Consider the following 72,089-nt stretch of genomic DNA (forward strand, 5'->3'; position numbering starts at 1 on the left):
GCTGGAGGTAGAGTCTGGGCGGGGCTGGGCCGCATCAAGTATTAAAAAAAGTACAACTGATCCAATCTTCTCAATCTTTATTAATAACAGTTCAGAACATGAACGGTTCTTCAGAACATAGGCTTCTCTTACCTACTCCTTGCTGCCAGAGACCTGGCAGCGCTTCCTCTTCTTACACAGCTGAGCCACATTTGGCTTGAGGGAGGAAGCAATTGAGACCCTCAGTATTGCTTGAAGATGCTCATCAATAACTTTGGACCTGTACTTTGACTTATTAAAGTTCATGGTGAAGAAGAGCTTTTCACACAGATATGTGCTCCCAAAAAGGCACATGGTCCGCTTGAACATCCTGGAAAGCTCAGGGAAGGTGGGGGGCAATTCTCTCAAAAATTGTCCAAGCTTGTCTGCTTTTGCACTCACCTCCCTGAACTTGGCCTTGAGTTCAGAATTGCACTGCAGGTCAATTAACTCCATTTGAAGCACAGGAGGGGCATCTTGCACATCGAAGGAGAAGGGGTCAGCAAAAATTTGAAAAGTGGCTCTGTGTGTCTTGAAGTCTGCAAACCTGTGATCAAATTCCTCCTGTAGCTTTACAATGGCATCAGCATACTTCTCACCACTGAATGGTGTGCCCGCATCCATGAGTGCCTTGCCTGCTGGGAAATGGCAGAGGTTTGTCTGAGAGAGCTGGGCTTTCCATAACACAAGTTTTGTGGAGAATGCTCTGACTTTGTTGTCATAGGCAGCACTGACAAGCTGCCCCTGGCCTTGTAACTTCTTGTTCAGTACATTCAGCTCCTGTGTGATGTCAACAAGAAAAGCTAAGTCCATGAGCCATTTGGGATCACTTAGCACAGGAACAGCCATCCCATCCTTCTCCATGAAGGCTTTCACTTCTGCTCTCAACTCAAAAAACCTCTTCAAGACGTTTCCCCTGCTGAGCCAACGTACCTCGGTGAAGTAGAGCACATCCTCATATGCTGACTCTATTTCCTCTAAAAAGGCGCGAAACTGCTGATGCTTTAAGCCCCTGGATCTGATATGGTTGATGCATTTCACAACGACAGACATCACATTGTCAAACTTCATGCATTTGCTGCAAAGGGCCTGCTGATGGATAATGCAGTGCAGAGCAATGGCCTCCTCCACACCCTCCTCTTCCAGTTTTCTTTGAACAATTGCCACCAGTCCATTTCTCCTCCCTGTCATCGATGGTGCTCCGTCGGTTGTTATTCCAGGAGACCTCTTCCATGGTAAACCGGCATCCACAATGGCATCATACAGCTGGCGGAATATCACCTGAGCGGTGGTCTGGCCATGCATTGGATTCACTGTGAGCAACTCCTCTGTCACTTCAAAATTGTCGTCAACACCACGGACATACATTGCGAGCTGCGCAGTGTCAGTGATGTCTGTGCTCTCATCAAGAGCGACTGAGTATGCACGGAAATGTTTGGCTTTCTCACGCAGTTGATCGTATATGTTACCTGACAGGTCAGAAATGCGCTCTGCCACTGTGTTGGCTGAAAGGCTGATGTTGCTAAACTGACCCTTCTTTTCCGGACAGACTATACTTTCAGCCTATAACATGCACTTTTTGATGAACTCGCTGTCTTTGAATGGCTTTCCCGCCTTAGCAATCATCTCACTCACCACGTAGCTAGCTTCGACTGCTGCATCACTGTCTTTGCTTGCTTTCTTGAAAAAATCATGTTTCCTCAGTAGACATGTTTTAAGATTGGCGACCTGGTCCTCTCATCTCCCTGGTATTTTGCATACTCCTCAGTATGTCTAGTTAAGTAATGACATCTGATGTTGTATTCCTTGTGCACCACAACTTTCTCTGTGCATATAAGACACGTCGGGGTGCCCTTGTTCTCAACAAAAACATATTCCGTCTCCCACTTTTCCTGAAATTGTCTGTGCTCTTCGCCAACCTTTCTCTTCACGGCAGACTTTGAGAAAGACATGACTGGGGCTGGGTGACAAAAAAAACCCAAAACACATTTAATAATAATAGAAAAAAAGTTAATAAAAAACGACCATAATTTCCGGACTATAAGCCGCTACTTTTTTACACGCTTTGAACACTGCGGCTTAAACAATGATGCGGCTAATTTATGTTTTTTTTACACAAGCTTCATGCAGCCAAAACATTTACCGTCACTTCAGACCAATTAAATTACCGAACAGGCCACAGTGGACCAATCAAATGCACTCACACTAAATTCTTCAGATCAGTTCCTGGTTGGCTACTGTTCAGAAAAAAACATTTACAGTATGTATTTGTGTATGTTACCGGTACTATTTAATTAAAAGTAAAAAAAAAACATCTTTCTGTGTAAATATCCCATTTCCTAAGTCCTCTGTACCTTGCACTGGGTGACAGGATATATTTTCCTTCCACTTGGTGTCACTCCGGAATCACGTTTCAACCGAGTGACTAACGTTGCTAATTCGCGTTGGCTAACTTGTCAACAAACACCGGAAGCTGTCACGAGCCTGAACTATGGTAAAAATTAAAAATAAAATAAAAAAATTTATGTCAATTAGGGAGCCACAAAATATCGTTCTGCGGGCCGCAATTGACCTGTGGGCCGCGAGTTTGAGACCCCTGCTGTAGACAGAGTGGCTCATTGAACCATCAGGTCTCTTTTTTATTAGGACATCCAAAAAAGGTAGCTTGCCATCTTTTTCGACTTCCATGGTAAATCTGATGGCTGGGTGTATGGAATTGATGTGGTCGAAGAATTGGTCTAGAGCAGGCCGGCCAAGTGTCATCCACGTACCTCTTCCATAAGGTTGGGCGCAGAGTGGCAGTCTGGATGGCGTCAGTCTCAAATTTCTCCGAAAGAACCAAGAATATGAATCCCTGCAGTCACGAAAGCTTTAAATCCATTCTCACTGTAGAACAACAGAAAATTATACAAACTGCACTCACTCTAATTCTTTATAACACGGTTAGAACATACAAACTCTGCAGGGATCCATACTCTTTGGTTCTTTCGGTAAAGTCACGTAGGTATAAAACAACAATGTTTTATACCTACGTGCAGTACCGAAAGAACCAAAGAGTCTGCTCATTCACTCTCACTACAGAACAACGGGAGATCATACAAACTTCACTCACTAACTCTTTATACCAGAGGGAGAACGTACAAACTTAACTCACACACTCTTACTACAGAACAGGGGGAAATCATACAAACTCCACTCAGTCATATTCTGCAGAATGGGGAGAGAACATGTAAATCCACGAACTCACACTACAGAAAAGGGAGGCATCATACAAACTCCACTCACGCTATTCGGAATGGGGGGGGGGGGATGTACAAAATCCACTCACTCACACTTTGCAGAACAGGGGGAGAACATATAAACGCCACTCACTCACACTACGTAACAAGGGGAGAGCATAAAAACTCCACTTATTCACTGACACTGGAGAACAGGCTAAGAACATACAAACTGAACTCACTCACTGTAGAACAAGGGGTGATCATGCAAACGCCACTCACTATAACACTTTATAACGGGGGGAGATCATACAAACCCCGCTCACTCACTGTAGAACAACGGAAAATTATACAAACTGCACTCACTCGAAGTCTTTATAACACGATTAGAACATACAAACTCCGCTCATTCACTCTCACTACAGAACAAGGGGAGATCATACAAACTTCACTTACTAACTCTTTATACCAATGGGAGAACATACAAACTCCACTAACTCACACTGCAGAACAGGCGTAGAACATGCATACTCCACTCACTCTTACTCTTAAGAACAGGGAGAGATCATGTAAACTCCACTCACTCGCTCACTCACACTACAAGCAAGGGGAGATCATACAAATTCCACTCACTCTTATCATATGCTGCAGAAGGGGAGAGAACATGCAAGCTCCAATCACTCACACGACAGAACAAGGAGACATCATAGAAACTCCACTCACTCACGCTACATAACAGGGGAGAACATACACACTCCACTCACAGAACATGGGGAGATCATGCAAACTCCACTCACTATAAAACTTAATAACAGGGGGAGATCATACAAACTCCACTCATTTTCACTGTAGAACAAGGGAAAATCATACAAACTACACTCACTCTAACTCTTTATAACATGGAGAGAACATGCAAACTCTGCTCATTCACTCTCACTACAGAACAGGGGGAAATAATTCAAACTCCACTCAATCTCACTGGAGAACAAGGGAAGAACATACGAACTACACTCACTAAGTTGAACAAGTGGAGATCATGCAAACTCCACTTACTCTTTATAACAGGGGGAGAACATACATACATACTCCACTCACTATAACACTTTATAACGGGGGGAGATCATACAAACTCCACTCACTTTCACTGTGGAACAACCGAAAATCATACAAACTACACTCACTCTAACTCTTAAAAACATGGAGAGAACATACAAACTCTCACTACGGAACAAGGGGAGAACATGCAAACTCCACTCACTCACACTACGTAACAGGGGGAAATAATACAAACTCCACTCACTCACTCTGTAGAACAAGGGGAGATCATGCAAACTCCACTCACTCAATCATATTCTGCAGAATGGGGAGAGAACATGTAAATCTACGAACTCACACTACAGAACAGGGAGGCATCATACAAACTACACTCACGCTATTCGGAACGGGGGTGAATTGTCCAAAATCCACTCACAGTTTGCAGAACAAGGGGAGATCATATAAACTCCACTCACTGTAGAACAAAGGAAGATCATACAAACTTCACTTACTCACTGACACTGGAGAACATGGAGAGAACATACAACAAACTCCGTTCATTCACTCTCACTCCGTAATAGGGGGAAATCATACAAACTTCACTCAATCTCACTGAAGAACAGGGGAAGAACATACAGACTCCACTCACTCACACTGCAGAACAGGGTGAAATAATACAAACGCCCCTCACTCTATATAACATGGGGAAAACATACAAACCCACTCGCTCACATTCTGCATAACATGCGGAGAACATACAAACTCCACTCACCCTGTAGAACAAGGGGGGATCATGCAAACTCCACTCACTAACCCTTTATAACATCGGGAGAATGCACATACTCCACTCACTCACTCTTACTCTTTAGAACGGGGAGATTATATACACTCCACTCACTCACTCTGTAAAACAAGTGATGATCATACAAATTTCACTCACTCGCACACTACGGAACAGGCGGAGATCATACAGTTTCCACTCACATTCTGCAGAACAGCGGGGAACATACAAACTCCACTCACTAAATCATATTCTGCACTACTGGGGTAAAACTTGCAAACTCCACTAACACTACAGAACAGGGAGACATCATACAAACTCCACTCACTTACTCTCACTGTAGAACAAGGGGAGATCATACAAACTACACTCACTGTATAACACGGGGACAATATATGAACTCCACTATTACTATGTGGAACAGGGGGAGATCATACAAACTAACTTACACACTCTTACTACAGAACAGGCGGAAATCATACAAACTCCACTCACACTTTACAGAACAGGGGGAGAACATATAAACTCCACTCACTCACACTACATAACAAGGGGAGAGCATACAAACTCCGCTTACTCACTGACACTGGAGAACAGGGGAAGAACATAAAAACTGCACTCACTCTGTAGAACAAGGGGAGATCATGCAAACTCCACTCACTATAACACTTTATAACAGGGGGAGAACATACCAACTCCACTCGCTCAAATTCTGCAGAACATGGAGAGATCACCCAAACGCCACTCACTCTTTATAACAGGAGGAGAACATACATACTCCACTCACTCACCATGGGACTTCCTTTGCCAGTACCAAAATATGAAAATAGGTTTTTCCATTTTTTCCTAGCAACAAAACAGGGGTTAAGTTGTTAAACACCGAAGCAAAAGGTTTATGTTTGGTGTTTAACAAGCTATTATCATATTTTGCTACTGGCAAAGGAGGTCCCATGATGTAGCTGCTCACCCCGAGCTCTCATTGTCCTGAGTGCATTGGGGGAACACCTATTCTTATAGAATCGGATTGTGAGAGTGAATGTACTGGCTGTCTTTACATTCTAAAGAATGTGTGGTGTACTGTGTGTGTATACGCTGGTGTGAACTGTGCATACATTGTGTAAACGCTCATATACAGTGTGCTGTGTGTACACTGTATACAGGTGTGTTTCGCTTAACGAGCGTTCTCTTGACGATATTTCCCTACAATGAGCAATTTGAGTGTAACCCAATTTGTTCACAAAATTTGCAAATGTTCGCGTCGCGAGCGGAGGAGATTCTCAAGGATCCTGATCCTGCATACCGATCGATCAAATGCGTCCCGCGGCGGCAGGGGGTGCTATGGTGCAATAGAAACGACTGCGATAGAATCGCCGATCTTGTCGATGTTAGTTTGACACATCGTAGTCGGCTTTCGCGACCGATATTCATAACTAGCAGTAACCCGCGGAAGTTCCTTGAGAATGTCATGATGAGGATCAGATCGCTACTTATCAGTAAACGCTTACAATTTAACACGCATACACATTTAGACAAAGATCCCCTGCCTCGCCTTAACTGTTAGCGAGTAGCACCTATGAAGGCCGGCACTACAAACGAGGGTGGGTGGTCAGCACCACGCCTGACCGCCTTTGTTTCCCCAGTGGCGATGTTTACACACCGCATCAGGTACTTATTTAAGGTTGAGTCGACCTTGGGGAGGCCCAAGATCGGTTTAGATCATCGTCACTGGTGGTGGCCGTGTGCGGGAAGGGAACTCAGCTCGGCAGGTTTTTAACGCACTATATCGCTAATCGCTACAGCGCCACTCCTGACGCAAAATAAAACAAAGATCCCCCGTATAGCCTGTAATAGACTATTGGGGCAAGTGCAGTTAGCGAACACCGGATGAAGGCCGGCACGGCACACGACATGGTGGGTGGCCTGCACCACGCCTGACCGCCTTTGTCTACCTTGTGGCGATGTTTCCACACCACACTCGGTACTCATTTTAGGCTGAGTCGACCTCGGGGAGGCCCAGGACTGGTTTAGATAATCGTCACTTCGGTTGCGCATGAGTGGGAATCGAACTCGGGTCGCCAGGTTCGTAGCGCAACGTAGCGCTAACCGCTACACTACCGTATCCACAACATACACGCACGTGCGTACACACACACTCTTAACAAACACACTCCCAACACACACACTCCCAACACACACACACTCACTCACAACACACACACTCAACACACACACTCTCAAAACACGCACTCTCAACACACGCACTCCCAAAACACGCACTCTCAACACACACTCTCAACACACACACTCAACTCACACACTCTCAGCACACACTCTCAACACACACACTCCCAAAACACACTCTCAACACACACTCTCAACACACTCTCCTAACACGCACTCTCAACACACGCACTCTCAACACACACACTCTCAACACACGCACTCTCAACACACACACACTCTCAACACACACTTTCAACACGCACACACACTCTCCGTGGTGATTTTAAGACTCATTACAGCTGGCGAAGGATTGCTCCACCAAACCAAATAGTTCGGCAGTTCATTTCGCCAATGCAAGTAGGGTTCATTTTGTGCAATGAGTGTGTCAACTTACGATCAGTTGAACCAATGAACGATCCTCAGGAACAGAACCCGTGCGTAAAGCGGGGAATGACCGTAAAGTGTTATGACGGTGAGCTGCAAATAATGTTGCATTTTGCAGCACAGGATGATTAATTATTGCATGGACAGGGTGTCTCACCTGTGCGATGGTGCTAATTTAAATTATCTTCTGGAGTCCCATTGCACACGCTGATTTGTTGCAGTGCGTGGCGTCACCGCGTACAACCCAGTCAACCAGAGGGCAGAGTGTTACAGGAACAATGCCCCCAAGCGTATTATGAGATATGATTAAGATTTTTGGGTCAGATCATGTACATATAAATGTGTCGTAACCCGCCACCACCAACCAATAAGATTTGTCACGTAAACAAAACGTGCCAATTAGTTTCTATGTCAGGCCATCGGTTGTTGCAGAGTAAATCTCCAACATTTACAACATGTTGATTTGAAGCTTTCGTGACTGCAGGAATCCATACTTTTTGGTTATTTCGGTAAAGTCACGTAGGTATAAAATAAAAAAAATGGTGTTTCGATCGCAACAACAAGCAATCGTCTTCAGGTGAGAGAGAGAGAAACAAGCTGCTGTGACGAGATATTATATAGGTCCGAGAGGGGGAAGGAGGGGGGTTACCGCAATGGGAAAATGCGGAAGAGAGAGAGGTGATCCTATTGCCACGCAAGCAATCGTCTTAGGTGAGAGGGAGAAAAAGAAGCTGAGACATCAAATTTAGCAAACTTAGGAATGCGATGCAACTCAGAGAGTCGGCTAACACAACAGTTAACACTTTACCTGGTTGATCACGTCCTCCCAATAATACATATCTTAGTTGGGTTGGTTCTGTTGATTTGTAAGCGAATGTGGTTCGTAGTATAGTTTGCATATTTACTTATTTTTGATAGCGTGGCGCCATGCAGTACTTCTTTTATAACTGCCTGCTTTGTTATTGACGTTGCTTTTACGTCCAGGCTGAAGCCTGGTTTTTTGTAGTTTACACAGCGCCTTAACCAATGAATGTAATGGTGGGGATAGGGTAAATGAAATATATGATGGGAAGTATTGGGCAAATCTTTGATGCGTGAATTTGGTGAAATCCAAATTATTGACAGTAAATTATGATACTCTTTGTTTTTTTCGGTAAAGTCACGTAGAAATAAGACATAAAATAACATAATACTATACTAATACTATACGACGTTTCGATTGCAACACAATCAATCTTCATCAGGTACAGAAAAGCTAAATTTAAGAGAGAGAGGAAACACATAACCGCAGATATATATACAGACACCCAAATAGAGGGAATTAACAGATACACAAGGGGATACAAAGACGGAGGAGCACACTAAATCAAAGAGGGTTTAGCAAAATTTAGAAACTATATAAAGCAACACAGACGGTTGGTCAAAACACAATTAACGCATGGTCTGGTTGAATATGTTATTTCAAAGATTGCTAAATTATAAGTTAAGTGTGAAATCCAGGAGAGTGCTGGAAAACAGACTGCATACACATATAACGACATCCCAGCATCACGGGTTAGCACAGAGACATATGGGGAGACACGCACACAAATCTAGTAAATTATGAATTGATTGAATGAATGGGGGAATGAGTGATAGCCATGTCATGATAATTTTGTCAAGAGAATCTGCAGAGACCCATCGCGGCTCTCAGGCCACGCGGTGTTCCCAGCCCACAGCGAGGAGGCGGTGGAGGTTCAGCCGCCCAAGATGTCTTTCTCTAGCGTACAGTACTATATACATGTATAGTATTGTATACGCTATATTCTTTCTTTTTATTTCATTCTATACATTTACCATACAATATGTATTTAACACGAAAAAATATTAATCAGTTTACATTCAAAATGCTTAATGTTTAATGTCTGGGTTTATCCCATGAAAGGAAATGAGAGGGGTGTCATTTTACGAACCATGAACCAATCCCGAGTGTTCCCATTGTCGTTGAGTTTGCCTATCGCGGATTTACCGATAGCAGATATTTTTTAAGAACATAAGCTCTGCGATAGACAAGGCTTTGCTGTTCGCGGTGTTGCCACCAAGCCATAACTCTGGGTACAAAGGTCAAAGTTCCTGCCTGATTAAACAAAAATGGGAGTCTATAATGTAGACTGTAGCCTGGTTCTTAACCTGAGTGAGTGGTATTGGCGAGTACCTATGATGACTGACACAACACACCAGGGGTTGGGTGGCTAGTACCACGCCTGGCAGCCTTTGTCTTCCCAATAATAATGTTTACGCACCACAACAGGTCGTCATTTGAGGCTAAGTTGACCAAGAGGAGGTCCAGGGCTGGCTCATTAAGGAGCTGCATCTCTCGGTTGACTTTACCTGGTACAATAAAAATAGTTTAGTTCATGGATTTATGATGCCATAAATCCAAGAGAAAGATAACTAAGGAGATGGAGCGATTAAATCAGTTCGTGTAGAGCTGCTTGGTGGATTATTACAATGCAAGTGTTGTGAGAGTTGGCCCCAAATCAAATAGGTCTACATCCGGCAGCAAATTAAGCATGTCCGATTATTAATTAAACTAAGAGCATACACTGATTTTTAATTTATGAAGAGTCTACAGCAGGGGTGGGCAAATTTTTTGACTTGCGGGCCACAATGAGTTCTAAAATTTGACAGAGGGGCCGGGCCACTCCCGGTCAAAGTGCGCCATCTAATGGGGAAATGGGGGCATTACAGGAGAAAGTAAAATTTAATTTAATAATAACAATATTTGGACAAGTTCGGCGGGCCGGATTAAAAAGCCCAATGGGCCGTATACGGCCCGGGGGCCGTACTTTGCTCATGCCTGCTCTACAGACATGAAATGCCTCAATCGTGGCATGATGTCTCAATCTTCCCTCTATTTAAACGTTGCGACAGAATGTTAAACTAGTATTGCATGCGCGGTTATATTCTTCACGAAGATGACTGGAAAAGAAAAAAAATGAATAAATAGATGCCAACCAACAAGTTGAAATGTTGTATACAACACAGTTAACAGGTTCACAATGGGTGTCTACCACGTTTACTGTACTGAAATACATGGAAGGCTTCGCAATTAGGACTGAACTAGGCTGAGTTGTTCGTGAGGGCAACAAGTAAAATACATTTGGCGATGAAGGGGAAAACTGGCAAGTAAAATATTACACGAGACTGTAAAGGGTCGTCATTTATTGTTGATGTAAAACACCAATAAACTCAACGAGCTTCCCCCATTTTTGTTTTATCAGCCAGGAACTTTGACCTTTGTACCCAGAGTTATGGGTTGGTGGAAACACCACGAACAGCAAAGCATTGCCTGTCGCGGAGGTTACGTTCTTTAAAAATATACCTGCTATCGGTAAATCCGCGATAGGCAAAGTCAACGACAATGGGAACACTGGCAATTGGTTCATGGTTCGTAAAACGACACCCCTCTCATTTCCTTTCATGGGATCAACCCAGACATTAAACATTAAGTATTTTGAATGTAAACTCTGATTAATATTTTCTCGTGTTAAATACATATTGTATGGTAAATGTATAGAATGAAATAAAAAGGAATATAGCGTCTGTACACTAGAGAAAGAAAAATCGTGGGCGGCTGAACCTCCACCGCCTCCTCGCTGTGGGCTGGGAACACCGCGTGGCCTGAGAGCCGCGATGGGTCTCTGCAGATTCTCATGACAAAATTCTCATGACATGGCTATCACTCATTCCCACATTCATTCATTTAATTCATCATAATTTACTGTCAATTATTTGGATTTTACCAAATTCACGCATCAAAGATTTGCCCAATGCTTCCTATCATATATTGAATTTACCTTATTTCCATCATTGCATTCATTGGTTAAGGCGCCGTATAAACTATGTAAAAGCAGGCTTGAGCCTGGACGTAAAAGCAACGTCAATAACAGAGCAGGCAGTTATAAACGAAGTGCTGCATGGCCCCATGCTATCAAAAATAAGTAAATATGCAAACTATACCACGAACCACATTCGTTTACAAATCGACAGAACCAACCCAACTAAGATATGTATCATTGGGAGGACGTGATCAACCAGGTAAAGTGTTAACTTTTGTGTTAGCCGACTCTCTGAGTTGAATTGCATTTCTAAGTTTGCTAAATTTGATGTCTCAGCTTCTTTTTCTCCCTCTCACCTAAGACGATTGGATCACCTCACTCTCTTCCGCACGTTCCCTCTTTGGATTTCACCCCCACCCTCTTGCCCGTTGCGGCAACCCCCCTCCCTCCGCCTCTTGGACCTATATAATATCTCGTCACAGCAGCTTGTTTCTCTCTCACCTGAAGACGATTGCTTGCTGTTGCGATCGAAAGGTCGTGATTTATTTTATTTTATACCTACGTGACTTTACCGAAGGAACCAAAGAGTATTTACAACATGAGTAATCGTGTCACCTTCTGCGTTGGAGAGTGGTCCATACTTCTGTGTTATCCCGACTCGACTACTGCAACGCCTTACTGGTTGAGATACCGAGCAAAGTACTTGGCAGACTCCAGCTTGTTCAGAATGCAGCTGCGCAAGTGCTTACACGTGAGCACATCACACCAGTCCTCTTATTTCTTCATTGGCTACCAGTCAAATTCCAAGTAGATTTTAATATATTGCTATTAACCTATATGGCTTTAAAAGACTCACCCCACATTACTTGCAGGAACTAATGAATGTATATATTCCATTAATATCCTGAAGATCTTCTGATCTCCAACTGCTCGGCACTCCCAGGTCTAGGTTGCGCTCTTTTGGTGATCGGGCTTTTGTTATCATGGCACCCAAATTATGGAAAACTTTGCCACTTGAAGTCTGGAAATCAGAGTTGGTTGAAATATTTAAGTCTGCTTTGAAAACCCATCTCTTTAAAGTGGCCTTCCCTCTTTCGTTTGGTCGGTTGCCCTGGTTCTGTTTTTGTTTCCTGATCCTAGTATGGAATGCACATTATGCATTGAATTATTATTATTTATAGCATTGTCGATTCCTCTTGGCGAGATCCATACCGGCAATGTTAATATTCGATTTGATTGAGCATGATCAGGATAGCAGAGTATAAATTCCACACACGTATTAAGACTTCACTCCATATATCAGGAAATCGATTCCGGTTTATAGCCCGTCTGTTATTGTTTCTTCTTGGCGAGATCCATATCCACAATGTTAAAATTCGATTCCAATACGGCAAATAGAAGTCGAAGAGAATCGATTCTGCCTACCTGTAGTGACGTCATTATATATTATAGCAGTGAAGTGAATCGATTCTGGTTAATAGCGTGGTCGTTGTCCATTCCTCTTTGGGAAATCGATACCCACATTTTTAATATTTGATACGATTGAGTGTGATCGGGATATCAGAGAATTGATTGCACACACCTGTGATGACGTCAGTACATATATCAGGGAATCGATTCCGTTTTTTTAGCATGGTTGTTATCGATTCCCAGTACTGTGGGCGCACCATTCGCAGGACAAAGTGTGAGGGGTGGATGCGATGCCAGTTTGGCAGGAAAAGGGATGGTCTCAGATGGGCTGGACCATAGTGATGGACACTTGCTATTGGGACCGGGTCAGAAATGGTGGAGGACGTGGAAAAGTACCGACTAGATATAGCCGGTCTCACTTCCACACACAGCATTGGCACTGGAACAAACTTCTTGATCGGGGTGGCCTCCTATTCCGGAGTGACCACTGGTGAGAGGACCCGAGCGGGTGTAAGGATACTCACAAGCCCCCAGCTGGGTGCTGTTCAGTTGGAGTTTGCCCGAGTGGATGAGAGTGTCCCCTCAATGAGACTTCGGGTCTCAGAAAGGAAAACTCTGATTGTTGTCTGTGCTTATGCGCCAAGCAGCGGTTCATAGTATTCGGCCTTTTTGGAGATGGTGGGTGTACTGCTAGACAGAGTGCCGTCTACCGGTTCCACAGTCTTACTGGGCGACTTCAATGCTCACGTGGGAAATTATGGCGATACCTGGAGAGGCATGATTGGGAGGAATGCCCCCCCTGATCTGAACCCGAATGGTGAGATGTTATTGGAATTCTGCTCTAGTCGAGTGTGAAGCAGCTGAGATGAGGATCAGTACCTCCAAATCTGGGTCATGGTTCACTCACGGGATACGGTGGATTTTTCTCCCCAGGGAAGGGGGGAACAGCTGCCCTCAGTGGAGAAGTTGAGTGATGGTGAGTGGGAGCGTGATATTGGCTGGCGGATTGGTGTGGCGCCCGCTGTGTTGCGGGCACTGTACCATTTTGTGGTAGTGAAGTGGTTTACAGGTCGATCTACATTCCCACTCTAACCTATGGTCATGAGTAAGTAAGTAAGAAGTAAGTAAGAGCATTTGATATTGTGCAGTCTTATGAGTCCAGTCCATCACGAATGTGCATTGATCACACATTGAAGTAGGCTCTCTGAAACAACACTGTTTTGAGTCTGTTGCAGAACTGGCTCAGACTCAGCGATGGATCCGGAACATGATCCTTGGGTAATTGGTTTCTCACCAGGGTTGCCAGGTTCACTCTCCGTGATTGGGTAAGGAGCTCGGTGATCGGGTAAGGAGCTCGGTAATCTGGGAGAGCCTCAGAGTCAAGCTGCTGCTCCTCCAGATTAACAGGAGCCAGTTGAGGTGGTTCGGGCACCTGGTTAGGATGCCCTCCGATAGACTCCCTATCGGAGTCCCGCCAGCATGTCCCCGGACACGCTGGCGGGACTGTCGAGCTAGAGTACGTGTCTAGTAGTATATAGTAATGTAGTGTATTGTGTAGCGTCTAGTATAGTAGTGTATAATAGTGTATTGTATTGCATATAAGTGTAGTGTATAGCAGTGTGTAGTGTAGTGTATAGCAGTGTATAGTGTAGAGTACAGTGTAGTGTATAGTGGCGCATGATAGTGTAGTGTATAGTAGTGCTGGAGTCCATTGCCAGGGAAAGGGAGGTCTGGACTACCCTACGCAACATGCTGCCGCCATGACCCTCACCAGGACTAGCGGATTGAGAAACGAACGAACGAATACAAATTGACCCTGCTTATGCCTCCAATGAGTCGTTAATACTCGGCAGGGGATAAGTACCATCAAAAGTCACCTGATTTAGGTGGCTAAGAACTAAGCAAAACCTCAGTGAACCATCGGGCTTCTTCACAACAACCACCAGTGGGCCTTAGTGGCTGGTAGAGGGAGAGGTAAAATCTACTCCTTGAAGAATTGTTCTAATAAATACACAATCCTTGATTTAGACTTACAAGTAATGCGGATTCTTAAACCTGATGCTGTGGATTATTTAAAAAGCAAGGCAATTGAGCTCGAAGAACTATGCAAATAGAATACAACTCTCTTTGGAACCTTTTTTTTCCAAAACAGAACCCAACGTTCCCCACATTCCTTGGCATATCTTCACTATTTTGATCGTAAATTTTGATTTAAAGCTTTCGTGACAGCAGTAATTCATATTCTTAGTTTTTTCGGTAAAGTCACGTTGAACGTGACTTTACCGAAAAAACTAAGAATATTTTGATCGTCTCATTTTTTACATTTTTTCAATTGTCCCTTGGTGTGTTTTGTATTTCGTGTTTGTCTTGTTCACCACTTTGAAATGCTGCTTTCATTAAAACACAAAATATGTTAATATTTGTATGCTTATAAATGTATTGATTAAAACCGATAGTTATGGCCCCAATAAAACATTGAATTGTGACTTTGAAAACATATTATGTTAAACTTATATGTTTTGTATCTATTTGCACAACCACTATATCATGTTCATGCTCCGAAACATACAAACAGGTATTAATTCATAAAATAACTGACCTCTTCAGCATTATACAATCAAGATTAGCTAAACAAAAAAAATGCGACATCCAAACAATCCTTAGTTCATTGGTTGTTGCAATACCAACCATATTATTGAAATCAGATTCTTATTGCCACAAAATATAAGATGCACAGATGGCAAATATCATATGGCAGATAGCAAAGCACTATGCCAACACTCCACTTCGTAAATATGACGTAAAGATGTACATATATATTCCTGTATTGTATTCAGATAGTATCATCTTACTCTATGTATATATAAAGTTGCATGCGATCGAAAATAACTCAAATTCCAGAACACCTCCCAATTGCTCACGCACCTTATCTACAATGACCAAATTGACAATAGATGTAATTAACTTAAAGTTGTTAATGAAGTAAAATATGAAGCTTCGTGTAAAATAATTATATCAAAAGTCAACAATTTATGTTGTCTTTGGAAGCGGTTGGCAGTTGTAGAACTTGATCTTTCCACTCGTCCACCCTTCTGAAGCATTTGTCAGCAATGATGCCACTTTTATTAGTTGCTTTTATGAATCCATCTCTGTCGTCTTGTTCATCGCCTTCCATGTCCCTTCAAAGTGACGTCTTCCTGCCGCCTGTATTGCCAACAATGCCCAGAGGATGAATCTGTTGTTCTACTTATTTATCTCAGCCTATTCGTTGATATTTAATAGAACTCTGCATTTGTCGTTTTCTTGATCCAGCTTCCACTCATTTACATTTTAAAGTTGTTTGCTTTTGTCCATTGATATTGATCGTGTTACACTTAATATGCAGTTTTTTCCATCTTCATGCTATGCAAATTGTGGTGTTAAAAATAATGTAGACTTTGCAATAACTGACAATGGATCTGGAAGAGAGGAAGATGAGTAGGCAGCGTGGACAATATTTGCTCCTATGCTTATCTGAAAATCACCTAAAACATTATAATGCTCAAGTCATACAGCCTATTGACTTCGATGCATCAAACCTAGAAATGTTATTAATTGTATGCAAAACTGTTACTATTTCTTCACATTTACCAACCTGTATGATTATATGTCCACGTATGAAAATGTTGGTATCGTCATTATCATAAGTTACTGGACGTTTGGCTTAAAAAAGCAATAGCACTGCTATAAATACTCATTTATATATATAACAGATTATTCGTGACAATGGCCCTTTTTCATAGCACATAAACAGAGGCCAGAGATATAGAGTGGATAAGAGTTGAAGATTACGAATGTGAGTTTTGTTTACTTAACTTGTAATGTCGTAGGTGTGGCCAGTGATGTATCAACCGATTCCACCTTTATCAGTCTCTTGTGATCTACATGTATGCCTTTGATATTTACGTCTAAGGCACGATGTTGATCATTGGCCACCCTCTCTTAACTTCGACTGTGCCCTAGAAAATGTGGTTAAAAAGTTCCTCTGGGCTTCGACAGATATTTCACAGTATGCTGCCAACCTTACTGTGACTTGGATACTTTGTATCATGACATAATTATTCGAATAAAAGTTCCAAAATCAATAGGGTCACAATGCACATCTCTCCAATATCTTTACCTCAACATGAACATTAAACAAATATTTTTTCACATCCCATTAGCGACACGACATTTTGGAAGCACATCATTTCAGCAACATTGATATTGGAGGGAGTCATTGGCTGTCTGTTTGTGTTACTCAGTTTAACATGGAGGTTTTCGCGAGCAATATCATCCATAAATAGAGGTTTTTGGGTTAGAGCGTGTAAGTGTGTGTTACTGTTTGCAAATAAGTTGCTAAATAGTTATGTTGCTGATTGTATTGACTGGTTCCATTTGATGAGTTTCCTAACAGTCTCAAGAGCTTTCTTCTGTTTCTGTCGAGAAAAAATAGTTTTTCAGTTCTGACAGGATTGTTTAGTGGATGATTGATCATTGTATCGTCTTCTCCATCAGGTCTCTTGGATTTCAAATTCCATGACTAGTCACTTTGGTACATGCCCCCCTTAGTCACTCATTGCTGTTTAAACCCCCAAGCCTTGTTAATAACATATTTTGGCCCTTTATTGTGATATTACATGAAATCATCCGTAACTTAATGTAGCACTAACATTAGTCATGGCGCAAACCTTATTGAAATCATTGCTTAATATTCTACCTTTATCTGTCGGCTGTAGAGTTTGTCCAAGTCATATCTCGCTCTCGTGCTCTTTTCCCTGAAATTCTTTCTGAGTTTTATTGTGACCATCATCATGATTAAGCCACCGTCATCACTTCCAATGTCTGCCCCAGAGAAATATCCACTCTTTTTATTTGACCAAAAATGGTTTGACATTCGTGTATCGTCAGTCCAGTAGTGAAATGCACCACAACATGAGTGCTACGTTGATCTTCTTGATTATTTGTGGGGGTGAATGGTGTTGATCAGTACAATGTTGTTTAATTTTGTAAATTCTAAGAGCCTTGTAAACCCCGCTAATTTTTGTGTCTCATTTGGTGCCTTTCCAGTCATTGGAAGCATTTGTTGCGATTATAGAATTACAGTACCCTGAGGTTTGCTGAAATTGTGTTGTATTTACTCACATGTGTTATTGTTGGGTCTGAACGTATAATTGGAGAGCAAACGAGTTAATTGTGCGTAATGGTGATATCATTATTTTAATGGAAAAAATAGCATTCAGCAAGACAGAATTGCTGCTGCAAAGGGAAATAAGCAGCAAAGAAGAAGTTACTGGTAAAGATGTTTCAACATTTACTTAAATGTTACATTTGGCAGATATCCATGCTGAGAACGGAATACTTGATAATATTGGAACCTTTTCAGCTTTGGATTTGACTTCAACTGGCCATATGCTATCCCATGGAAATATAGTATTATGCTCATGATGAAGCAATTTTGGATGAACATAAAAGTCTGAAAAGAACGATCGTGAGAGGCAAAATACCTGTCTTGGGCATTCATGAGAGTGGATGGGCAGGTGATTAAAGCTCTAGAAGAGAGCACCCAGGGGAGAAGGTTCTGCATCATGAAATAGGGGTCCGACACCAACATGAAGAAGAAAGTGCAAGGCTGGTGAGTATTTGTGGGAACTAGAAGCACAAATTTACTATTAAAACATGCAATATTGATTTTAGATTTCAATTACAAATGTTAAAGTAGAAACACAATTTAATATTAAGCACGCAGTTAGCTGATGTGTAATTTACCATTTTTATTGACATTTCTATTCTTAATTTTGGATTTACATTTGAAGTGCATCACAAACAAAATGCACGTTTAAACAAAACAAGGGTATAGAGGAATAAACACATTGTAAATGATTGTAGATATTTCTTTATGGATTACTTAAAAAGATGCATATATTTATTTTGCGCGAAAATATTCACGTCTAAGGCAGATGATCAGTTTACTATAACATCTACAATGTCTCAAGTTAAATGTATGTCCATATGCATGCATGTAACGACCGTTAAATGACATGCCATTTTAGAGATGTTCCTGTTTGATGATGAATTTTGTTCGTTATTATTAATAACATAAAAATGAAAATCTTTCAGACTTTGAAACAGAGCCACATATTCATAAGTTCATCTGTGACATAGGATGCTCATTTGTAGTTTTATTAACCTACAGTTTCTCTAAATCCTCAATAACATCATGTTCTTTAATACATTTCCAATCTGATGGAATTTTTCCCAGCGCTGCAAATTTTAGGTTATAGCGCTTTTCTAAGTTTGACTTGAACTTGCAGACAAACCATTTCCAATATGGCTGTGTGGTTAAGTCTGGTGTTATGCTCCAACAAGCATAATTTGGCCCGGCTGTACGATAATCCTTCCATGGTATTTTTCTGTCTGGAAACACTATGCTGCAGTTACTGGCAACTAAACTAGTGCAGATGTCGGTGACAAAGTGATCAGTTTCATGCCAATGTCCTCCACGTACTGCCCTGGGGCGGTGAATGGGAACACTGTGGTCTCCTTCATGATTGGACATCGTGTTTGTGCAGATGGCTTTACAGAACGGGCACTGCACCCAGCACCCACATAGCTGCCGAAATAGTATTTCGTGAGGTTCGTTCTGAACGTTTTGTAAATCATTTAAGCATGCTGAAGAAAATTTATCTTTTAAGCCTTGAACCACGGTTTTTAGTCCGTTTGTTAATTCTTCTTTAAGAAATTCAATATCCGTTATTTCTTTGTAGTCGCCTTTGTCCAAAGTTTGTCTTGGGAGCTTGATGGCGTCATCAAGCTGTGTGCAAAATGCATCCAGCCATGAAGATGCATCATACTCGTTTTCTTGTACGATTTCAGTTGCTTTATTAATTGCACGAGTAATTGCAGCTGTGGAATCCCCAAGACTTGACTTTAACATCTCATAAATTATTTCATTATCGTTTTCCTTGCAATACTCTTCTACACATTCCGTAATGTATTTCTCAAAGTGGTGTTTTGGATGGTGAATATATTCATCAAATGCATTAAAATCTTTCTTCTTCGCTAAATCTATGAGAATGTAGTTTTCTAATTTTGATCGATTTCCGTTGAATGCCGGAAATGTGGACTTCATCCTGCCTGCAATGTCAACACAAACTTTATCATAAACTGCCTGTTGAATGGATGTTTTCAGTTTGTTACACAAAATATCCACAAAAATAGCTGTGGATGTTGAGCCTTGGCAGCGAATTTTGAAGCTGTTGAAGTATTCTTCTTTTTTACTGACGAAGTATACTAATGGGTCATTTTCCCTCTGGAAATTCTCATGCATTTTCTGAAATCGCCCTGTAACCGCTGCCAATATGTGGACAGATAAATTAATTTTGAACTTATCTGTGAGCATAAATCTTTTATTGTATTGTGAAAATTCTTGTATTTCTGAATTAATTACCTCTAAAATTTCATATATGTAGGATGAATTGAAATTCGTTTTATGTTTCTCTTGGGTGGTAATGCATCTATTGACATTGAATTTTATGTCAGTAATTATTTTTTTAATTGACTCCATATCCTCATCTTTGAAATGGTGACTCCGACTTCCAAGCCATTTCGTGCCCATCATAATGTGTTCGTTTTGATTAACGTAAAATTCTGTCCCTATGTGATAGTGACATATCGCTGTTTGTAGGTGTTTAATTTGATTCGCATTACCTTCGTAAAGAAGGTTTTCAATTTGTGTTTTTACATCAAGTGTTGCAGGGCTGGTCATACTGTCTTTTATCACTTTAATCCACTCCTGCCAGATTTTATCAAAATCCCTGTCCCATTGTCCGTCATTTACATTTTTGTCTCTCAATTTTGAAGCCAAATCCTTGCTCTTTCTAATAAGCTGATCTTCGTAACTTGATCTCTGTAGATCGAGATTTCGTTTTTTGTCTTTTTGAGCCATCAGGGCTGTGTAGTTTTTGTAAGCATCAGACAATAGCTCTTCTTTCACTGTTTCAAATCCTTTTTCAAATTTAACTTTCCATTGAACCAACATTTCCGCATCATCTGCGCTATTGAAATGTTCTTCCATTTTATTTTTAATATCCTGATAGTTTGACAAAATTCTTAGTTCAATCTGTGATCGTGTCATAGCATCTGTATTGTTATCAATGCTGTTATAGAGTTTGTTTTCCTGCTGAAGAACATCACTCCTGAGTTCCCAAGTCCATTTTCCATACATTTCTTCCAGTTTGGTATAAGCTGCAATCTCTAATGTGTTCTTAAAGCTGAAAACGAAGTTTTCTGCAAGCAAAGCCGTCCATAGATCCTTAATGCGTGCTTTGAATTCTGATATCTTCAAGACGTTGACTGTTTTTTTCTTTTTTCGCATTTCTAAGTAACATTTCTTTAAGGTCTTTAATATTTTGGCAGTAGCTTGGATTTGGCGGAGCCATCGGAGGGTCTCCCTCCCAAAGATGAGCAAAGTAACGGATCTGAGAGTTCACGTCAAACCTGATAACCGCATCAAATGATTCAACAGCGCACTGCTCCTGGGCTGCAGCCATGCGGGTCATCTCATCAAGTTTCTCCTGAAAGCGTCTCCTTCCCTCCATGTTCTTATTGTGAGCAGTCACATCCCCTACGTTTTGATGGACAAACACACAGCTTGGTGATAACTTGACCTGCCTCATTCTCAGAAATGCCTGCACAGCAATTTGTAGAATGTCTTGCATTTCAGAAGGGTTCTCTCCTAAAATGTTGATCACGGTCATGTTTCCCAGCCCAATCACAAACGTTGCCAGCTCATTGTCATGACTATGTGTTGCATTTGACAGCTCTACAGAACGTAGTCCTTCTGTGTCGACTATCAGCACAAAGTCATATCCCAGCTGTTTACTGAACTCTGCCTCCACCTTCACTAACTGCATGTAGGCTCCTTGGGTGCATCTCCCACTACCAACAGGAAACTGGAGACCAAACATGGCATTAAGTAGCGTGGACTTTCCACTGCTCTGTATTCCCAGTATTGAGATTACAAACAGCCTCACGTTCCCAATTTCATTAATGATTCCATCCAAGATTGAGCTAATCCAAATGAGAGGGACATGTGCAGCATCACCATCCATGAGTTCAAGGGGAAATCCAGAGATCATCATTTCTGCTGCGATCTTTGACAAAGTAGCTGGGAGTTTTTCAACTGATGGCGTTGTCTGTGAAGCTTCGTAGATCTGACCAACTTCCCTAAAAACGTGATAAATTCCAAAGGAAGAGGCATCAAGTTCTTCTGATATTTTATCCAACTCTGATTGTTTTGCAGCAATGGTAGTCGTGTTAGAACCTTGTTTTTTCAATTGTATTATTGCTGTCCAGACCTGATGATAAGTGAGATTAAGTTGTGATAAGCGATCTGCATACATATTTTCTAAGTATATGCGTAGCCAATGCATAAAGTATGTTTTTACTGTGCATGACTTCTTGGTCAAAATTATGATCAATGATCTCATAAAATCGTTAAGAGGAAATGCTTTTTCAAGCTGTTCTTTCCTAATGAGTGTTTTTTCCATTGAAATATTACTTTTGTGTTCCTCAACACTTAGGCCCCCCTTTACCTTCATGCGAGTCAATTCTTTGTCTTTCTTGCACCACGACTGCCACAATTTTCCTTGAAGAGGCAAAAATATCTCCTTTATGGAACACAGCGGCTTGTTACTTATAAGACTCAGCAAAACTTTCGCCATATCCTTGCCCTCTAAACATTGTTTATCATCTTCATCAACAATGAAGCCATACTGTCTTGCAATATCTGAGCAAGCTTCGATATTAATATTTCTTTTTGAATTGTCTAAATATAATTTTATTATTGACGTCAATTCATCAATTAACTCAGCCTCATTTCGATTCCCGACAGCAATTTTCGCGTTTGTTCCAGATACTCCACTGGAAACTCTTATTGTCAGCACAGAGGCAAACTAGCGGCTTTGGGGAACTCAAACATTCGTCTAAGATGCGTTTACCTTCTTCATTGCGATCACCATCTGACAGTAATATCACATTTATAGACGATATCTCATGTAAAAATTGCACCTGTGTTTTGTGTTCTCTTGCATCTCCGTGGAGATTAGTGAATGCTATGCAGTCATTAAATACATCATCGTCCTTGCCACCTGGAAGATACCAGGCGATCTCTGCAACTCCTTTCATTAGTTGACCATTCCTGCTGCTGCCTCGGCAGTGCCTATGAAAGAAAACTAAATGCTTTTGCTTGCCGAGCAGAGAATTCATTATCTGAGATTTTGATGTGGGTGATTCACCAAATCTTACGAAGGACACGAGTGCAGTGTTGGCATCACTGATTGCACAGTTTTTAGATTTCCATTTTGTGGTAGATGCATCACGGCATTTCCAGCTTTTTTTTAATCTGTCTGAATGACCAGATAGGGAATTCTATTTCTGAACAACAAGGATTTGGAACTAATAGCGGAAGTGCGAACTGGATGAATGAAAGTTTGGTGAAAATGTACTGCCTTACAAAATTGTCTCCACAATGGAATATTGCCATTTGTAAATCCATAGGGTGAATGTGGGTTTCAGTGTTTGTACTAGGCCTATCCCTGTTATTTATTATGTCATCATCATTCTTATCATCAGAAAAGAAGTTATCACTATTAGGGCTTGTATTTGTATACGTGGACTGAGATAAGTTGTTTAATTTACCTTTGTTTAGATTGTTACACTGAAAACTAACACATCTTGCTCGATAGTCAATCATCATCAGTTTTTGCAGATAAGAAAGAGCAAGTTCTTGTTCTGTGCATCGATCAGGGTTAGTTTGAATTGGAGACCTGTTGACAACACATACATCACTTGTGTGTAATTTCTTAGGGTAGTAGTTTATCAGTGCGAGTCTTTCAAGCAGATTCAATAACTCTTCATTATTTTTTCGTGGTTGAATAGATGGTTTATTTTGTAATTCTTCTTGCCTTAAAGTTCCAACGATAATGGATTCCAGCATCATATCAAGTTTATTCCAGTAAGTTGGCCTTATTTCACTGCATTTAATTACATGGGAAACTTCAGCACACATTGTTGCTTCGATCTGGGATCTCATGAAATCGAACTGTTTTTGCTTTTCGGCAGGAGTTCGTGCATTAGACCAACCTGTCCGGAACACGTATGCCTGAGCTCTGGATTTGTCTTGTTCCATCAGTCTTGAGTACTCTCCGTAAGCGGACTCTAGTGCACGTTGAAGATGATCAATGTTGTCGTAATTCAGGGGATGCTGAAATCGTTTTTCTTTTACACAGTAGCCAACAGCAGAAGCTACTGAAATGATGAGTAGCTCTTGTTCGATGAGTTTTGTTGTTCTCAGTGATTGGCATAATGAATTAAATGAATGTGTGATTTCTTTGTTTTTTTCATGTATTTCTGAATAAGTTGGTGAAAAGTCAACTTTTAAATGTTCTTATGCTTTTGTTAAGATGTTCACAAGATCTTTAAATTCAGATAAATGATTAGGGACTCTTTCATACTCATTCAGCCACTGCATAATGGAGGCGAATTGTGGAAAGCTGTTAACTTCACAACTGTTTGGCTCCATAATAGAGCGCATAAGCTTTTTGATTTTCACCGTTTTGGCAGGTGCTGTAACAAGATTTGACAAAAATGATTGAAAGGCTGGGTGAGACAAACAGGTGTTTATCCAAATTAAATTGCTTTTCGTTTCATCATATAACGTCTGTTTCAAATCAAGTATCTTTTCTAAATTATATTCCATGTTGGATTCTTGCCACTGTTTAATATCTTGCATCACTGACCTGGCTTTAGCATTAGCAGAGACCAATTTATCCTCAAGACCAAAATTTGGATTTTGGTTTGTCAAAAGTGTGTATGCCTCCTTGAGCCTGCTAGCTATCAAGGTATTTTTAAAGTAATCCTTGTGGTTAAACGTGACAATGTCCCACACTGGAACCAATGATGTGCCTAGATCAATGCCAGTCCACGTCTTGGTGTTCGAGACAATGTCAGTTTTCCATTGTTGAAAAGAACAAATGCCAGGTGATCCACCTATTGTACCTACGGAAATTGTCACCTTACTAAGAGGTGTAGCATTGTATTTTTCGGAAAATTCCGTTGTAAATTCGGATGCCATCATGCTTTCACCACCACCACCACAGCCACTGCTGTTGTAGGCAGAAGTGGAATACCTTTCCACTGCCTCCGATAGCATATTTCTTTCTTCCTTTTCCTCATCTGAGCTGATGCCCTCTGCTGATGCTTTCCACTTAAATATCCCACCAAAGTGGACAGGGCCTGTATGGGCATGAGAGCCAAAGTTCTCAAAAAAACTTCCAAATCTGCTGCTTAGCACGCGCGTTTTAAAAGACTCATTGACGTTTTTTAAAGTGTTTTCAATGCTTTGTAATTCCTCCAACGCCTCATCAGACAGCTTGAGTTGATCAAAGTTCAGACTTCCTGAGGCAAGTGGTAAGTACAGGTATTTGACGCTATGAATGCAGGTATCCGTGGGATTTTTTTGTTGCTTTTTTTCAGTGTGTAATGCCTTGCTATGCCACGAGGTGATTTCTTCATTCAAGGCCTGTAAGAAACCTTCTTCTGTCGTTATGGTATTGAATCCCAATTTTTCCACTGCTGTCTCAAATATGTTTTCCTCTTCAGAGGATGAAAACTCTTGTTGCTTTATCATCGGTTGATGTACTGGCCCAGCAAGATCAAACGACATTGGGATGTTTAGGAGTTTGCCTCTTTTCTTTAACATATCGTTTATTTGACCAGTTCGATACACCCCCTCCAAAACAAGTCCTTTAGATGCATATTGTAAAAGACTTATATGTGATATTGTTCCACGTAAAGTTGAAATGTCTGATAAATCTAACTGCTTTAGATAAGTGTTTGCCATATCAGTGGAATGGTTGCCATCACGCAATGGGTTTTCTTTTGCTCCTTTCAATTCCATTCGCTGCTCTGTCTCAGTCTCTATGTTAGAATTATCACTGCGAGTTAATATTTTCTGATGTATTTGTTCTGGATGCTGCTTTGTTGGTGTATCTTGCTCCTGTTTATTGCCAGACATTTTCATTAACTTACACAATGCCTTTTTCTCCCATGAATGCCGGCAATGTGGTTCTATGATTTCAAATTCCTCAGGGCCACAATATTGCAATGCTTGTACATTGGTGATACCCAAAATATCTCGTAGTTTTGTAATCCAAAAAGTTTTATTAAGACCTAAGTCTGTAAGTACTTTGGCAAGCTCATCTTGAGCTTTAATGTCGTGGTCCTCCTCTTCAGACATAGCCTTGAATACACACATAGACCGTCCTTAATTAGTAATACAACATTTAACAATAATACAAATCAATTTATAATTCAGTTGAATATTGAATGTTGTTTTAATCATGAGCATAACAAATATTCAGACGAATAACCGAATTTCATCACCTATTTTAATGTCAAACATCTGTGATAAATATTAAATTAAGTATTTCCAAATACCTACCACGCTTATCTACTTTTTAAATAATAAAAATGAAATAAATATACAATTTTAATATTTAAACAATTGATTGAGTCATTGCAGGTTGAAATTTGGAATATAACAGCACGAAATTCATTCCTTCAACGGGCCCAATATTCTCAAGAGACTAATGGGAAGTGTTTTAACTTACCATGCTATAACAAGCAGCACTTCAGCCATGGCACCATAGCTAATGGATCAATCCTGCCCATCTCCTGTGCTCAAGCTCCACACATGGTTCTCATGCCACATGAGAACGTTTTTGTCTGCATGTCATTTCCCAATGCAAATGTTGATAAAAGTCGGTCTTTAGCCAATACTACACCGGCCCCCCTAGAGGCAGTAGTAAGGGATGTACTGGGGTGGGGCCAACGTCATGTATTGAAAAAAGTGGTGCGGCGCTTGGAGTTTACAGATGGGGGATATTATGAGGTATGGTCTTAGAGATCGTGTGTCTACTGTGCAATTGCAGGATCTGGCAGAGGTTAAAAGTGGTGGTACTAAGGTGTGGTGGTAGAAAGAGCTGAGCTAAGACCACACACGCATACCCTGTGCGCTCCTGCGCGAGAGAAGGGTGGCTCTAGGCTTTGCTCAAAGCTACAATTACACTGGAGTCAGTCGATCACATAGGGATAATGTGTTGGGCATCATATTACATTATCCCAATGTTATATTGTACATTACATTATCCCTATGCGATAATGTAATGCAAAGTACATTAGCCATTGCAGTGACTGCTGAGGTGGTAATGGCCATTGCTTTTTCGTGGCTTGTATACATTGATTACCATCACATTACCAACCATGACTGTTATTATTCATGTGCCGTCACTTGTGCTGGATTTGAGAGCTCGGCCCTTTAGGCCTTGCCTAATGCAGGTGGTGAGGCGATGTTTAGGTTGGTAGATGGCAGCACCATTTATTCTGTAACTTGCTATCCGCGTGCTGACACAGAATTATATACTCTTCGTTGAATAAAAAAAATGTGTGCGTCTGCTTTTAGGCTCATCATAACTACTGTATCATATGAAAATTTACATCTTTTGACTGCAGTCTCCCTAATTCTGTATTAAGTGTTTTTTTTCGAATGCGTAATCCACTTCGAAGCTGTGAATAGCAATCTTTATATGCATAAAATACTTGACAACGAAAATAAATATCTATTCCTGACTATTAAATACGATTTAAATTATTTGTTTACTACAATTGCATAATTAAACATGCCATTTACATGACAGAGACATTATAATCGTGATGCCAACGGCAACCTACATGTTCACAATGCAAGTGCCAGAGTTGACAGTCTCATGGACTCACCTCTCGCTTGCTCGGAGCACAAAGGAGGCTGGAACTCTCTTCCTGACCTTCTTTATCGACAGACAAGTGTCAGGGTGAGGTGGAGTTGCATTGTGTCCAGCTTGAAAAGAAAAGAAAATCAAACACGTGATTAATTATTTTCACCGTACACTACACAGCAACCACAATTTCAGATAGCTGTGAACTATGCATGGGTTTACTGACTCGCATAGACTTTCATTTAAGGGTTATTACAACAACATACACATTTATACAGCATCTAAATATCAGTTAATCTGAACAAAACCATTAAAACCAGACGAATCCCAAAATCATGGTGGGAGGTGTTGGTCATTGCAATACTCAAACCCGCCAAGCCAACCGATGACCTGGGAAGCTATGGGCCAATATTACTCATGTGAACGACCTACAGACTCCTAGAACGCATCATCCTCCGGAGGATCAACCCCTTCTTCGAATCAGTGATCCCTGAAGAACAAGCGGGATGTGTGGACTTGTCATTGGCCGAAAAAACAGCCTAGATTAAGGACTTGATGTGGAAGCTCACAAGGACCATTCCTTGCCTCGAAACAATCCTTGTGATATGGATGATGCTGATCAATACCTAACTGCGTGTCTATATGGGCAACAAAGCTAGCTCATCTTGGTTCCTTATTGTATATACAGACGACCCTTCTCCATCACGACTTTCTACATCGTGGTTTTGATATATCGCGGGGTCGGCAAGAGAAATAAAATGGGAATTTTTTGGGGAAGTTTTTGGGAGTTTTTCAAAAGCCGCATACGACACACGAAGGCCAGCAGATGACACACACACAACGTTTAGTACTGCACAAATGCTTCAAATATATGTGTAGTGACATCGGGAATGTCACCGTAGCATGCGATGTTCTTACGTTGCGGACAGCACCGGGTGGGTTCACAGAGAAGGCCCCAGGTGGGGGGGGGGGGGGGCTAGGGAGTGATCACGTGTCCAGGGAGAGCTCTCGAGGGGGATTGAGAGAGGAGCTAGAATGCTCGAGAAAGTGGGCGGGGCCGAGGGTGGAGCCGACCCCGACCCGGGAGGATATAAGGTGGGTCCCTGAGAGGGACCAGAGTCACTTCGTTCTACAAGCTGGAAGCTCTACGTCTACATGCTGGAAGCTCTACGTCTACATGCTGGAAGCTCTACGTCTACACGCTTGGAAGCTATACGTCTACACGCTGGAAGCTCTACGTCTACACGCTGGAAGCTCTACGTCTACACGCTGGAAGCTCTACGTCTACACGCTGGAAGCTCTACGTCTACACGCTGGAAGCTCTACGTCTACATGCTGGAAGCTCTACGTCCTACGAGGCATCAACATGTGGCCGGGGACCCGAGTGAGGGTCCGACCCTTCGTAGCTATAACTCTTATGTATAGAGTAGTTAGCTGGGTGGTCACCACCCCAGGCTGTATCTGGTAAAGGGGCAGTTACCTCTTTGTATATACTGTTATGATAAACGTGTTGCCTCTGAAGAATAAAGTCTGTGACTCAGTTGGACTCACAACATGTGTATGATATGAATGTATTTTATTATTTTAATACCATAAATATACACCATTTTTTTACATTACATTTTGTAAAAAGTTACTTTGCACGTTGGTTGGGAGGATGCCAAGCGTATTTACGGTAGCCTCTCGCGTGATATCTCACAGCATCCCACCCCCGAACCCCCCGGGCTGGAAGTGCTCGCTTCGCTCGCCAAGGGGACCAAGGGGACCAAAAATTTTACTCGGTTTTTCCAGATCGAGGGGGCCTGCTCCCCTAACCCCCACGATGTGAAAGGGTCGATTTCAAATCGAAATCGCTATTTGAAACAATGCGATTAGCAAATCACAAAGGCTACGATTTTTTCGATTTGAAAAGTCCTATTACTTTCATCTTCTTTGGTTCTTTCGGTAAAGTCACGTAGAATGATAATAAAATAATAAATTGATAAAATAAAATAACACAATAATATTCTCACGACGTTTCGGCCACAACACAAGCGGCCTTCATCAGGTGAAGGGGGCGAGACTGTCTGGTAGGACAGCGCTGGAGTGAAAGAGCCACGTTCAGATACGGCCTTTAAGCTGTGTGAGAGGAACAAAGCGCCTTGACAAAGGAATTAGCATATAATTTAGCATTGAAATGGCTGAATGATTAGCTTGTGACTGGTCACAGAAATAGCTATGTTAAAAGTTAAAGCATACACACCCGCAGAGGCACCCATTGTTAAAGGGATTAGCATAGAATTTAGCATTGAAATAGCTAAGTTAAGGCATACACATCTTGACAATTCTATTTTACATTGGAATTGTTTTATTTTTTATTATTCTAACTTTATAAATGTAACTTAACAATTGTTCTATGTTTGTTCTATTTCAATTAAAACACTTTAATAAATACATGATGGAAGCAATTAATCTTTTAAGTTCTCATCCTTGCATTAGAAGATATAGAGCATTTTATTTTTTGATTTAAAGCTTTCGTCACTGCAGTAATTCATATTCTTAGTTTTTTCGGTAAAGTCACGTTGAAGAGAAACAACAAAATAATAAAATATATATAAAACAATAAAAAAATTATCACGACCTTTCGACCATAACTCAAACGGTCGTCTTCAGGTGTGTTGGTTCGCATAAATGTATTTTTAAACGGCGCATTTATTTATTTATAAAAAAACGTTAGCGCCACGCGCAACGATTTGGCAGTTTATTTAGGACTAGTCCATCTATATTCTGAAAAGAGGAGGGGGGAGACGAAATTTTTTATAATGTATGCTGTCTGAAAGCCACTGTAAGCGTGAACAATCAATTAAGACCTGAAATGGTTTATCAAATCTTTCCAATGATAGCTAAGATAGAATCCATCTTCTCGGTTGAAATTGTCTCTGTGCTTGTATATGTGGATAGCCTCATGAACGAATCTCTCATGGAAGCCAGATGGCTTACAAAGAACCTCTGTCTTGGAAAAGTCAATGGCATGTGAGCCTACTGAATTAGAACAATAATCTGCCACGGCCGAGGTGTTGGTCCTACCGTGTTTAAGGTCTGCTTTGTGTTCACGAATGCGGTCCGAGACATGGCGTTTGGTTTCTCCAATGTAACTACTACCACAGAGGCAACTTAGTTTGTAGACACCAGGGTATTGTATGTCCGGAATCACATCTTTTACAGACGGAACCAGATCACGGATTTTATGTAATGTGTTGAAACGGACCTGGATCTTGTGTTTATTCAAGATTTTGGAGATCTTTTTTGTGATCCCAGCAATGTAGGGTAAAGTGATGGTTTTGAAAGGCTCCTCAAGAGGGTTCTTCTTCATGGTTTGAGTGATAGCTTTGCGGATTGTATAGTCGGAGTAACCATTAGCCCTAAGAGCTTGGTGTACGTGCTTGAGTTCACTGCTTATGTGTTCCTGGTCGGATATGCATTGGGCTCTATGATACAGAGTCTTGATGAGATAATTCTTCTGTGATGGATGGTGGTGGGAATCCGGTTTCAGATAAGCATCCGTATGGGTACCTTTCCTGTAGACAGAGTGGCTCATTGAACCATCAGGTCTCTTTTTAATTAGGACATCCAAAAAAGGTATCTTGCCATCTATTTCGACTTCCATGGTAAATCTGATGGCTGGGTGTATGGAATTGATGTGGTCGAAGAATTGGTCTAGAGCAGGCCGGCCATGTGGCCAGATGACAAAAGTGTCATCCACGTACCTCTTCCATAAGGTTGGGCGCAGAATGGCAGTCTGGATGGCGTCAGTCTCAAATTTCTCCATGAAAATGTTAGCTATAACTGGAGAAAGGGGGGAGCCCATTGGGGTGCCCTCAGTTTGTTTGTAGAAAGTTCCATTCCAAGTAAAGTATGTATTGGTTAAACAGTGTCTCACCAGGGGGGTACCTCAGTGTTTAATCCTTGATGAACCAAGTCTTCAATGATTGCAATGGTGTCAGGTACAGGAACCTTGGTGAATAAGGAAACTACATCAAAACTGACAAGCAGGTCGTCTGGGGACAGGGAAATACCCTTGATTGTCGATACCAGGTGAGTAGAATTTTGTACCGCAGAGGTGGTCTTTCCAGTGAAAGGACGCAGGATTTCAGACAAAAAACGAGCATGTTTGTAGGTGGGGGAGCCGATAGTAGAGACTATGGGACGAAGGGGTGTATCTACTTTATGTATTTTTGGTAAGCCGTATAATCTTGGTGGCCTGGCAGCAGAAGGTTTCAACGAAAACTGTTTAGATTGATCAATTAATGTGGTTGAATCAGAAATTATTTTGTTGGTTTGTGTGACGAGGCTGTTGGTGGGATCTCTTTTTATTTTTGTATAACTACCATCGTCGAGTAATTCTTTAATGTTGTTGTTGTATTCTATTTTATCCATGATGACAGTAGCATTGCCTTTGTCAGCTGAGAGGACTACAATATCATTCCTCTTTTTTAATTTATATAATTCAAAACGCTCATCTTTGCTGAGGTTGCTAGCTGGCATCTTAGCGTTTTTGAGGGTTGCAGCGATTTCAGATCTTGCTACGTCTGCAGCGATGTGACCCAGGCCCCTGAGAGCAACGTCTACTTGGGCAATTGTATCATTAACTGGTATGTGTTTAGGTGTGACTGCAAAGTTTAGACCTTTAGCTAAAACGGATTTCAGACCATCGGAAATAGAACTGTTACTGCGATTAATTACGACTTTATTAACGTCTAACTTTTTGTTCTGTGGGTCCGGTCTTTTGTTGAAGAGGAGGTTAAATTTGGAAATCAGGTTTTCCTTACATTTGGTCGACATAGTAGCAGCTGAAGAGGCAGTCATATTGTCTACATGTTCCCAATCCGATGTGGACATTGTTGCCGTCAATGATAAGTGTGATTTGTAGAGTGTCTTGTCTAACTGATCTAGTTCGGTGCGTATAAGTCTGATTTTTTCTGAGATAAGAGCTAAGCTAGTTTTGAAAAGAATTCGTTTCGCATTAGAAGAAGTTACAGCAGCAGAGGTCAGTGTAAATGTGATTGGTATTACCCCAGAGTCACGGCATCTCTTCAGGAAGGTGAGAGACTCGATCAGCTGAGCTTTCTTATCCCGGAGTTTGTTGAAGGATCTTAAAGTTATGTGAAAACCCTCCCCGTAGAGGCGATTAAATTTTGATTTAAAGCTTTCGTGACTGCAGTAATTCATATTCTTAATTTTTTCGGTAAAGTCACGTTGAAGAGAAACAACAAAATAATAAAATATATATAAAACAATAAAAAATTCTCACGACGTTTCGACCATAACTCAAACGGTCGTCTTCAGGTGTGTTGGTTCGCATAAATGTATTTTTAAACGGCGCATTTATTTATTTATAAAAAACGTTAGCGCCACGCGCAACGATTTGGCAGTTTATTTAGGACTAGTCCATCTATATTCTGAAAAGAGGAGGGGGGAGACGAAATTTTTTATAATGTATGCTGTCTGAAAGCCACTGTAAGCGTGAACAATCAATTAAGACCTGAAATGGTTTATCAAATCTTTCCAATGATAGCTAAGATAGAATCCATCTTCTCGGTTGAAATTGTCTCTGTGCTTGTATATGTGGATAGCCTCATGAACGAATCTCTCATGGAAGCCAGATGGCTTACAAAGAACCTCTGTCTTGGAAAAGTCAATGGCATGTGAGCCTACTGAATTAGAACAATGATCTGCCACGGCCGAGGTGTTGGTCCTACCGTGTTTAAGGTCTGCTTTGTGTTCACGAATGCGGTCCGAGACATGGCGTTTGGTTTCTCAAATGTAACTACTACCACAGAGGCAACTTAGTTTGTAGACACCAGGGTATTGTATGTCCGGAATCACATCTTTTACAGACGGAACCAGATCACGGATTTTATGTAATGTGTTGAAACGGACCTGGATCTTGTGTTCATTCAAGATTTTGGAGATCTTTTTTGTGATCCCAGCAATGTAGGGTAAAGTGATGGTTTTGAAAGGCTCCTCAAGAGGGTTCTTCTTCATGGTTGGAGTGATAGCTTTGCGGATTGTGTAGTCGGAGTAACCATTAGCCTTAAGAGCTTGGTGTACGTGCTTGAGTTCACTGACTATGTGTTCCTGGTCGGATATGCATTGGGCTCTAGGGTGCAGAGTCTTGATGAGGGAATTCTTCTGGGATGGATGGTGGTGGAAATCCGGTTTCAGGTAAGCATCCATATGGGTAGCTTTCCTGTAGACAGAGTGGCTCATTGAACCATCGGGCCTCTTTTTACTGTGGTTTTCACGCCTGATGATGATTGCTTGTGTTGCAGTCGAAACGTTGTGAGAATTTTATTGTTTTATATTATTATTTTATTGTTTTCCTTCTCCGTGACTTTACCGAAAGGACCAAGAATATGAATCCCTGCAGTCACGATAGCTTTAAATCTAAATCATGGTATTAAACATTAACTTTGGTGATATGATATGTTGTTAAGTGACAATACAGCACATAGTCAGGGGGTTGTGAATACGACTAGTTACATGTTCTATTAACATCCACTTATCAATACATGAGATCTGGGTTAAGCATATAAAGTTGATAATGATGTATGGAAGTTTTATAGTGAAGTATTGAACCAAAGGATAATTCAGAAAATATACGTAATCTCCACGACAAAAATAACATGTCATCCAGGGGTATAACCAGAGCCTGCCAACCGCCTTTGTCTTCCCAGTGACTGTCATTGCTTGCTGCAGCAGGAATTAATTTTAAGGATGAGTCGACCTAACGAGGAAAGCCGTTTCACAATAAACATGGCTACAGACACACAACACGTAGGGGAAATTGAGTGGGTCTGTGCTCACACATATCGTGGGATGACCTCCGAAGAAAGGAGTTTGATAAGGGTTATGACATCAAGCGCCAGGATGTCTGCGGAGAACCAGGAATGATCTCAGGCTGACCCGATGGATGCACCACGTGTGCAAAGGTGGGAGGAGAATGTCGGGCCATAATGTATATTAGGTTATTAATCGCATGAGCTAGAAATCCTATATATACAGCACACAATCATATTAGTCGGTTCTGCACTGGCAGACTGCGGGGCTTGCCCTCGTGACTGGCAACAGAGCTTTATTCCTGCTGAGGCACACGGTGTCGCTAGAAGGCTTATCTTACGTTTTTTTCGTTTGTTTTTGGGCCGCTTTCCGAGCCAAGGACTGCGCCTGTAGTGTTGCAATTAGTTGTGATAGAAATGTTTTAATAAGAGCACCCTAGTTGTGGTCGTCTTATACAGCCCTTTTTATGCCACTGTTGTGCGATGGAATTTTCCGTATGATACTGCACATTCATTGGAAAGGGCCTGAAGTGCAACACATACAGGTTTCCCTCGCTTTGTGGTTGTAGATGTGGTCCAAGAAAAAGGGCACACAAACCTAAACCACACAGGACAGCTTACCTGCCAAACAGTACACACACACAATGGTGTCCCACGTCGGATCACGAAGCTGTATATGAGTGAATTTAAACAGCATATAGAGAATTTTGGGTAGAAATGCATTCGTCCAATATACATATTACACAAACCGGACCCGCATAAAGTGAAAACCCTGTACTGACTCGCGGCAACCTTAGTCTACACAGCGTCACTTGTATGTACAATTCTTTGTACACATACACACCTCTCCATGCTCCCTTGCATACTTTGGTGGTTAGATTGTGTCCTGTGTTTAAACTTAAGCATTATTTGTTCACCACAGGTGCACGTGGTTAATGCAGACATGATGCCTTGCAAAGGATGCAGTTAGGTGTTTTAACATCTTAACACCTCTTTTATTGCCAGAACGGATAAAATCTCTTCTTTTTCCCTGAGTTTTTGTTCTATATTTTTCGTTAATGACCATATCTCCGAGCAATGTCATTGAAGGTAGCATGCACTGTTATTGGCATATCAGTAGATAATGCGCTTGATAAATGAAGACTATTAAGGGAGTTGCTAATGTTGTGTTTGGGCTATGGATAGTATTATAAACCAACATCAAGGTTAGCATAAGTGCAAGTGTTCAGGCAAGATTCATGTCTGACATATTTTCAAAACTTTTTTTTTTGCCTAGATTGTAATAACCTATATTTCACTATTGTGGTGTTTGCATGCAGTCCAAAATTACAGGGCCATTTGTTCAACATATTTAACATCACTAACCCATAAGACATTAACATGCATTTTAATATGGTATTCTTTTTTAAACGTAGCCTGTTAAAATATCTGATATACAATAGCGATCATGTATTGACCACACATAGTCTATACAATGTACGTTCTCACATCTATGCCGTATATAATTTACCTATAACTGATTTCAATAGTTTTAGCCTATTACTGGCCAATGTGCAGCCGACTTGCATCTCTTATAATACTTACGATGTTCAGGTGATGGAGAGTCGTAGGGCGCAAGTAATTCGCTCCGTCTCTTCTGCTCTGCATTCACCCCGGCTTTATATTCAGATTCACAAAAAGGTGAAGCTTCCCAGACTCCACCCAGTGCTTGATAATAACGAATGCGTGTTTTCCTGTGTGTGAGAGACAACGCGTGTGTGGACGTGAAAGAAAGATTGTGAGCGTATGCCCTTTGAGTTGTTAAATACTGCATGTTACCTAGGCAGTGAGGATAGCGTATGAATAAATAGTCTATCGAGGAGTCGGACAATGAGATATATTTTCCAAATTATACTAAGGCTCTCAAAGCACTAAAACTTAAATCATACACTAACTTGTTATACATATATATGGAGCATCATGGGCGAAAGGACAAATAAGCAGAACTGCATTCTTTATCCACGTATATAGAAAAATAGTTTAGTCCATCGACCGTTTATTTTCCAGGCGAACATCAATCACCAAGCGGCATTTGTAAGCAGTCAAACTACAGACTCGTCTCGATGTGCTAATCATATCCAGTATTTCTGATTTTCTTTCGTCTCAAATCTATATTTTCGTGAGATTTTCTTGCTTGGAAAGCATCCCGCTGTTTCAGAAGAAAGCAAGACAGCCAACACCACATTTAGAGTCTGAAAGGGCACCTTGCCTGGCACAGGCGCCGTGGTGACGTCGCCGTCACTTTGTGGCGAATGACTGATATTGGTATTGGTGTGTGCGGAGCGGTAGTGTAGCGGTGAGCGCACTGCGCTACAAAGGTGGCGACCCGAGTTCGATTTTTGCTCACGGCTAACATCAGTGCCTGGGTGTGGTGTGTAAACATCGCCACTGGGGAGACATAGGGGGCCGGGTGTGGTGTTGGCCACCCACTCCCTCGTGTGCCGTGCCGGCCTTCATAGGCGCTGCTCACTAACATCACTTGCCCCTATAGCCTGTTAAGGCTACACGGGGGATCATTGTCGGCGCGGTGTGTGTCTCTGTGTGTGTCTCTGTCTGTGTGTGGGTATCTCTGTCTGTGTGTGCGTGGGTATCTCTGTCTGTGTGTCTCTGTGTGTGTGTGTGTGGGTATCTCTGTGTGTCTGTGTGGGTGTCTACAATTGTGGTAACTCATTGCCCCCCTTTTGACTAGTATCAGGACTCAAGGTATTATGGAAATAAAAGTGTTTTATGTTACTTTATTTCATGATTTATTTGATTTAATATACAGTATTTTATTGTGTTACATGTAAAAGTACCATATTCTTAATTGTGAGTTGGACAGTGCTTCCCGTTCTGTTGAACCTTAGCATATTTCTTAACACTGACCATATGGTCATTTAAATACAGTGGATTATTGTGTCCCGACACACGAACCGTGCGAGTTATGGACTGGTCTCAGGAATGAATGTGGTTCGTAACCCGAGGACTGCCCGTATTCCTTCATGACTTATTAAAAACATACAATTATTTCCTAAACAGCAGCATCCCTGCTTCCACCCCTGATTATCATGGTTGGCTTCATACGGTGAAAAATATTTTCAACATTAATAAAATAAGTCTGTACCACAATCTGTCAATCAGTATCAAATATTCCTGAACGCTTTGTTTATAATATTGAAAAAATATCAGTCCTACTTTTATAAAATGTTATTTTTTAAAGTTTATACAAATGGATGCCACCATGCATGCATACCAGTTTTCCATTTGTTATTTGCTGAAGTGGTAGCGAATGTATGTATGGATGTGCGTGTGCTGTCTCAGAACTCGTGTTTTGTCCCGAATCATGTTAAAATGTTCTTGACATTTGCCATGCCATTATTTTTTATAGCTGTTTTGTTAAGATTGCGTAAAAATATTCCACTCCTCCAGTCTTGCCTTTACAATACATTCCTCCTTGTAATCACGTGTCAACATGTTTTACCCTGGCCGCTGTTAAACAATCCAGTTTTTTTTCCATTTTTGCTTGCATTGTGACTTTCATAGAATCTTAAATATGCCAGTGCCTTCCATCAAATGTCTCTCAGATTGTAGTCTTTTCCCTTACAGGTGCATTTTATCATACACTCTTGTACGTAAGTAGGCAGATGTTGCTCATTTTAAAGTGTTTTGTTCGCATATGTGATCACCTGCATTTGTACATTTGATTTAATTTTCATTGTTACATTTTCTCGTAAAACCCTTTTGAGATGTGTGTAAGCATCGAACTACTTACTTTGAAAGTAAAAACGCGTTAATCTTCACACGTATATACATTGGGATTTATATTGTTTGACTCTAGACAAACAGTCATTGCAGTTTCCCTGATGTGCGTATTCGGCTGTATGACAGCATATCGTGAATGACTGAAAACTTGACTCACACCGGCTTCCTTTAACTCATCATCGTTTAAACTTTTCTGAAAACTTGAGCAACCTTTTGTACCCTTTAATTTTGTCAAAGTACGTGTAAAATATATATGCAAATTATGCATTTTGTTAACGGAATTGTGCATTTTGAGCTAGGAATAATTTCAAGTGGTGGAGGGAGGGAAGGGAGTCGATCCTAAGTTGAGAAGCAAAGGCATCCCAGGAACATGGGGCGGCAGGGTGAAAAGAGGTCACAAACTCTACTTTGAATCGCTCGGATTACAGTAAGAATATGGATGTACATCTGATGCTGTGACTGTTTCAAGAGGTCCTGTAGATATTGGGCGGATTTGTTTAAAAGCGCTTTCAGAATGAAGACTGCCCTGTGGCAGTGTTTTAGGATGTCAAGGATGGTCAAATTCCAAGTGATATAGAGTTTGCTATGATGAGTTCTTTTGTAGGAATGAAGGACAGAGTGGAGGGCAAACCGTTTAAAACCATTGCTAACTGCCTTCACCCGTCCCTAGCGCACGCGTCACTCTGCCAAGAGGAAGTCAGCAGTGGCCTTTACGATGCAGGTGGGGGAGGGAAGCGCGCCACGGAGGGCGCAAGTCCACCACCGCAGTTCACCTCACCAGCATTTGTGTCGCCAGGGCACCGACATTTGATTTTTGAGAATTAACTTTAAAGCATTATTCAACAGTTGTAGATAAACAAAGGGCTGTTGTAGCCCTAGTTGTAAATCGTTAAACTTGTTTCGCACCATATGTAGCCAACCACACTCATCAGAGGCTCGGGGGAAGGACAACAAACTGAACACAAAGCAGTTCTTAAGAAATTTGCTTCCCATCTTGATTTAAAATTGCATGGTTCCAGTAGCTTCCTCATGTCGGACGGAAGAGCGTTCCTGATGGACAAAGACGTGCTCCTGAACGCATACGATGCATCTTCTTTGGTTCTTTCGGTAAAGTCACGTAGAATGAGAATAAAATAATAAATTGATAAAATAAAATAACACAATAATATTCTCACGACGTTTCGGCCACAACGCAAGCGGCCTTCATCAGGTGAAGGGACGAGACTGACTGTCTGGTAGGACAGCGCTGTCCTACCAGACAGTCTCGTCCCTTCACCTGATGAAGGCCGCTTTTGTTGTGGCCGAAACGTCGTGAGAATATTATTGTGTTATTTTATTTTATCAATTTATTATTTTATTCTCATTCTACGTGACTTTACCGAAAGAACCAAAGAAGATGAATCATTGCAGTCACGAAAGCTTTAAATCGAAAGCATACGATGCAGTGACCGTCTTTGTTCGATGGTCAGTCAAAATCCACTGCAAGGATGAGCAGAGTTCACGTGATGGTTCATGATCTTTGACGAGATCAGAAAGGTTTCGTTGCACATTTGTGGAAATAATTTTGTGTGTAATGGCATCAAACTTTTAATGCATTCGTTTGGCAACCGAAAGCCAATGGAGCTGGGTGAGCACTGGATGGACGTGGTGTGATCTTGCAGTACCCGTCATGACATGTTCCAACGAATTTTGTACAGGCTGCAGCTTTTCATGTTTTTGCCATCGTCTCGTAGAGTATAGTTGTAATTATCAAACCTCATCGCTACGATACTAAACGCCACCATGTTGGCTATGCCATGACTCAATGGTAGTCGAATGAGTTGTAGAGCCATGGAATTAAACTTGCAGGACTTGACTATATATCGTACGTGGAGATCATACAACATATTTTGTATCGAGAAAGGTGCCGAGGCTCTTTAGATTAGTAGACAACTGAATCCTGACGTCTGCAACCACCACACCTGGTCCGCCCAAAATCTGTTTTAACCTGAGCCTGAATGCAGCAGCGGGAAATAAGCATATTGATGTAACTTGATGACATCGACGATCGGAGAGACTTCTGTTAAAAATAGGAAGGACCTGAGGACATACCCCAATGGTGCTCCAACCGGATTGGTACTGACCTTTTCAAGTTAAATGTAAAAATTAACGAATTCACTTCTCCAAAAAGACCACACTCAGCCAAGACTGTAGATTAAGTGTGGAAATGCTCACGTCTTACATTGCACTGCTAGACAGTGTGCAAAATCTTCCCATTATATTTAAACCTGAACAAATTTTTCCCATATCTTAATTCTGCTGGGCCCTATATCTCCACCTGAGTAAAATTTCCCACATCCAATATTCCTTGCCAGATCTGTCACTCAAGACCTTCCCCCATGTTGTCATCACATTTGGACTGATCTACTGCAACTCTATCCTCTAGAGTTTGCACTAATCCATCATCTCAGGGCTCCCAATAATATTAAAACATAATGACAATTTATAGAGTGCCTTTACATGGGCTATCTGAACAAGCAACAAACAAATTAATCACGAGTCGTTCGGCAATTGAAGTGAGAAATATATGTAGCATTTATAACTTTAGAAAGGTGAGTTTTTGAGTGGGATATTGAATGATGACAGCTTGAAAATGCAGTGGCAGACTGTTTCAAGCCGACAAGAGCAAAGGTGTGGTCTCTAAACACTATGGACTGCATTCCTAGCGAATGCCTTCAAGGCACTTGTCCATTTCAGAATCTATAAAAGTCACAATGACGTACGGGCGAATGGATGACACCAGATTACGAGACCGCACGCACGCACACACACACAATCACATGCATTTCTTTCAGGGGCGAGGCCAGGAGTTTTAAAGATGATTTATGAAGATTTTGAGGGTATGCCCTTTGAGTTGTTGAACATAGCATGTTGCCTCAGCAGTGAGGATAGCTTATGAAGGAGTCTATCGAGGAGTCGGACAATGAGATATAATTTCCAAATTATACTAAGGCTCTCAAAGCACTAAAACTTAAATCATACACTAACTTGTTTTGCATATATGTGGAGCATCATGGGCGAAAGGACAAATAAGCAAGAACTCCATTCTTTATCCAAATATAATTAGAAAAATAGTATAGTCCATCGACCGTTTATTTTTCCAGGCGAACATCAATCACCAAGCAGCATTTGTAAGCAGTCAAACTACAGACTGGTCTCGAAGTGCTAATCATATCCAGCATTTCTGATTTTATTTTTGTCTCAAATCTATATTTTCGTGAGATTTTCTTGCTTGGAAAGCATCCCACTGTTTGAGAAGAAAGCAAGACAGCCAACCACACATTTAGAGCCTCAAAGTGCACCTAGCCTGGCACAGGCGCCGTGGTGACGTCATGGCGGCTCATCGTCAAATGAGTACCTGGTGTGGTGTGTAAACATCGCCACTGGGGAGACAAAGGCAGTCGGACGTGGCGCTGGCTACTCACCTCCTCGTGTGCCGTGCCGGCCTTCATCGGCTCTACTTACTAACAGCACTTGCCCCTATAGTCTGTTAAGGCTACACGGGGGATCATTGTCGTCGTGGTGTGTGTGTCTCTGTCTGTGTGTGGGTGTCTGCAATTGTGGTAACTCATTGCCCCTCTTCTGACGAGCATCAGGACTCAAGGTTCATGAAAATAGTGTTTTTTTCCAATAATGCCACTTTATTTAATGTTTTATTTTATTTAATATACAGTAGTTTTATAGCGTTACATGTAAAAGTACCATATTCTTAATTGTGAGTTGGACAGTGCTTCCCTTTCTGTTGAACCTTAGCATATTTCTTAACACTGACCATATTTAAATACAATGGATTATTGTGTTCCGATTCACGAACCGTTCAAGTTATGGATGGGTCTCAAGAATGAATGATGTTCGTAACCCGAGGACTGCCCGTATTCCTTCATGACTGATTAAAAACATACAATTATCTCCTAAAGAGGAGCGTCCCTGCTTCCACCCCTGATTATCATGGTTGGCTACATACGGTGCAAAAAAATGTCAACATTAATAAAATAAGTCTGTACCACAGCCTGTCAATCAGAATCTGCATATGTGCGGCAATTGGGGGTATTTATGTTCAAATATTTCTGAACGCTTGGTTTATAATATTGAAAAAATATCAGTCCTACTTTTATACAATGTTGTTTTTGTTAAGTCCATACAAATGGGTGCCACCATGCATGCATACCAGTTTTCTATTTTGTTATCATTTGCTAAAGTAGTAACGAATGGATGGATGTGCGTGTGCTGTCTCAGATCTCGTGGTTTGTCCCGAATCACGTTAAATTGTTGTTGAGATTTGCCATGCTTATAATCTACAATGCCATTATTATTTTTTTAAAGCTGTTTTGTTAAGATTGCGTAAATAGATTCCACACTCCAGTCTTGCCTTTACAATACATTCCTCCTTGTAATCACGTGTCAACATGTTCTACCCTGGCCGCTGTGAAACAATCCAGATTTTTTTCCCTTTTTGCTTGCATTGTGACTTTCATAGAATCTTAAATATGCCAGTGCCTTCCATCAAATGTAGACTTTTGCCTGACAGGTTAATTTTATCATGCACACTTGTACATAAGTCGGCAGATGTTGCTCATTTTTAAGTGTTTTGTTAGCATATGTGATGACCTGCATATGTACATTTGATTTAATTTTCATTGTTACATTTTCTCGAAAAACCTTTTTGAGATGTGTGTAAGCATCAAACTACTTTTAAAGATACATCGGCCTTTGTGTTTCGAGAGACAATTCGGTTGCACCTTAGGAGGTCAGCTGTAGGTTTTGCAGCGTCTATAATGACTTAGTAGGCCAATCCTTGAGTTACAATCCTTGCCACAGCAATTGCGAGTGAAGGCGGTGGCAGCTCCAGAGGTGTTTGTTGCTTTTTCTTTACGTCGCTCTCTCTTGGTCTGCCAAGCAGTGTCTTTTCTCCTTGCCTCTCCTGAGGCCTGTTTTCATAGCCTGCTGCCAGCTGAGTCGGTCGACGGCAGTTTTTTCCCAGTCATTTGGGTTTATGTCGCAGCTCTTCATGTCCCGTTTACAGACATCTTTGAAGTGCAGGACTGGGCGACCAGTGACCCGTGTGCCTGATGCCAGCTCGCCATACAAGACATCCTTGGGTATTCTGCCATCCTGCATGTGGCGCGCGTGTCCAATCCATCTCAGGCGCCTATGACTGAGTAGAGAGTACATGCTGGGAATATTGGCCAAGTTGAGGACTGAGGTGTTGGCAATGCAATCTTGCCATCTGATACCGAGGATGCGTCTTGAGACATCGGAGGTGGAATGTGTTTAGTCGATGTTCTTGATGGGCGTATGTTGTCCAGAACTCAGACCCATAGAGGAGGGTGCTAAGGACGCAGGCCCGATACACTTTTACTTTGGTGTTGAGCGTTCGAGATTTGTTCTCCCACATTCTTTTGGTCAACCTGAACATAGCTGTAGACGCCTTCCCAATGCGCTTGTCAATCTCTGTGACAAGGGACAAATTGCAGGTGATGGTGGAACCCAAGTGAGTGAAGTCCTGAACGACTTCCAGGGTGTAGCTGCCAATGTTTATGGAAGTGGTGTCTTTGACATCCTGGCCCATGACATTGGTCTTTTTCAGACTGATTGTCAAGTTAAAGTTGTTGCAGGCATTGGCAAGGTGGTCCATGTGTATCTGCAGACCTTGTTTTGTGTGAGCTGTCAGTGCGGCATCATCGGCAAATTGGAGTTCTCTGATGAGGACTCTGCGAACTATGGTTTTGGATCTGAGATGGCCAAGATTGAACAGTTTGCCATCAGTTCTTGTATGGAGAAAGACTCCCTCTTGTGCTGTCCCAAAGGCATGTGTGAGCATAAGTGAGAAAAATATCTTCTTTGGTTCTTTCGGTAAAGTCACGTAGAATGAGAATGAAATAATAAATTGATAAAATAAAATAACACAATAATATTCTCACGACGTTTCGGCCACAACACAAGCGGCCTTCATCAGGTGAAGGGACGAGACTGTCTGGTAGGACAGCGCTGGAGTGAAAGAGCCACGTTCAGATCACGACCTTTAAGCTGTGTGAGAGGAAACAAAGCGCCTTGACAAAGGAATTAGCATATAATTTAGCATTGAAATGGCTGAGTGATTAGCTTGTGACTGGTCACAGAAATAGCTATGTTAAAAGTTAAAGCATACACATCCGCAGAGGCACCCCTTGATAAAGGAATTAGCATAGAATTTAGCATTGAAATAGCTAAGTTAAAGCATACACATCCGCAGAGGCACCCCTTGACAAAGGAATTAGCATAGAATTTAGCATTGAAATAGCTGAGTGATTAGCTTGTAACTGGTCACAGAAATAGCTACGTTAAAGTCAGAGCATACACATTCACCGAGGCACTTAGTACAAATCAAACAGGATAATTTAGCATTGAAATAACTAGGCGAATTTAGCATTGAAATAACTGAGTGATTAGCTAGTGACTGGTCACAGAAATGACTATGTTAAAGTCAAGGCCTACACATCTGAGCTATTCACAGTACTATATAGTGAACCAATAAAAAACTAAAATATAAATTACCTTAATGTTATCAATAAACTATATATTCTCCAATCAGCTAAGCTACCAACAATAAGTCGTTATATATCACAATGCTATATGGCGAAAAAATGGGTGGATTCTTACCCTCAACTTTAGCACCACGGATAGCTACGGGCCCCGTTCAGACGGACGAGTTCATCCATGGTCGGAACAGAGGAGGGGGAGAGAGACAGCTGCGAGGCGCTATTATACTCCATGTTGTAAACCATACCATTAACCGTGGTGTGAGAGGTATTAAGAGTCAATGCTGGCGAAAGAGCTGCGGTCTGAAGGTCATCGTAAAATACAATTAATTAAGAACAGAAATGGTTTAAAACATCTTTCCAATGGTTACTAAGCCAGAATCCATCTCGGTTGAAATTGTCTCTGTGCTTGTATATGTGAATGGCCTCATGAACGAATCTCTCATGGTAGCCGGTTGGTTTGCAAAGAACCTCCGTCTTGGAGAAGTCAATGTCATGTGAGCCCACTGAATTATGACAGTGATCTGCCACGGCAGAGGAGTTCGTCCTACAGTGTTTCAAGTCTGCTTTATGTTCGCGGATGCGGTCCGAGATATGTCGTTTGGTTTCTCCAATGTAGCTACTACCACAGAGGCACTTTAGTTTGTAAACGCCCGGGTACTGTATGTCTGGAACAGCATCTTTTACAGATGGAACTAAATCACGGATTTTATGTACTGTGTTGAATCGGACCTGGATCTTGTGTTTATTCAGGATTTTGGAGATCTTTTTAGTGACCCCTGCAATGTAGGGTAAGGTGATGGTTTTGAGTGGCTCCACAAGAGGATCCTTCTTCATGACTGGAGTGATGGCTTTGCGGATTGTGTAGTCGGAGTAACCATTAGCCCTGAGAGCCTGGTGTACGTGCTTGAGTTCACTCGTAATGTGTTCCTAGTGCAGGATGGCCATGTGGCCAGATGACAAAGGTGTCATCAACGTACCTCTTCCATAAGGTCGGGCGTAGAGTGGCAGTCTGGATGGCGTCAGTTTCAAAATTTTCCATGAATACGTTGGCTACAACCGGAGATAGGGGGGAGCCCATTGGGGTGCCCTCAGTTTGTTTGTATAAAGTTCCATTCCAGGTGAAGTATGTGTTGGTTAAGCAATGTCTCAACAGGGGGGGTACATCAGTATGCAGTCCTTGATGAACCAGGTCTTCAATGATAGCGATGATGTCAGGTACCGGGACTTTGGTGAACAAGGACATCACATCAACACTGACAAGCAGGTCGTCTGGGGACAGGGAAATGCCTTTGATTGTCGATACCAGGTGAGTAGAATTTAGTACCGCAGAGGTGGTTTCTCCAGTGAAAGGTCGCAGTATATCAGCAAGAAAACGTGCCAGTTTGCAGGTGGGGGAGTTGATAGTAGAGACGATGGGACGAAGGGGTGTTTCTTCTTTGTGTATCTTTGGAAGGCCATAAAATCTTGGTGGTCTGGCAGCAGAGGGTTTCAACGAGAACTGTTTGATCTCATCAATTAATGCTGTTGAATCAGAGATGATTTTGTTCGTTTTGGTGACCAGGCTGTTGGTGGGATCTCTTTTTATTTTTGTATAGCTGCCATCGTTGAGTAGTTCTTGAATTTTGTTGTTATATTCTGTTTTGTCCATGATGACAGTGGCATTGCCCTTGTCGGCTGAGAGGACGACAATATCATCCCTCTTTTTTAATTGAGATAATTCAAAACGTTCGTCTTTGCTGATGTTGCTGGGTGGCAACTTAGCGTTTTGAGGGTTGCAGCGATTTCAGATCTTGCTACGTCTGCAGAGATGTGACTCAAGCCCTTGAGTGCAACGTCGACATGGGCAATGATATCATTAACCGGTAAGTGTCTCGGTGTGACAGCAAAGTTTAGACCTTTAGCTAAAACGGATTTCAGACCATCAGAAATGGAACTGTTACTGCGATTAATTACGACTTTGTTGACGGCTATCTTTTCGGTGTGTGGATCTGATTTTTTGCTGGAGAGGTGATTGAATTTGGAAATCAAATTGTCCCTACATTTGGTCGACATAGTGGCAGCCGAAGAGGTAGTCATATTGTCTACAGGTTCCCAATCCGATGTAGATATTGTTGCTCATCAAGATTCTATACCATAGAGCCCAATGCATTTCTGACCAGGAACACGTTATCAGTGAACTCAAGCACGTACACCAGGCTCTCAGGGCTAATGGTTACTCCGACTACACAATCCGCAAAGCCATCACTCCAGTCATGAAGAAGGATCCTCTTGTGGAGCCACTCAAATCCATCACCTTACCCTACATTGCAGGGGTCACTAAAAAGATCTCCAAAATCCTGAATAAACACAAGATCCAGGTCCGATTCAACACAGTACATAAAATCCGTGATTTAGTTCCATCTGTAAAAGATGCTGTTCCAGACATACAGTACCCGGGCGATTACAAACTAAAGTGCCTCTGTGGTAGTAGCTACATTGGAGAAACCAAACGACATATCTCGGACCGCATCCGCGAACATAAAGCAGACTTGAAACACGGTAGGACGAACTCCTCTGCCTTGGCAGATCACTGTTATAATTCAATGGGCTAAAATGACATTCACTTCTCCAAGACGGAGGTTCTTTGCAAACCAACCGGCTACCATGAGAGATTCGTTCATGAGGCCATTCACATATACAAGCACAGAGACAATTTCAACCGAGAAGATGGATTCTGACTTAGTAACCATTGGAAAGATGTTTTAAACCATTTCTGTTCTTAATTAATTGTATTTTACGATGACCTTCAGACCGCAGCTCTTTCGCCAGCATTGACTCTTAATACCTCTCACACCATGGTTAATGGTATGGTTTACAACATGGAGTATAATAGCGCCTCGCAGCTGTCTCTGTCCCCCTCCTCTGTTCCGACCATGGATGAACTCGTCCATCTGAAAGGGGCCCGTAGCTATCCGTGGTGCTAAAGTTGAGGGTAAGAATCCACCCAATTTTCGACATATAGCATTGTGATATATAACGACTTATTATAAGAATAGGTTTTACCCTTTTAACTGGCACAAAAACTGACACCTTTATTCAAGGCATCATGTTTGCATTAACCACAACACAAGCAGTCAAAATGCCAACAAAAAAGACAACTCTGATAATATTATGCACTGTCCTTGAATTTGATTGGTCCACACCCGAGACAGCTTTTCTTAGAGATTAGTCTCCATTGGTGTTGGACCAGAAGACGCCAAAAGGCGTACAACTCAAAAAACAGCGCACTATCAGAGTATTGAGGGCTCGGGGTGAGCATTAACATTATGAGACCTCCTTTGCCAGAAACAAGATATAAGAATAGGTTTTACCCTTTTAACTTGCACAAAAACTGACACCTTTATTCAAGGCATCATGTTTGCAATAACCACAACACAAGCAGTCAAAATGCAAACAAAAAAGACAACTCTGATAATATTATGCACTGTCCTTGAATTTGATTGGTCCACACCCGAGACAGCTTTTCTTAGAGCCTAGTCTCCATTGGTGTTGGACCAGAAGACGCCAAAAGGCGTACAACTCAAAAACAGCGCACTATCAGAGTATTGAGGGCTCGGGGTGAGCATTAACATTATGAGACCTCCTTTGCCAGAAACAAGATATAAGAATAGGTTTTACCCTTTTAACTGGCACAAAAACTGACACCTTTGTTCAAGGCATCATGTTTGCAATAACCACAACACAAGCAGTCAAAATGCAAACAAAAAAGACAACTCTGATAATATTATGCACTGTCCTTTAATTCGTTTGGTCCACACCCGAGACAGCTTTTCTTAGAGCCTAGTCTCCATTGGTGTTGGACCAGAAGACGCCAAAAGGCGTACAACTCAAAAACAGCGCACTATCAGAGTATTGAGGGCTCGGGGTGAGCATTAACATTATGAGACCTCCTTTGCCAGAAACAAGATATAAGAATAGGTTTTACCCTTTTAACTGGCACAAAAACTGACACCTTTATTCAAGGCATCATGTTTGCAATAACCACAACACAAGCAGTCAAAATGCAAACAAAAAATACAACTCTGATAATATTATGCATTGTCCTTGAATTTGATTGGTCCACACCCGAGACAGCTTTTCTTAGAGCCTAGTCTCCATTGGTGTTGGACCAGAAGACGCCAAACGCGTACAACTAAAAAACAGCGCACTATCAGAGTATTGAGGGCTCGGGGTGAGCATTAACATTATGGGACCTGCTTTGCATTTTTGACTGCTTGTGTTGTGGTTATTGCAAACATGATGCCTTGAATAAAGGTGTCAGTTTTTGTGCCAGTTAAAAGGGTAAAACCTATTCTTATATCTTGTTTCTGGCAAAGGAGGTCTCATAATGTTAATGCTCACCCCGAGCCCTCAATACTCTGATAGTGCGCTGTTTTTGAGTTGTATGCCTTTTGCCGTCTTCTGGTCCAACACCAATGGAGACTAGGCTCTAAGAAAAGCTGTCTCGGGTGTGGACCAATCAAATTCAAGGACAGTGCATAATATTATCAGAGTTGTCTTTTTTGTTTGCATTTTGACTGCTTGTGTTGTGGTTATTGCAAACATGATGCCTTGAATAAAGCTGTCAGTTTTTGTGCCAGTTAAAAGGGTTAAACCTGTTCTTATATCTTGTTTCTGGCAAAGGAGGTCTCATAATGTTAATGCTCACCCCGAGCCCTCAATACTCTGATAGTGCGCTGTTTTTGAGTTGTATGCCTTTTGGCGTCTTCTGGTCCAACACCAATGGAGACTAGGCTCTAAGAAAAGCTGTCTCGGGTGTGGACCAATCAAATTCAAGGACAGTGCATAATATTATCAGAGTTGTCTTTTTTGTTTGCATTTTGACTGCTTGTGTTGTGGTTATTGCAAACATGATGCCTTGAATAAAGGTGTCAGTTTTTGTGCCAGTTAAAAGGGTAAAACCTATTCTTATATCTTGTTTCTGGCAAAGGAGGTCTCATAATGTTAATGCTCACCCCGAGCCCTCAATACTCTGATAGTGCGCTGTTTTTGAGTTGTACGCCTTTTGGCGTCTTCTGGTCCAACACCAATGGAGACTAGCCTCTAAGAAAAGCTGTCTCGGGTGTGCACCAATCAAATTCAAGGACAGTGCATAATATTATCAGAGTTGTCTTTTTTTTTTGCATTTTGACTGCTTGTGTTGTGGTTATTGCAAACATGATGCCTTGAATAAAGGTGTCAGTTTTTGTGCCAGTTAAAAGGGTAAAACCTATTCTTATATCTTGTTTCTGGCAAAGGAGGTCTCATAATGTTAATGCTCACCCCGAGCCCTCAATACTCTGATAGTGCGCTGTTTTTGAGTTGTACGCCTTTTGGCGTCTTCTGGTCCCACACCAATGGAGACTAGGCTCTAAGAAAAGCTGTCTCGGGTGTGGACCAATCAAATTCAAGGACAGTGCATAATATTATCAGAGTTGTCTTTTTTGTTTGCATTTTGACTGCTTGTGTTGCGGTTATTGCAAACATGATGCCTTGAATAAAGGTGTCAGTTTTTGTGCCAGTTAAAAGGGTAAAACCTATTCTTATATCTTGTTTCTGGCAAAGGAGGTCTCGTAATAATAACGCCTTATTGTTGGTAGCTTAGCTGATTGGAGAATATAGAGTTTATTGATAACATTAAGGTAATTTATATTTTAGTTTTTTATTGGTTCACTATATAGTACTGTGAATAGCTCAGATGTGTAGGCCTTGACTTCAACATAGTCATTTCTGTGACCAGTCACTAGCTAATCACTCAGTTGTTTCAATGCTAAATTCGCCTAGTTATTTCAATGCTAAATTCTCCTGTTTGATTTGTAATAAGTGCCTCGGTGAATGTGTATGCTCTGACTTTAACGTAGCTATTTCTGTGACCAGTTACAAGCTAATCACTCAGCTATTTCAATGCTAAATTATATGCTAATTCCTTTGTCAAGGGGTGCCTCTGCGGATGTGTATGCTTTAACTTAGCTATTTCAATGCTAAATTCTATGCTAATTCCTTCATCAAGGGGTGCCTCTGCGGATGTGTATGCTTTAACTTTTAACATAGCTATTTCTGTGACCAGTCACAAGCTAATCACTCAGCCATTTCAATGCTAAATTATATGCTAATTCCTTTGTCAAGGCGCTTTGTTTCCTCTCATACAGCTTAAAGGTCGTGATCTGAACGTGGCTCTTTCACTCCAGCACTGTCCTACCAGACAGTCTCGTCCCTTCACCTGATGAAGGCCGTTTGTGTTGTAGCCGAAACGTCGTGAGAATATTATTGGGTTATTTTATTTTATCAATTTATTATTTTATTCTCATTCTACGTGACTTTACCGAAAGAACCAAAGAAGATGAAACATTGCAGTCACGAAAGCTTTAAATCGAAATTTAACCGCCTCTACGGGGAGGGATTCCACACATCCTTAAGATCATTCAACAGACTCTGGGATAAGAAGGCTCAACTAATCGAGTCTCTCACCTTTCTGAAGAGATGCCGCGACTCTAAGGTAATACCAACCGCATTTACACTAACCTCTGCTGTTGCACTTCTCTCAATGCAAAACGAATTCTAGCTAGAACTAGCTTCGCTCTTATCTCGGAAAAAATCAGACTTACACGCACCGAACTCGATCAGTTAGACAAGACACTCTACAAATCACACTTAAAATTGACAGCAACAATGTCTACATCGGATTGGGAACATGTAGACAATATGACTACCTCTTCGGCTGCCACTATGTCGACCAAATGTAGGGACAATTTGATTTCCAAATTCAATCACCTCTCCAGCAAAAAATTGGATCCACACACCGAAAAGATAGACGTCAACAAAGTCGTAATTAATCGCAGTAACAGTTCCATTTCTGATGGTCTGAAATCCGTTTTAGCTAAATGTCTGAAATTTGCAGTCACACCGAGACACTTACCGGTTAATGATATCATTGCCCATGTCGACGTTGCACTCAAGGGTTTGAGTCACATCTCTGCAGACGTAGCAAGATCTGAAATCGCTGCAACCCTCAAAAACGCTAAGTTGCCACCCAGCAACATCAGCAAAGACGAACGTTTTGAATTATCTCAATTAAAAAAGAGGGATGATATTGTCGTCCTCTCAGCCGACAAGGGCAATGCCACTGTCATCATGGACAAAACAGAATATAACAACAAACTTCAAGAACTACTCAACGATGGCAGCTATACAAAAATAAAAAGAGATCCCACCAACAGCCTGGTCACCAAAACGAACAAAATCATCTCTGATTCAACAGCATTAATTGATGAGATCAAACAGTTCTCGTTGAAACCCTCTGCTGCTAGACCACCAAGATTATTTAGCCTTCCAAAGATACACAAAGAAGATACACCCCTTCGTCCCATCGTCTCTACTATCAACTCCCCCACCTACAAACTGGCACGTTTTCTTGCTGATATACTGCGACCTTTCACTGGAAAAACCACCTCTGCGGTACTAAATTCTACTCACCTGGTATCGACAATCAAAGGCATTTCCCTTTCCCCAGACGACCTGCTTGTCAGTTTTGATGTGGTGTCCTTGTTCACCAAAGTCCCGGTACCTGACACCATCGCTATCATTGAAGACCTGGTTCATCAAGGACTGCACACTGATGTACCCCCCCTGGTGAGACATTGCTTAACCAACACATACTTCACCTGGAATGGAACTTTCTACAAACAAACTGAGGGCACCCCAATGGGCTCCCCCCTATCTCCGGTTGTAGCCAACGTATTCATGGAAAAATTTGAAACTGACGCCATCCAGACTGCCACTCTACGCCCGACCTTATGGAAGAGGTACGTTGATGACACCTTTGTCATCTGGCCACATGGCCAGCCTGCTCTAGACCAATTCTGCGACCACATCAATTCCATACACCCAGCCATCAGATTTACCATGGAGGTCGAAAAAGATGGCAAACTACCCTTTTTGGATGTCTTAATGAAAAGGAGACATGATGGTTCAATGAGCCACTCTGTCTACAGGAAAGCTACCCATACAGATGCTTACTTGAAACCGGATTCCCACCACCATCCATCCCAGAAGAACTCCCTCATCAAGACTCTATACCATAGAGCCCAATGCATTTCCGACCAGGAACACATTACGAGTGAACTCAAGCACGTACACCAGGCTCTCAGGGCTAATGGTTACTCCGACTACACAATCCGCAAAGCCATCACTCCAGTCATGAAGAAGGATCCTCTTGTGGAGCCACTCAAAACCATCACCTTACCCTACATTGCAGGGGTCACTAAAAAGATCTCCAAAATCCTGAATAAACACAAGATCCAGGTCCGATTCAACACAGTACATAAAATCCGTGATTTAGTTCCATCTGTAAAAGATGCTGTTCCAGACATACAGTACCCGGGCGTTTACAAACTAAAGTGCCTCTGTGGTAGTAGCTACATTGGAAAAACCAAACGACATATCTCGGACCGCATCCGCGAACATAAAGCAGACTTGAAACACGGTAGGACTAACTCCTCTGGCATGGCAGATCACTGTTATAATTCAGTGGGCTCACATGACATTGACTTCTCCAAGACGGAGGTTCTTTGCAAACCAACTGGCTACCATGAGAGATTCGTTCATGAGGCCATTCACATATACAAGCACAGAGACAATTTCAACCGAGAAGATGGATTCTGGCTTAGTAACCATTGGAAAGATGTTTTAAACCATTTATGTTCTTAATTAATTGTATTTTACAATGACCTTCAGACCGCAGCTCTTTCGCCAGCATTGACTCTTAATACCTCTCACACCACGGTTAATGGTATGGTTTACAACATGGAGTATAATAGCGCCTCGCAGCTGTCTCTCTCCCCCTCCTCTGTTCCGACCATGGATGAACTCGTCCGTCTGAACGGGGCCCGTAGCTCTCCGTGGTGCTAAAGTTGAGGGTAAGAATCCACCCATTTTTTTCGCCATATAGCATTGTGATATATAACGACTTATTGTTGGTAGCTTAGCTGATTGGAGAATATAGAGTTTATTGATAACATTAAGGTAATTTATATTTTAGTTTTTTATTGGTTCACTATATAGTACTGTGAATAGCTCAGATGTGTAGGCCTTGACTTCAACATAGTCATTTCTGTGACCAGTCACTAGCTAATCACTCAGTTGTTTCAATGCTAAATTCGCCTAGTTATTTCAATGCTAAATTCTCCTGTTTGATTTGTACTAAGTGCCTCGGTGAATGTGTATGCTCTGACTTTAACGTAGCTATTTCTGTGACCAGTTACAAGCTAATCACTCAGCTATTTCAATGCTAAATTCTATGCTAATTCCTTTGTCAAGGGGTGCCTCTGCGGATGTGTTTGCTTTAACATATCTATTTCAATGCTAAATTCTATGCTAATTCCTTTATCAAGGGGTGCCTCTGCAGATGTGTATGCTTTTACTTTTAACATAGCTATTTCTGTGACCAGTCACAAGCTAATCACTCAGCCATTTCAATGCTAAATTATATGCTAATTCCTTTGTCAAGGCGCTTTGTTTCCTCTCACACAGCTTAAAGGTCGTGATCTGAACGTGGCTCTTTCACTCCAGCGCTGTCCTACCAGACAGTCTCGTCCCGTCACCTGATGAAGGCCGCTTGTGTTGTGGCCGAAACATCGTGAGAATATTATTGTGTTATTTTATTTTATCAATTTATTATTTTATTCTCATTCTACGTGACTTTACCGAAAGAACCATAGAAGATGAAACATTGCAGTCACGAAAGCTTTAAATCAAAATTTAACCGCCTCTACGGGGAGGGATTCCACACATCCTTAAGATCATTCAACAGACTCCGGGATATGAAGGCTCAACTAATCGAGTCTCTCACCTTTCTGAAGAGATGCCGCGACTCTAAGGTAATACCAACCGCATTTACACTAACCTCTGCTGTTGCAACTTCTCTCAATGCAAAACGAATTCTAGCTAGAACTAGCTTCGCTCTTATCTCGGAAAAAATCAGACTTACACGCACCGAACTCGATCAGTTAGACAAGACACTCTACAAATCACACTTAAAATTGACAGCAACAATGTCTACATCGGATTGGGAACATGTAGACAATATGACTACCTCTTCGGCTACCACTATGTCGACCAAATGTAGGGACAATTTGATTTCCAAATTCAATCACCTCTCCAGCAAAAAATCGCATCCGCACACCGAAAATATAGACGTCAACAAAGTCGTAATTAATCGCAGTAACAGTTCCATTTCTGATGGTCTGAAATCCGATTTACCTAAAGGTCTAAACTTTGCTGTCACACCGAGATACTTACCGGTTAATGATATCATTGCCCATGTCGACGTTGCACTCAAGGGCTTGAGTCACATCTCTGCAGACGTAGCAAGATCTGAAATCGCTGCAACCCTCAAAAACGCTAAGTTGCCACCCAGCAGCATCAGCAAAGACGAACGTTTTGAATTATCTCAATTAAAAAAGAGGGATGATATTGTCGTCCTCTCAGCCGACAAGGGCAATGCCACTGTCATCATGGACAAAACAGAATATAACAACAAAATTCAAGAACTACTCAACGATGGCAGCTATATAAAAATAAAAAGAGATCCCACCGTCAGCCTGGTCACCAAAACGAACAAAATCATCTCTGATTCAACAGCATTAATTGATGAGATCAAACAGTTCTCGTTGAAACCCTCTGCTGCCAGACCACCAAGATTATATGGCCTTCCAAAGATACACAAAGAAGATACACCCCTTCGTCCCATCGTCTCTACTATCAACTCCCCCACCTACAAACTGGCTCGTTTTCTTGCTGATATACTGCGACCTTTCACTGTAAAAACACCTCTGCGGTACTAAATTCTACTGACCTGGTATCGACAATCAAAGGCATTTCCCTGTCCCCAGACGACCTGCTTGTCAGTTTTGATGTGGAGTCCTTGTTCACGAAAGTCCCGGTACCTGACACCATCACTATCATTGAAGACCTGGTTAATCAAGGACTGCATACTGATGTGCCCCCCCTGGTGAGACATTGCTAACCAACACATACTTCACCTGGAATGGAACTTTCTACAAACAAACTGAGGGCACCCCTATGGGCTCCCCCCTATCTCTGGTTGTAGCCAACGTATTCATTGAAAATTTTGAAACTAACGCCATCCAGACTGCCACTCTACGCCCGACCTTATGGAAGACGTACGTTGATGACACCTTTGTCATCTGGCCACATGGCCAGCCGGCTCTAGACCAATTCCGCGACCACATCAATTCCATACACCCAGCCATCAGATTTACCATGGAGGTCGAAAAAGATGGCAAACTCCCCTTTTTGGATGTCTTAATTAAAAGGAGACATGATGGTTCAATGAGCCACTCTGTCTACAGGAAAGCTACCCATACAGATGCTTACTTGAAACCGGATTCCCACCACCATCCATCCCAGAAGAACTCCCTCATCAAGACTCTATACCATAGAGCCCAATGCATTTCCGACCAGGAACACATTACCATTGAACTCAAGCACGTACACCAGGCTCTCAGGGCTAATGGTTACTCCGACTACACAATCCGCAAAGCCATCACTCCAGTCATGAAGAAGGATCCTCTTGTGGAGCCACTCAAAACCATCACCTTACCCTACATTGCAGGGGTCACTAAAAAGATCTCCAAAATCCTGAATAAACACAAGATCCAGGTCCGATTCAACACAGTACATAAAATCCGTGATTTAGTTCCATCTGTAAAAGATGCTGTTCCAGACATACAGTACCCGGGCGTTTACAAACTAAAGTGCCTCTGTGGTAGTAGCTACATTGGAGAAACCAAACGACATATCTCGGACTGCATCCGCGAACATAAATCAGACTTGAAACACGGTAGGACGAACTCCTCTGCCGTGGCAGATCACTGTTATAATTCAGTGGGCTCACATGACATTGACTTCTCCAAGACGGAGGTGCTTTGCAAACCAACCGGCTACCATGAGAGATTCGTTCATGAGGCCATTCACATATACAAGCACAGAGACAATTTCAACCGAGAAGATGGATTCTGGCTTAGTAACCATTGGAAAGATGTTTTAAACCATTTCTGTTCTTAATTAATTGTATTTTACGATGACCTTCAGACCGCAGCTCTTTCACCAGCATTGACTCTTAATACCTCTCACACCACGGTTAATGGTATGGTTTACAACATGGAGTATAATAGCGCCTCGCAGTTGTCTCTCTCCCCCTCCTCTGTTCCAACCATGGATGAACTCGTCCATCTGAATGGGGCCCGTAGCTATCCGTGGTGCTAAAGTTGAGGGTAAGAATCCACCCATTTTTCTGCCATATAGCATTGTGATATATAACGACTTATTGTTGGTAGCTTAGCTGATTGGAGAATATAGAGTTTATTGATAACATTAAGGTAATTTATATTTTAGTTTTTTATTGGTTCACTATATAGTACTGTGAATAGCTCAGATGTGTAGGCCTTGACTTCAACATAGTCATTTCTGTGACCAGTCACTAGCTAATCACTCAGTTGTTTCAATGCTAAATTCGCCTAGTTATTTCAATGCTAAATTCTCCTGTTTGATTTGTACTAAGTGCCTCGGTGAATGTGTATGCTCTGACTTTAACGTAGCTATTTCTGTGACCAGTTACAAGCTAATCACTCAGCTATTTCAATGCTAAATTCTATGCTAATTCCTTTGTCAAGGGGTGCCTCTGCGGATGTGTTTGCTTTAACATATCTATTTCAATGCTAAATTCTATGCTAATTCCTTTATCAAGGGGTGCCTCTGCAGATGTGTATGCTTTTACTTTTAACATAGCTATTTCTGTGACCAGTCACAAGCTAATCACTCAGCCATTTCAATGCTAAATTATATGCTAATTCCTTTGTCAAGGCGCTTTGTTTCCTCTCACACAGCTTAAAGGTCGTGATCTGAACGTGGCTCTTTCACTCCAGCGCTGTCCTACCAGACAGTCTCGTCCCGTCACCTGATGAAGGCCGCTTGTGTTGTGGCCGAAACATCGTGAGAATATTATTGTGTTATTTTATTTTATCAATTTATTATTTTATTCTCATTCTACGTGACTTTACCGAAAGAACCATAGAAGATGAAACATTGCAGTCACGAAAGCTTTAAATCAAAATTTAACCGCCTCTACGGGGAGGGATTCCACACATCCTTAAGATCATTCAACAGACTCCGGGATATGAAGGCTCAACTAATCGAGTCTCTCACCTTTCTGAAGAGATGCCGCGACTCTAAGGTAATACCAACCGCATTTACACTAACCTCTGCTGTTGCAACTTCTCTCAATGCAAAACGAATTCTAGCTAGAACTAGCTTCGCTCTTATCTCGGAAAAAATCAGACTTACACGCACCAAACTCGATCAGTTAGACAAGACACTCTACAAATCACACTTAAAATTGACAGCAACAATGTCTACATCGGATTGGGAACATGTAGACAATATGACTACCTCTTCGGCTACCACTATGTCGACCAAATGTAGGGACAATTTGATTTCCAAATTCAATCACCTCTCCAGCAAAAAATCGCATCCGCACACCGAAAAGATAGACGTCAACAAAGTCGTATTTAATCGCAGTAACAGTTCCATTTCTGATGGTCTGAAATCCGATTTACCTAAAGGTCTAAACTTTGCTGTCACACCGAGATACTTACCGGTTAATGATATCATTGACCATGTCGACGTTGCACTCAAGGGCTTGAGTCACATCTCTGCAGACGTAGCAAGATCTGAAATCGCTGCAACCCTCAAAAACGCTAAGTTGCCACCCAGCAGCATCAGCAAAGACGAACGTTTTGAATTCTCTCAATTAAAAAAGAGGGATGATATTGTCGTCCTCTCAGCCGACAAGGGCAATGCCACTGTCATCATGGACAAAACAGAATATAACAACAAAATTCAAGAACTACTCAACGATGGCAGCTATACAAAAATAAAAAGAGATCCCACCAACAGCCTGGTCACCAAACGAACAAAATAATCTCTGATTCAACAGCATTAAATGATGAGATCAAACAGTTCTCGTTGAAAACCTCTGCTGCCAGACCACCAAGATTATATGGCCTTCCAAAGATACACAAAGAAGATACACCCCTTCGTCCCATCGTCTCTACTATCAACTCCCCCACCTAAAAACTGGCACGTTTTCTTGCTGATATACTGCGACCTTTCACTGGAAAAAACACCTCTGCAGTACTAAATTCTACTCACCTGGTATCGACAATCAAAGGCATTTCCCTGTCCCCAGACGACCTGCTTGTCAGTTTTGATGTGGAGTCCTTGTTCACCAAAGTCCCGGTACCTGACACCATCGCTATCATTGAAGACCTGGTTAATCAAGGACTGCATACTGATGTGCCCCCCCCTGGTGAGACATTGCTAACCAACACATACTTCACCTGTAATGGAACTTTCTACAAACAAACTGAGGGCACCCCTATGGGCTCCCCCCTATCTCTGGTTGTAGCCAACGTATTCATTGAAAAATTTGAAACTGACGCCATCCAGACTGCCACTCTACGCCCGACCTTATGGAAGACGTACGTTGATGTCACCTGTGTCATCTGGCCACATGGCCAGCCTGCTCTAGACCAATTCCGCGACCACATCAATTCCATACACCCAGCCATCAGATTTACCATGGAGGTCGAAAAAAATGGCAAACTCCCCTTTTTGGATGTCTTAATTAAAAGGAGACATGATGGTTCAATGAGTCACTCTGTCTACAGGAAAGCTACCCATACAGATGCTTACTTGAAACCGGATTCCCACCACCATCCATCCCAGAAGAACTCCCTCATCAAGACTCTATACCATAGAGCCCAATGCATTTCCGACCAGGAACACATTACCATTGAATTCAAGCACGTACACCAGGCTCTCAGGGCTAATGGTTACTCCGACTACACAATCCGCAAAGCCATCACTCCAGTCATGAAGAAGGATCCTCTTGTGGAGCCACTCAAAACCATCACCTTACCCTACATTGCAGGGGTCACTAAAAAGATCTCCAAAATCCTGAATAAACACAAGATCCAGGTCTGATTCAACACATTACTATAAAATCCGTGATTTAGTTCCATCTGTAAAAGATGCTGTTCCAGACATACAGTACCCGGGCGTTTACAAACTAAAGTGCCTCTGTGGTAGTAGCTACATTGGAGAAACCAAACGACATATCTCGGACCGCATCCGCGAACATAAATCAGACTTGAAACACGGTAGGACGAACTCCTCTGCCGTGGCAGATCACTGTTATAATTCAGTGGGCTCACATGACATTGACTTCTCCAAGACGGAGGTTCTTTGCAAACCAACCGGCTACCATGAGAGATTCGTTCATGAGGCCATTCACATATACAAGCACAGAGACAATTTCAACCGAGAAGATGGATTCTGGCTTAGTAACCATTGGAAAGATGTTTTAAACCATTTCTGTTCTTAATTAATTGTATTTTACGATGACCTTCAGACCGCAGCTCTTTCACCAGCATTGACTCTTAATACCTCTCACACCACGGTTAATGGTATGGTTTACAACATGGAGTATAATAGCGCCTCGCAGTTGTCTCTCTCCCCCTCCTCTGTTCCAACCATGGATGAACTCGTCCATTTGAACGGGGCCCGTAGCTATCCGTGGTGCTAAAGTTGAGGGTAAGAATCCACCCATTTTTTCGCCATATAGCATTGTGAGATATAACGACTTATTGTTGGTAGCTTAGCTGATTGGAGAATATAGAGTTTATTGATAACATTAAGGTAATTTATATTTTAGTTTTTTATTGGTTCACTATATAGTACTGTGAATAGCTCAGATGTGTAAGCCTTGACTTCAACATAGTCATTTCTGTGACCAGTCACTAGCTAATCACTCAGTTGTTTCAATGCTAAATTTGCCTAGTTATTTCAATGCTAAATTCTCCTGTTTGATTTGTACTAAGTGCCTCGGTGAATGTGTATGCTCTGACTTTAACGTAGCTATTTCTGTGACCAGTTACAAGCTAATCACTCAGCTATTTCAATGCTAAATTATATGCTAATTCCTTTGTCAAGGGGTGCCTCTGCGGATGTGTATGCTTTAACTTAGCTATTTCAATGCTAAATTCTATGCTAATTCCTTCATCAAGGGGTGCCTCTGCGGATGTGTATGCTTTAACTTTTAACATAGCTATTTCTGTGACCAGTCACAAGCTAATTACTCAGCCATTTCAATGCTAAATTATATGCTAATTCCTTTGTCAAGGCACTTTGTTTCCTCTCATACAGCTTAAAGGTCGTGATCTGAACGTGGCTCTTTCACTCCAGCGCTGTCCTACCAGACAGTATCGTCCCTTCACCTGATGAAGGCCGCTTGTGTTGTGGCCGAAACGTCGTGAGAATATTATTGTGTTATTTTATTTTTTCAATTTATTATTTTATTCTCATTCTACGTGTCTTTACCGAAAGAACCAAAAAAGATGAATCATTGCAGTCACGAAAGCTTTAAATCGAAATTTAACCGCCTCTACGGGGAGAGATTCCACACATCCTTAAGATCATTCAACAGACTCCGGGATAAGAAGGCTCAACTAATCGAGTCTCTCACCTTTCTGAAGAGATGCCGCGACTCTAAGGTAATACCAACCACATTTACACTAACCTCTGCTGTTGCAACTTCTCTCAATGCAAAACGAATTCTAGCTAGAACTAGCTTCGCTCTTATCTCGGAAAAAATCAGACTTACACGCACCGAACTCGATCAGTTAGACAAGACACTCTACAAATCACACTTAAAATTGACAGCAACAATGTCTACATCGGATTGGGAATATGTAGACAATATGACTACCTCTTCGGCTGCCACTATGTCGACCAAATGTAGGGACAATTTGATTTCCAAATTCAATCACCTCTCCAGCAAAAAATCGCATCCACACACCGAAAAGATAGACGTCAACAAAGTCGTAATTAATCGCAGTAACAGTTCCATTTCTGATGGTCTGAAATCCGTTTTAGCTAAAGGTCTAAACTTTGCTGTCACACCGAGACACTTACCGGTTAATGATATCATTGCCCATGTCGACGTTGCACTCAAGGGCTTGAGTCACATCTCTGCAGACGTAGCAAGATCTGAAATCGCTGCAACCCTCAAAAACGCTAAGTTGCCACCCAGCAACATCAGCAAAGACGAACGTTTTGAATTATCTCAATTAAAAAAGAGGGATGATATTGTCGTCCTCTCAGCCGACAAGGGCAATGCCACTGTCATCATGGACAAAACAGAATATAACAACAAAATTCAAGAACTACTCAACGATGGCAGCTATACAAAAATAAAAAGAGATCCCACCAACAGCCTGGTCACCAAACGAACAAAATCATCTCTGATTCAACAGCATTAATTGATGAGATCAAACAGTTCTCGTTGAAAACCTCTGCTGCCAGACCACCAAGATTATATGGCCTTCCAAAGATACACAAAGAAGATACACCCCTTCGTCCCATCGTCTCTACTATCAACTTCCCCACCTAAAAACTGGCACGTTTTCTTGCTGATATACTGCGACCTTTCACTGTAAAAAACACCTCTGCGGTACTAAATTCTACTGAGCTGGTATCGACAATCAAAGGCATTTCCCTGTCCCCAGACGACCTGCTTGTCAGTTTTGATGTGGAGTCCTTGTTCACCAAAGTCCCGGTACCTGACACCATCACTATCATTGAAGACCTGGTTAATCAAGGACTGCATACTGATGTGCCCCCCCTGGTGAGACATTGCTAACCAACACATACTTCACCTGGAATGGAACTTTCTACAAACAAACTGAGGGCACCCCTATGGGCTCCCCCCTATCTCTGGTTGTAGCCAACGTATTCATTGAAAAATTTGAAACTGACGCCAGCCAGACTGCCACTCTACGCCCGACCTTATGGAAGACGTACGTTGATGACACCTTTGTCATCTGGCCACATGGCCAGCCGGCTCTATACCAATTCCGCGACCACATCAATTCCATACACCCAGCCATCAGATTTACCATGGAGGTCGAAAAAAATGGCAAACTCCCCTTTTTGGATGTCTTAATTAAAAGGAGACATGATGGTTCAATGAGCCACTCTGTCTACAGGAAAGCTACCCATACAGATGCTTACTTGAAACCGGATTCCCACCACCATCCATCCCAGAAGAACTCCCTCATCAAGACTCTATACCATAGAGCCCAATGCATTTCCGACCAGGAACACATTACCATTGAATTCAAGCACGTACACCAGGCTCTCAGGGCTAATGGTTACTCCGACTACACAATCCGCAAAGCCATCACTCCAGTCATGAAGAAGGATCCTCTTGTGGAGCCACTCAAAACCATCACCTTACCCTACATTGCAGGGGTCACTAAAAAGATCTCCAAAATCCTGAATAAACACAAGATCCAGGTCCGATTCAACACAGTACATAAAATCCGTGATTTAGTTCCATCTGTAAAAGATGCTGTTCCAGACATACAGTACCCTGGCGTTTACAAACTAAAGTGCCTCTGTGGTAGTAGCTACATTGGAGAAACCAAACGACATATCTCGGACCGCATCCGCGAACATAAATCAGACTTGAAACACGGTAGGACGAACTCCTCTGCCGTGGCAGATCACTGTTATAATTCAGTGGGCTCACATGACATTGACTTCTCCAAGACGGAGGTTCTTTGCAAACCAACCGGCTACCATGAGAGATTCGTTCATGAGGCCATTCACATATACAAGCACAGAGACAATTTCAACCGAGAAGATGGATTCTGGCTTAGTAACCATTGGAAAGATGTTTTAAACCATTTCTGTTCTTAATTAATTGTATTTTACGATGACCTTCAGACCGCAGCTCTTTCACCAGCATTGACTCTTAATACCTCTCACACCACGGTTAATGGTATGGTTTACAACATGGAGTATAATAGCGCCTCGCAGTTGTCTCTCTCCCCCTCCTCTGTTCCAACCATGGATGAACTCGTCCATCTGAACGGGGCCCGTAGCTATCCGTGGTGCTAAAGTTGAGGGTAAGAATCCACCCATTTTTTCGCCATATAGCATTGTGATATATAACGACTTATTGTTGGTAGCTTAGCTGATTGGAGAATATAGAGTTTATTGATAACATTAAGGTAATTTATATTTTAGTTTTTTATTGGTTCACTATATAGTACTGTGAATAGCTCAGATGTGTAAGCCTTGACTTCAACATAGTCATTTCTGTGACCAGTCACTAGCTAATCACTCAGTTGTTTCAATGCTAAATTTGCCTAGTTATTTCAATGCTAAATTCTCCTGTTTGATTTGTACTAAGTGCCTCGGTGAATGTGTATGCTCTGACTTTAACGTAGCTATTTCTGTGACCAGTTACAAGCTAATCACTCAGCTATTTCAATGCTAAATTCTATGCTAATTCCTTTGTCAAGGGGTGCCTCTGCGGATGTGTATGCTTTAACTTAGCTATTTCAATGCTAAATTCTATGCTAATTCCTTCATCAAGGGGTGCCTCTGCGGATGTGTATGCTTTAACTTTTAACATAGCTATTTCTGTGACCAGTCACAAGCTAATTACTCAGCCATTTCAATGCTAAATTATATGCTAATTCCTTTGTCAAGGCACTTTGTTTCCTCTCATACAGCTTAAAGGTCGTGATCTGAACGTGGCTCTTTCACTCCAGCGCTGTCCTACCAGACAGTCTCGTCCCTTCACCTGATGAAGGCCGCTTGTGTTGTGGCCGAAACGTCGTGAGAATATTATTGTGTTATTTTATTTTTTCAATTTATTATTTTATTCTCATTCTACGTGTCTTTACCGAAAGAACCAAAAAAGATGAATCATTGCAGTCATGAAAGCTTTAAATCGAAATTTAACCGCCTCTACGGGGAGAGATTCCACACATCCTTAAGATCATTCAACAGACTCCGGGATAAGAAGGCTCAACTAATCGAGTCTCTCACCTTTCTGAAGAGATGCCGCGACTCTAAGGTAATACCAACCACATTTACACTAACCTCTGCTGTTGCAACTTCTCTCAATGCAAAACGAATTCTAGCTAGAACTAGCTTCGCTCTTATCTCGGAAAAAATCAGACTTACACGCACCGAACTCGATCAGTTAGACAAGACACTCTACAAATCACACTTAAAATTGACAGCAACAATGTCTACATCGGATTGGGAATATGTAGACAATATGACTACCTCTTCGGCTGCCACTATGTCGACCAAATGTAGGGACAATTTGATTTCCAAATTCAATCACCTCTCCAGCAAAAAATCGCATCCACACACCGAAAAGATAGACGTCAACAAAGTCGTAATTAATCGCAGTAACAGTTCCATTTCTGATGGTCTGAAATCCGTTTTACCTAAAGGTCTAAACTTTGCTGTCACACCGAGATACTTACCGGTTAATGATATCATTGCCCATGTCGACGTTGCACTCAAGGGCTTGAGTCACATCTCTGCAGACGTAGCAAGATCTGAAATCGCTGCAACCCTCAAAAACGCTAAGTTGCCACCCAGCAGCATCAGCAAAGACGAACGTTTTGAATTATCTCAATTAAAAAAGAGGGATGATATTGTCGTCCTCTCAGCCGACAAGGGCAATGCCACTGTCATCATGGACAAAACAGAATATAACAACAAAATTCAAGAACTACTCAACGATGGCAGCTATACAAAAATAAAAAGAGATCCCACCGTCAGCCTGGTCACCAAAACGAACAAAATCATCTCTGATTCAACAGCATTAATTGATGAGATCAAACAGTTCTCGTTGAAACCCTCTGCTGCCAGACCACCAAGATTATATGGCCTTCCAAAGATACACAAAGAAGATACACCCCTTCGTCCCATCGTCTCTACTATCAACTCCCCCACCTACAAACTGGCACGTTTTCTTGCTGATATACTGCGACCTTTCACTGTAAAAAACACCTCTGCGGTACTAAATTCTACTGACCTGGTATCGACAATCAAAGGCATTTCCCTGTCCCCAGACGACCTGCTTGTCAGTTTTGATGTGGAGTCCTTGTTCACGAAAGTCCCGGTACCTGACACCATCACTATCATTGAAGACCTGGTTAATCAAGGACTGCATACTGATGTGCCCCCCCTGGTGAGACATTGCTAACCAACACATACTTCACCTGGAATGGAACTTTCTACAAACAAACTGAGGGCACCCCTATGGGCTCCCCCCTATCTCTGGTTGTAGCCAACGTATTCATTGAAAATTTTGAAACTAACGCCATCCAGACTGCCACTCTACGCCCGACCTTATGGAAGACGTACGTTGATGACACCTTTGTCATCTGGCCACATGGCCAGCCGGCTCTATACCAATTCCGCGACCACATCAATTCCATACACCCAGCCATCAGATTTACCATGGAGGTCGAAAAAGATGGCAAACTCCCCTTTTTGGATGTCTTAATTAAAAGGAGACATGATGGTTCAATGAGCCACTCTGTCTACAGGAAAGCTACCCATACAGATGCTTACTTGAAACCGGATTCCCACCACCATCCATCCCAGAAGAACTCCCTCATCAAGACTCTATACCATAGAGCCCAATGCATTTCCGACCAGGAACACATTACCATTGAACTCAAGCACGTACACCAGGCTCTCAGGGCTAATGGTTACTCCGACTACACAATCCGCAAAGCCATCACTCCAGTCATGAAGAAGGATCCTCTTGTGGAGCCACTCAAAACCATCACCTTACCCTACATTGCAGGGGTCACTAAAAAGATCTCCAAAATCCTGAATAAACACAAGATCCAGGTCCGATTCAACACAGTACATAAAATCCGTGATTTAGTTCCATCTGTAAAAGATGCTGTTCCAGACATACAGTACCCGGGCGTTTACAAACTAAAGTGCCTCTGTGGTAGTAGCTACATTGGAGAAACCAAACGACATATCTCGGACTGCATCCGCGAACATAAATCAGACTTGAAACACGGTAGGACGAACTCCTCTGCCGTGGCAGATCACTGTTATAATTCAGTGGGCTCACATGACATTGACTTCTCCAAGACGGAGGTTCTTTGCAAACCAACCGGCTACCATGAGAGATTCGTTCATGAGGCCATTCACATATACAAGCACAGAGACAATTTCAACCGAGAAGATGGATTCTGGCTTAGTAACCATTGGAAAGATGTTTTAAACCATTTCTGTTCTTAATTAATTGTATTTTACGATGACCTTCAGACCGCAGCTCTTTCACCAGCATTGACTCTTAATACCTCTCACACCACGGTTAATGGTATGGTTTACAACATGGAGTATAATAGCGCCTCGCAGTTGTCTCTCTCCCCCTCCTCTGTTCCAACCATGGATGAACTCGTCCATCTGAACGGGGCCCGTAGCTATCCGTGGTGCTAAAGTTGAGGGTAAGAATCCACCCATTTTTTCGCCATATAGCATTGTGATATATAACGACTTATTGTTGGTAGCTTAGCTGATTGGAGAATATAGAGTTTATTGATAACATTAAGGTAATTTATATTTTAGTTTTTTATTGGTTCACTATATAGTACTGTGAATAGCTCAGATGTGTAGGCCTTGACTTCAACATAGTCATTTCTGTGACCAGTCACTAGCTAATCACTCAGTTGTTTCAATGCTAAATTCGCCTAGTTATTTCAATGCTAAATTCTCCTGTTTGATTTGTACTAAGTGCCTCGGTGAATGTGTATGCTCTGACTTTAACGTAGCTATTTCTGTGACCAGTTACAAGCTAATCACTCAGCTATTTCAATGCTAAATTCTATGCTAATTCCTTTGTCAAGGGGTGCCTCTGCGGATGTGTTTGCTTTAACATATCTATTTCAATGCTAAATTCTATGCTAATTCCTTTATCAAGGGGTGCCTCTGCGGATGTGTATGCTTTAACTTTTAACATAGCTATTTCTGTGACCAGTCACAAGCTAATCACTCAGCCATTTCAATGCTAAATTATATGCTAATTCCTTTGTCAAGGCGCTTTGTTTCCTCTCACACAGCTTAAAGGTCGTGATCTGAACGTGGCTCTTTCACTCCAGCGCTGTCCTACCAGACAGTCTCGTCCCGTCACCTGATGAAGGCCGCTTGTGTTGTGGCCGAAACGTCGTGAGAATATTATTGTGTTATTTTATTTTATCAATTTATTATTTTATTCTCATTCTACGTGACTTTACCGAAAGAACCAAAGAAGATGAAACATTGCAGTCACGAAAGCTTTAAATCGAAATTTAACTGCCTCTACGGGGAGGGATTCCACACATCCTTAAGATCATTCAACAGACTCCGGGATAAGAAGGCTCAACTAATCGAGTCTCTCACCTTTCTGAAGAGATGCCGCGACTCTAAGGTAATACCAACCGCATTTACACTAACCTCTGCTGTTGCAACTTCTCTCAATGCAAAACGAATTCTAGCTAGAACTAGCTTCGCTCTTATCTCCGAAAAAATCAGACTTACACGCACCGAACTCGATCAGTTAGACAAGACACTCTACAAATCACACTTAAAATTGACAGCAACAATGTCTACATCGGATTGGGAACATGTAGACAATATGACTACCTCTTCGGCTGCCACTATGTCGACCAAATGTAGGGACAATTTGATTTCCAAATTCAATCACCTCTCCAGCAAAAAATTGGATCCACACACCGAAAAGATAGACGTCAACAAAGTCGTAATTAATCGCAGTAACAGTTCCATTTCTGATGGTCTGAAATCCGTTTTAGCTAAAGTTCTAAACTTTGCTGTCACACCGAGACACTTACCGGTTAATGATATCATTGCCCATGTCGACGTTGCACTCAAGGGCTTGAGTCACATCTCTGCAGACGTAGCAAGATCTGAAATCGCTGCAACCCTCAAAAACGCTAAGTTGCCACCCAGCAACATCAGCAAAGACGAACGTTTTGAATTATCTCAATTAAAAAAGAGGGATGATATTGTCGTCCTCTCAGCCGACAAGGGCAATGCCACTGTCATCATGGACAAAACAGAATATAACAACAAAATTCAAGAACTACTCAACGATGGCAGCTATACAAAAATAAAAAGAGATCCCACCAACAGCCTGGTCACCAAACGAACAAAATAATCTCTGATTCAACAGCATTAATTGATGAGATCAAACAGTTCTCGTTGAAAACCTCTGCTGCCAGACCACCAAGATTATATGGCCTTCCAAAGATACTCAAAGAAGATACACCCCTTCGTCCCATCGTCTCTACTATCAACTCCCCCACCTACAAACTGGCACGTTTTCTTGCTGATATACTGCGACCTTTCACTGGAAAAACCACCTCTGCAGTACTAAATTCTACTCACCTGGTATCGACAATCAAAGGCATTTCCCTGTCCCCAGACGACCTGCTTGTCAGTTTTGATGTGGAGTCCTTGTTCACCAAAGTCGCGGTACCTGACACCATCGCTATCATTGAAGACCTGGTTAATCAAGGACTGCATACTGATGTGCCCCCCCTGGTGAGACATTGCTAACCAACACATACTTCACCTGTAATGGAACTTTCTACAAACAAACTGAGGGCACCCCTATGGGCTCCCCCCTATCTCTGGTTGTAGCCAACGTATTCATTGAAAAATTTGAAACTGACGCCATCCAGACTGCCACTCTACGCCCGACCTTATGGAAGACGTACGTTGATGACACCTGTGTCATCTGGCCACATGGCCAGCCTGCTCTAGACCAATTCCGCGACCACATCAATTCCATACACCCAGCCATCAGATTTACCATGGAGGTCGAAAAAGATGGCAAACTACCCTTTTTGGATGTCTTAATTAAAAGGAGACATGATGGTTCAATGAGTCACTCTGTCTACAGGAAAGCTACCCATACAGATGCTTACTTGAAACCGGATTCCCACCACCATCCATCCCAGAAGAACTCCCTCATCAAGACTCTATACCATAGAGCCCAATGCATTTCCGACCAGGAACACATTACCAGTGAACTCAAGCACGTACACCAGGCTCTCAGGGCAAATGGTTACTCCGTCTACACAATCTGCAAAGCCATCACTCCAGTCATGAAGAAGGATCCTCTTGTGGAGCCACTCAAAACCATCACCTTACCCTACATTGCAGGGGTCACTAAAAAGATCTCCAAAATCCTGAATAAACACAAGATCCAGGTCTGATTCAACACATTACTATAAAATCCGTGATTTAGTTCCATCTGTAAAAGATGCTGTTCCAGACATACAGTACCCGGGTGTTTACAAACTAAAGTGCCTCTGTGGTAGTAGCTACATTGGAGAAACCAAACGACATATCTCGGACCGCATCCGCGAACATAAATCAGACTTTAAACACGGTAGGACGAACTCCTCTGCCGTGGCAGATCACTGTTATAATTCAGTGGGCTCACATGACATTGACTTCTCCAAGACGGAGGTTCTTTGCAAACCAACCGGCTACCATGAGAGATTCGTTCATGAGGCCATTCACATATACAAGCACAGAGACAATTTCAACCGAGAAGATGGATTCTGGCTTAGTAACCATTGGCAAGATGTTTTAAACCATTTCTGTTCTTGATTAATTGTATTTTACGATGACCTTCAGACCGCAGCTCTTTCGCCAGCATTGACTCTTAATACCTCTCACACCACGGTTAATGGTATGGTTTACAACATGGAGTATAATAGCGCCTCGCAGTTGTCTCTCTCCCCCTCCTCTGTTCCAACCATGGATGAACTCGTCCATCTGAATGGGGCCCGTAGCTATCCGTGGTGCTAAAGTTGAGGGTAAGAATCCACCCATTTTTTCGCCATATAGCATTGTGATATATAACGACTTATTGTTGGTAGCTTAGCTGATTGGAGAATATAGAGTTTATTGATAACATTAAGGTAATTTATATTTTAGTTTTTTATTGGTTCACTATATAGTACTGTGAATAGCTGAGATGTGTAGGCCTTGACTTCAACATAGTCATTTCTGTGACCAGTCACTAGCTAATCACTCAGTTGTTTCAATGCTAAATTCGTCTAGTTATTTCAATGCTAAATTCTCCTGTTTGATTTGTACTAAGTGCCTCGGTGAATGTGTATGCTCTGACTTTAACGTAGCTATTTCTGTGACCAGTTACAAGCTAATCACTCAGCTATTTCAATGCTAAATTCTATGCTAATTCCTTTGTCAAGGGGTGCCTCTGCGGATGTGTTTGCTTTAACATATCTATTTCAATGCTAAATTCTATGCTAATTCCTTTATCAAGGGGTGCCTCTGCGGATGTGTATGCTTTAACTTTTAACATAGCTATTTCTGTGACCAGTCACAAGCTAATCACTCAGCCATTTCAATGCTAAATTATATGCTAATTTCTTTGTCAAGGCGCTTTGTTTCCTCTCACACAGCTTAAAGGTCGTGATCTGAACGTGGCTCTTTCACTCCAGCGCTGTCCTACCAGACAGTCTCGTCCCATCACCTGATGAAGGCCGCTTGTGTTGTGGCCGAAACGTCCTGAGAATATTATTGTGTTATTTTATTTTATCAATTTATTATTTTATTCTCATTCTACGTGACTTTACCGAAAGAACCAAAGAAGATGAATCATTGCAGTCACGAAAGCTTTAAATCGAAATTTAACCGCCTCTACGGGGAGGGATTCCACACATCCTTAAGATCATTCAACAGACTCCGGGATAAGAAGGCTCAAATAATCGAGTCTCTCACCTTTCTGAAGAGATGCCGCGACTCTAAGGTAATACCAACCGCATTTACACTAACCTCTGCTGTTGCAACTTCTCTCAATGCAAAACGAATTCTAGCTAGAACTAGCTTCGCTCTTATCTCGGAAAAAATCAGACTTACACGCACCGAACTCGATCAGTTAGACAAGACACTCTACAAATCACACTTAAAATTGACAGCAACAATGTCTACATCGGATTGGGAACATGTAGACAATATGACTACCTCTTCGGCTGCCACTATGTCGACCAAATGTAGGGACAATTTGATTTCCAAATTCAATCACCTCGTCAGCAAAAAATTGGATCCACACACCGAAAAGATAGACGTCAACAAAGTCGTAATTAATCGCAGTAACAGTTCCATTTCTGATGGTCTGAAATCCGTTTTAGCTAAAGGTCTAAACTTTGCTGTCACACCGAGACACTTACCGGT

General features: G+C 41.8%; 1 protein-coding gene and 1 pseudogene across 1 annotated transcript; both read right to left on the reverse strand.

Annotated features, from left to right (window-relative positions):
• Nucleotides 1-15,309: 15,309 nt before the first annotated feature.
• On the reverse strand, nucleotides 15,310-21,355 carry LOC142922959 (interferon-induced very large GTPase 1-like). Its single transcript, XM_076063900.1, has one exon. The coding sequence runs from the start codon at nucleotides 21,283-21,285 to the stop codon at nucleotides 19,099-19,101; it is 2,187 nt and encodes a 728-aa protein (XP_075920015.1). The 5' UTR covers nucleotides 21,286-21,355; the 3' UTR covers nucleotides 15,310-19,098.
• Nucleotides 21,356-22,655: 1,300 nt separating this feature from the next.
• LOC142922960 (interferon-induced very large GTPase 1-like) lies at nucleotides 22,656-37,631 on the reverse strand (annotated as a pseudogene).
• Between the last annotated feature and the right edge of the window lie 34,458 nt (nucleotides 37,632-72,089).

The sequence above is a fragment of the Petromyzon marinus genome, unplaced genomic scaffold, assembly GCF_048934315.1.
Source record: "Petromyzon marinus isolate PM22_M1 ecotype Great Lakes invasive population unplaced genomic scaffold, UKy_Petmar_22M1.pri1.0 PM_Scaffold_23, whole genome shotgun sequence".
Lineage (NCBI taxonomy): Eukaryota > Metazoa > Chordata > Hyperoartia > Petromyzontiformes > Petromyzontidae > Petromyzon > Petromyzon marinus.

What these genes read in the sequence shown, in the direction of transcription:
- LOC142922959 (XM_076063900.1), bottom strand. Translation starts at nt 21,285, where the DNA reads ATGCGAAAAAAGAAAAAAACAGTCAACGTCTTGAAGATATCAGAATTC.